Source organism: Gossypium hirsutum, chromosome D02, assembly GCF_007990345.1.
Source record: "Gossypium hirsutum isolate 1008001.06 chromosome D02, Gossypium_hirsutum_v2.1, whole genome shotgun sequence".
NCBI classification, from domain to species: Eukaryota; Viridiplantae; Streptophyta; class Magnoliopsida; order Malvales; family Malvaceae; genus Gossypium; species Gossypium hirsutum.
Genome location: NC_053438.1, coordinates 50,075,413 through 50,147,501, shown reverse-complemented (window position 1 = coordinate 50,147,501; position 72,089 = coordinate 50,075,413). Strand labels below are relative to the sequence as shown.

The 72,089-nt window shown below is 31.9% G+C and overlaps 1 protein-coding gene and 1 non-coding gene across 2 annotated transcripts; both read left to right on the top strand.

Annotated features, from left to right (window-relative positions):
- Positions 1-20,458: 20,458 nt before the first annotated feature.
- Positions 20,459-21,818, top strand: LOC107908291 (probable ascorbate-specific transmembrane electron transporter 1). Its single transcript, XM_016835509.2, has 4 exons — positions 20,459-20,631; positions 20,793-20,841; positions 21,066-21,271; positions 21,349-21,818. Exons 1-4 carry the CDS (start codon positions 20,473-20,475, stop codon positions 21,604-21,606), a joined length of 672 nt encoding a protein of 223 aa, XP_016690998.2. The 5' UTR covers positions 20,459-20,472; the 3' UTR covers positions 21,607-21,818.
- A 20,241-nt stretch (positions 21,819-42,059) lies between these two features.
- LOC121215009 (small nucleolar RNA R71) lies at positions 42,060-42,166 on the top strand. The gene has a single exon (XR_005910744.1). It is a non-coding gene; the product is annotated as a small nucleolar RNA R71 (small nucleolar RNA).
- The last annotated feature ends 29,923 nt before the right edge of the window (positions 42,167-72,089 follow it).

Genomic DNA, 72,089 nt, shown 5'->3' with positions numbered 1-72,089 from the left:
AAATTTGTGGTCTCAAAACCACTGTTCCGATTTCACTGAAAATGAGCTATTACATTAAGTTTGGGTTGCTTTGGTTGTTTGCTTACCTTAATGAAATCCCATCTTATTACCTTTTGTAAAGCGATAGGCCATTTCATTAAGCTGAGATAACTTTTCTATAAGGTTATCAATGAGGTGAAATTGGAAGAATTTGTAAGTGGTTCTTACCAAGAAAGCTTGGATGGCTAGAGCATCGTAAACACCCTTGGTTCTCATAGTTGCAACATTAAATCTTGTCATGAAATTACAGAAGGATTCAATTTTTTTTTGAATGGATATGAAATAAGCTAGGATTATTGTCGGGTTTTGTTGGCTAAGAATCTGCTCATGAATAACCCAGCCAATTGATTAAAATTATTTATAGATCTTGGAGGAATCTATAGGTACTATTTTTGGGCTATGATAGAAAGGGTCATAGAGAAAGCTCTGCATTTCATAGCGTCCGAGGCTCCAAGAATGTTCATGTGGTTGTTGTAGTGGGCTAGGTTATCTTTCGGGTCTCCAATACTAGCATGAGTTAACTTAAGAAACTTGAAAGAGGTAGACAAGTTATGTGTCAACAAGGAAGGGGCTAAAGGTTCGTTAGCATAGCCCCAAGAAACTTCATCAGATTTAGAGCCTTTAACCTCTTGTAAAAATTCTACTCGAAGCGGTGCAATTTGTTCCTCAATAAGAAGGTTTTGTTTTGGGGTTCTCGATCGGGCTGAGGATCTTGTAAAATCTCATCATCATTACGCCTTTTATTATCCTTACAAATAGTTGATTGTGTTATATCTTTTGGTTCTACTGCAGGGGTAATTCACCCTTTTGTATAACATCTTTTGCCACGTGCAACTTCGTGATCAGTTGCTCATTGTAGGAATTTTATTGATCTAGCTAAGGGGTGAGCAAAACCCAATTTGATTCGAAAAAATCGAATCAGGTTATTTGAATTATTCGAGTAAACTCAAATAAGTAATTCGAGTTTTGAGTTTGAATCGAGTTAAATTTTACAATTCGAATAACTCAAATAATTCGAATAAGATATAGGTATAAATACCCTTTTGGTCCCTATCAAGTTTGAAAATGAGCAAATTAGTGTCTCACTAAAAATTGCAAAATAATTAAAAATAATTTTCAAAAATTCTAAATATTTATAAAAATTCTAAAATTTATATTTTAAAAATAATTATAAAAAAATTCTAAAAATATATAAAGAAAGTTAAAAAATTAAAAATTTTCTAAAATAATAATTTTGGGGACCTAAATAAGTTAATTAATGATTCAAGTTTATTTTACTAAAGTTTTTTTATTATTATTTGGTTCGAAATTTTTTCAGATATATATGATTTCAAATTTATGTGCTCTAACATGGAATTAGTTATACCATAAAAATATTTTAATTTGACATGTTTAATTTTTTAATTTAACTCGATTCGATTCGACTCAACTCGACTCGAATTTCATTTCATTCGACTTGATTAAAAAAAATTCAAATTGAGTTAGGATGATAAAATATGATTCATCAACTCGATTAACTTGAATTTTTTTTCACTCGATTCGATCGAACGCTCACCCCTGGTTTCTATTGTTCCTAGAATTGACGTTATTGAGCGAAGAGTTGTTCCTCTATGAGACACATCTTTTCCTGCATCTCAACAACGTGGTGTTGGAACCCAGTAGATGTTGTTGTTGGGAAGTCTGATTTGGATGAATAGTTACGAGGCTAAACAAGAGAGGGTTTGTTTTAAGAGATCATCTCTAGGGTTTTGTGGGGTGGCAGGGGAGGATGATGGGTTTAGAATTGAAGGCAAGGCTACAGTGGCAGGATTAACTGAAGGAGTATTAAGGATATTCATGAGTTGTGTTAGAGCTTCCATGATAGTCATGGTTGGGCGAGTCGGTGTTTTGGTTTGGGTTGAAGAAAGTTAGTGTCTGTGGCATCATTACCATTCATCGGAGTGGAGGAATTTGCAGGGTTGGTGTCGATGCTTTTGTTAATAGGGTTGTGGTTAGCATCATTTTAATTATGAGACATTTACTCTAGTCCACATTCACCGTACCAATTATTTATACAAAGAAATTTATATCTAAATTTATTATAGACTAAATCCGAATAAATTTTAACTATAAATCCAAAAAGTGTTTTACAATGATTGATTACTTTTATAGCTTTTTGAATATATATTATTTTGTAATTGCAACTACAATTTTACTTAAGAATATACCTATTAACTTAAGAAAATAATAGAAATACTTATTGTAAAGCCCAATTTTCTTTGCCCGGGCCCAAGTACTAAACAAAATAAACATTACAGGCCCAACAGACCTAAATTCACTACCCTAGGGCCCGATAAGCCTAAAAACCTTAAAAATTTCAGAAAACCCTAGCCTCCAGAGTATCCTAGGGCGCCGCAGCCCTTTGCGCCCCCATGTGCTGCCGTACACCTAATCTGTCGCCAGCCTTGCACCAAAACAGCAAAAAGCCGTTAACTTCACCATGTACCTGCAGACAGAGAAAGACGAAAACAACAACAACAAGCAGAAGCAGACAATAAAGAAAAAAGAAATGAAAAAAACAAAAAAAGAATTTTGTATTTCAGCTTTATAAGCCCAAGAATCAAATGATGTAAGGGGGGAGAAAATGAATGTAAAAAAAAATTGAACAGAATCAATCAAAAAATCACAAAACTGAAGAGAAAGTTTTCATTTTTTTCTTTCTTTTTCATTTTATTTTCGGATGCATGTTTCTTTTTTTCGTTTTTATTAATCATGTATATATATAAGAATATAGACATAAAATAAAAAGAGGAGAAGGCGAGGAGAAACCTTACCTGGGTGCGCTGTCGGAACCCTTCTGTGGGTCTTCATCGGAGACGAAGGGATTCGACCTTGAGAACGGCGTGAGGAAGGCTAGGGTTTACAAATCTGTTGTAAAATGGCTTAATGCCTTTGTGTTTTTTTTTGTTTTTTTAGCTTTACACAGACCTTAAAACGGCACCGTTTGAGGCCCGTTCCAATGGCTCCAAAACGGTGCCGTATTGAGCCAGACCCGTTGACCCGACCCAGATGCGGCTAGATCCGCGTGTTTTGGTATTGGTTATTTGCGCGCCAGGTCTTCCCTTTTTGCACTGTGGTTCAATATAGCCCCTTTTGTTTATTTAGTTTTGACCGCACAATTTCCTGCTGATTTCATTTTAGTCCATATTGCAGCGCTGCGTTTTGTGGATTGGGATATTTCCCACTTTAGTCCCCATATTATTCGTGCGCTCCTCTTTTGGTCCTAATTCTGTTTTTTATTTTCATGCTTTTAATTAAATATGATTTAATCCATGCCTATTTAATTTAGTGTACTTGATTTTTATTCGGTTTAAAATTCATTTTCTATTGTTTCTAGATATTTATTTTTTATTTTTTAATCTAACTTTCTTTTTATGTTTAATTTTAATATATTTTTTGTTTGTTATCAACACTGTTTCAATATTATAATATATTATTATTTTAAATCTATCATTAATATTGTATAAATTTACCATATATTATTATTCAAAATTTATTATGAATCATTATTTAAATTTGTCGCATTTTTATAATATACATACGCACATATATTTTATGTTTTATATATTTATACATACATATGTGTTTTATATTCTATAACTTTAAAATATATATATACATGCATTCTTATAATGTATATGTGTTTTATATTTTATAACCCCTATATATACATACATATATTCTTTTTTTGTATATACTTTATAATCTTAAAATATACGTATACTTATATACATTTTATAATGCACATATGTACATGTATTTTATAATTTATATATATATTTGTTATATTTTTGACAATTTTAAAATATATATATGCACACGTATTCTTATACTTTTTATAGTTTTATTAATTTTATTTACTACATTTTTGTTTCACTCGATGTTAATTTATCTCATTTACGATGATGTTTGTATTATTTATGCTTACATTATCGTGTTCAATGTTGTTTTGTTACCCACATTAACACCGTGTTTCATTTCTACTATTTCGTAATTTTATTCAATGCATAAATTATGATTTTTTGAATAAGCAAAATCTCGTGTTTAGATTCGAGAAGGTCGTACCCTAACTTACTGGGTTTCGATTTTCACAATAAATTTAAATACACGAATCTTTTCAAACTCAAGTTTTAAACGATCTCGGGAATTAAGAAGAGATCGTGTCCTAACTTACTGGGCGTGATCCTTTTTTTCTCAAGTTTTAAACAATCTCAGGAATTAAGAAAAGATCGTGTCCTAACTTATTGGGCATGATCCCTTTTTTAAATCTGAGATAGCTAAATATATTTTAAATAAGCAAATTTTTAACATTCATTCGTGCATTGGGAATTCAAGATATTGTGTCCTAACTTACTGGATATAATTCTCTTTCTCGATTAACGTAAAATATGTCATTTTTCCCGAAAATTTTCAACATTTCAATAAAGGATCGTATTTTAAATCTCTTTAAAGTTTTCAATCTTCGACACTAAGACATTAATTAATCAACTAGGTACCAATTTTGGGCGTTACGAGGGTGCTAATCCTTCCTCATACGTAACCGACTCCCGAACCCCTTTTTTTGAATTTCGTGGACCAAAATCGTTGTTTTAATAAAATTAAATCGTTTATTAAAAACAACCACTTTTCGATGTGACCCAATTACACCTCATCAAAAAAAATTGGTGGCGACTCCCATTTTCGTTTCATTTTTAAAAATTAAGTCAACCTCGTTTTATCAAAAAAAATGGTGTCACACTTATGATTTAATGTTTAACTAGTAACGAGAAATCATATGCAACCTTCTGTTTAGTGGGGTTGGGTGGCAAATTCTATTTGTGTTTTTGGATTTATTGTTGACGGATAGAGCAAGTTGATATCTATGTATATATGAATATGATAATATACATGCGGAAATTGTGAGAAGTGGTGCTATTATAGATTTTCTATTTATTTTTTTAGTTTTTAATTATTCATGGCTTAAATTGAATTAATTTTTAGTTAATTTAATTTTTCTAAAATTTAGATTAGATGTTTAAGAAAAATCACCATACATTTAAATTTATCTAAAAATAAATATTTAATTAAAAAATAAAATTAACTAGACTAATATCCATTTTATTTAATTTAAATATTATCTATTTTAATTTTAACTTATAATTATCAAATTTGGATGTAATCTGGATAGTTTAAGCAAAATTAAAATGTAAGTAAAATATACATTTCAAATTTTTTATATATTATCCATTTGATTATAAAAAATTTTATTTCATAAGTAATAAAATTGGATAATTATTATGTTTAATAATTAGATTTATTTAAATTTTAATTAGATAGTGATAATTTAAAATTTTAGATAAATGTTTAATTAAATAAGAAAATCAATTAGATAATTATCCTTTTGATGTAACTTAAATATTTATTTATATATGATCAATAATATTATGTATTTTAAATTTTAATTTTAACTTTAACATGAAAATTAAAAAAAACTAATTACATAATTTGGTTAACTTAAGTAAAATTTACAATTCAAAACTTTTATATATTATCCATTTTATTATAAAGTGTTTATTTAATTAAATAAGAAAATTAAATATAGTAAATTAGATAAATATTATATTTTATAATTAAATTTTATCATAATTTTAATTACATAATTAAAAATTTAAATCTTTTATTTAAAATCTTTAACTACCGTGCCCTCACAATTATAAATAGGTGATTGCTAACAATAAATTTCATCATAATATGTAGGTTTCTTATAGCATTTAGCTTTATATATATATATATATATGTAATTTTTTAAATGTGAAGAAAAGCGAAGCCCAAGGCACTTACTGACAGAGGCGGGTACAGCCCCTTAAAATGAAAAATTTTTATTTTGGCCCTTGAATTTTTTTTTAAAATTTTAAATTAATAAAAGTAAAATTGTTTTTTGGCCCCCTTAAAATTATAAAAATTAAATTAAATTTTTTAAAAATTATAAAGATATAAACTATAAAAAATTAAAATTTCATTCGCTCCTAAAATTTTGTTCTGGATTCGCCTTTGCTTACTGGAAATGAGAGTTAGAAGTATACATTGGAAAGTCATCACGATCAAACCATTGCTATTTATCGAATTCATAGTCGTAGCATTTAGGTTTTTGAATAAAATGTTTTCAACATATTAATACAATATTTTCAATTCTAGTAAGTACAAATCATATATAAACTATTTTATATGTCTGATGAAAGGAATTTCCAATTACATTTATCCTCAACAATGCACAGTCAATTTGGTGGAGTCGTGACTTAGAATTGTGAGCTCATAGTGTTTTATAAGTTCGCTTAAGAGTTATGCGATCTCAAAACTATGAACTTAGTGTTATGGTTGGGTGTCTCGATTCAAACGATTAAGAAATTTAATAGGTCGAATAAGAAAGCAGTAAGATCGATAGTGAGCACGAAAAGACTAAAGAAAGGGGCAAAACTGGTAGCTCTAGACCGAGTGTTAGTAGATATTCGACAAATAATATAGAAAGTTTGTCTATAGAAAAAGAGGGGTCGGGTGAGTTAATTAAATTAATAAAACAACAACCGATATATGTTTTTTTCTAAAATATAAATGTAAAGTAGTAATAAATTCAAAATATTTTAAAAATAAATTCTTCTATTTTTGTATTCTTATTTATTGCAAAATTATATGCCCTATCTTTTAGGAAACTATAATGAATTAAGTATAACTATTGTCAGTAATTATTATTCAAAATTTTGATGGTATGTTTGTATTATCAAATTTTTAATACTTTCAACTTATTCCTCTTTGATATAAATTTTATAATTAAAACCCTTTGTTGATTAATAGAGGTGTTCATGGGCCGGGCCCATAAAAAAATTTCGGCCCGAGTCCTAGGCCCAGGCCTGGCCCGAAATATAGGCCTGAAATTTTGTCCAAGTCCAGCCCGGGGGAAAATTCCTAGGCCCGGCCCGGCCCATTTTGTAAATAAACACCAAAAAAAAATTTAGAAAATTAAAAAAAAGTATTTTAAAAATATTTTAAAAATAAAAAAGTATTTTAAAATATTTTTAAAAATAAAAAATATATATTTATTATATTCGGGCCGGGCCCGGCCAAAAAAAGTGGTGCCCGAGGCCTGGCCCGTTTTCTAAACGGGCCTCATTTTTTGCCCAAGCCCATATTTCGGGCCTATATTTTTACCCAAATCCTCCCATATTTCGGGCGGGCCGTCGGGCCGGGCCGGGCCGGGCCACCTGGCCCATGAACACCTCTATTGATTAATCCTAAAATTTTTATTTTCAAATATTTCCATATTTTAAGTCTGTAATAATATTTATTTTTAATTTAATTATTAAAATTTAACTTGGGGGATATCGTAATTTTTTAAATATATTTATATTTTGAAAAGATCATATAAATATACAATAAAACAATTGAGACAAGGAATAATGGGTTAATGAGCCAAAAATGTCATTTTAAAAAGTTAATTAGCAAATTAGGTCTTTTTTTCTTTCCAAATTTAAGTTTCGTCCTTTCAAATTTTTTTTTGTGTTGGGTGTTGAAAATTTGGGAAGAAAGAATTATTTGTGTTTGTATTTTAGGGAGAAATTATGATAGTTTTAAGGTATGTTTGGGTTTACAATGATGCGGTGAGACTTCGAGACCCATACATTTCATTTCCAGTGTGGGAGTGCACCATCACCTTAGAAGATGTCACATTGCAATTCGGGCTCCCAGTTCACGGTGGTTATACGATCACGAGTTCAAGTATAACTAGGGATCCTAGTTGGCGGTAGTTATGCAATCATGGCTTCTAGCATAATTCGAACCCTTAGTTGATGGTAGTTATGCAGTCACAGGTTCAAGTTTCATACTACCAGAAGAGGGTGCTTTATAAATCCGATATATAAGTTTAGGATCATAATCATAGGGGAAAAAGGGGATCACTAGTATAATCAACTTACTCCTTTTCTCCATCAAAGTAGTCTCCTTAATCTCATTGTCTAAAATCTTTGTCAGATGTGAGAGCAAGAAGACTTTCAGGAGGTAAGTGACAGTGGCGGTGCAGAAAAAGCTAAAACACGAGTCGAGGAGACAACGATCGATGTCTCCCCGAGTCACGTTTAAGTTTTTCTCCATTTTCACAGTCACTCCCCCTCGAAAATCTTCTTACCCCCATCTCTAACATAGGTTTTGGACAATGAGGTTAAGGATATTACTTTGATGGAGAAAAAAAATATGTTGATTATACTGGTTAGCCCATTTTTTCCCCTATGATTATGATCTCAAACTTATGTATGAGGTTTATAAAGCATCATCTTCTGGTATATAGTTAGCATATGTATCAAGCCATTGGTTGAGGCGAAGCCCACTATTCCTATAATTGTCTTGGTTGTAGAAATGCAAAACAGATATGGTTACAAAGTATCATATCAAAAAGCGTGAAATGCCAAATAGATAGCAATGAAAGACCTATACTGTGATTGGGATGACTTACACAATGAGTTATAACATTGTGCGCTAGCAATGCAAGAGTATGTGCCCAGAACAACTGTATGAATTCGAACATTCGATGCATACGACCAAGTGGATAAGCTCGTTCCAAGTATAAAGATATTCCATCGTATTTTTTGGACATTCACGGCTTGTGTTAGAGCGTTCCCTAATTGTATGCTAATTGTCTAAGTTGATGGCACTTGGCTTTATGGGTAATACAAGCAAATATTGCAAATCGCGATTACAGAGGATGGGAATTGGAATTTCCTGTCAATCACCTTCGCAATTGTTGACAAAGAAAGTATGGCGATTTGGCTGATTGATCCCTAAATCGATAGGATAGTTCACTGCTTACCCTTTTCTCCGTATCCCATTAATTTCAAAACTCCCAACTTGTGTTTTCAAGTACTAATTTGCCCTCCCCCACAGTGACGAAACTAGGGGGCTGGTAGGGGCCTTGGTCCCTTTTAAAATGGAAAAAAAGTTATTTAAATTCCTTTATAATTTCATAAAACTTTAAATTAGTAATGGTAAAATTACACATTTCTCCTCAAATGATATAATTTTGATTTAATCATTTAAAAATTATAAAAATATAAATTATTAAAATGATAAAAATATATTTTTACTATCGTAAAATATATAATTTAATTTTGACTATCCCAAAAAATGTCTAGTCCCGCCACTGCTTCCCAGCAAACCCTCTATATTATTTCAGTTAATAATTGTGGGTTTATGTTATTGTGGTAAATACTTTTTTTTCCACGGTAAAAACCCCTATTTCTAATTCATGAGCCTAAAAACATATAATTTTCTTTTTTTAAAAATTAGTTATAAATGCCAAGGTAATTCTCCCCGACTCTTATGGACTGACTGATGTCCTCTAAGTACTCCACAGTGGCAGGGTTTCTGTGAGCTGACGTGACATCTTGTCCCCTTCCACGTCACCACCAAGTAGCCGTTACCCTATTTTCTACATATTGTCAGACATAATAAATATTTACCCAATTAATAATAGAAAAAGAATTAGACCGCGATTTATGGGCATGCAATGGCTGCTCGCTATCTTTGCATTTAGACCCCCGACGTTAACGCCGTTAATCATGCGGTCATTTCAGTCACAATTATCAAAAGGCTATTAGTATTATAACTTAACTCCAAAGCCTCCATCGAGAACGGTGTTACCCTTTCCCTTGGATCCTCTCTTCCACGGGCATGATTTATTTCATAAAGTTACTAAAAATTATATGCTTATTTAAATAAAAAAACAAATTATCCTTTTGTTTTTGTTTCTTGGGTAACGTGCAGGTGCATGGGAATCAACGGTCTTTTGCCAACTAAGCTTACTGGGGCGTATTAGACGTTGCGAGTGTTGTATTCCTTGAGAGGTTTATGCTTTTGCATGGGGATTATTATTATTATTATTAATTTCACAATGTTAGATCCCAAGGTACATAGGGTATGAAGTGGTTGCAGCATACGATGTATACCGTGCACGTGAACATCCCAATGATTGATAATCACAGCCGTGGATCTCGCAGAGATTTCAATCCGACGGTTGAGATATAATGATTTGACAGGGGTGATAAATGTAGGGGAAAACTCAAATTTTGCGTGTTGACCGGACAGGGCTGTAGCTAATCTATTTCTGAATCTGTGACTGTGTTGTACTCATACCGCAGTTAATCGCATTGGCCCAAATTTAAGGCACACATTTAATATTTTTGACTCTTCCAACTTTCACATTTTTTTTCATTAATTCCTTTTTTGTTTGTTTTTCAATTAGTTTGGTAAACGGTCATTTCCTTTTAACTCACATTGCTTAAACACGCATCACGTTGGAGCCACCATACACGAGTTTGGTAGCTCCTTAACAACCCTTGCTAATAATATATATCACAAGGGAAATGCATTTTATATGAGTGGTATGTAATATAACGTGGTATCTGTATTTGTCAAAATTTATATATTTTAATACGTAATTTTTTAATGTTTAATTTAATTTTAAAAGTTGATTTAATGTAAGTTATTTGTTAATATTATTATACTTGAATTTTTCATGATTTTATTAGATTTATTAAATACAATCAATTGTATGATTTAATTCAAATTTTAAGATCAATTTAATGAAATTTAATTACTAATATTATTAACCAATTATAACATTTTATCAAATTAAATTTAAAACTCGAATTAATCAGTATATTGGAAGTTTTTTACTAGGAAAAAGATATAAGGTGAGAAGGCTGTGGAAAATTAAGTAAAAAAAGTCAACAAACATGGGCATTTTAGTCATGAAAGGATTATTAAGTGGGGACTGGGAGACAAGAGATTCAGTTGCTTGCCTCCTCAAAAAACCAACTCATTAATATTAATAATAATTTTCTGCTTTTAGGGATGTTTGCCTGCCCTCTTAAGAAAATCGAGCTTTTTCTTTCCCTAAAAAACGACCCCGTAGGAGTGGGACACGTGTCATATGATCAAATTCCCTTCTTACAATATTCTGCCACGTCATCCGATCGTATTTGACACGTGTCGTAAGATTTGAATTTTATAACTAAGGTGGCAAAACAGCCTAGGCATATTTTAATGGATAGCTTTCGGTGTCACTAATTAAAAGACTACTTAATTTAAAATACACACTTCCCCACCTCATACTTTCACCTAACATTATTACTTTAATTCACAATCATTAACGTCTTTATGATTATAATAACTCCATCTTCCATATCAAACAAAACCTGTGAGGAGAAACATTATTATTTTTTAAATTATATTAATGACATACCCCGCTTTATAAAAATATTTTTATAATTTCTCAAGGTGATCCTAATTTAATTAAAGCTTTAAATAATAGTATAGTTCTAGTGTTAAAATAAGATGACATTCGTAAGAAAATATTGTATTCTTTTACTAGAATATTATTATTTAATTACTCATTATTCGAGTAAAATAATTGCACCTTTTTCTTATAAACAAGAATTGTGGAATGACTTAAAAGTAAACTAAACATATCAATTGTCAAAAAAAATAGTGACAATTTATTTATAGGATATTTTATTTTTTACTGAGCTCAAAAGTTTTGCAATTCTCATAAAGAGGAATTAACTTTCTCACTGAAAGTTAATAAAAGCTTTCCTTCTATACATTTAATTTGTATTTTTTGAACCCACACTCAAAACAAACCAATGTTCGAGGATAACAAAGAAGTTCATTTGATAGAAAGTCAAGAAACAACATAGACCACCTTCCTTAAACCACATGTAAACATTTAGTTAAATATAAGACTCAATTTTAAGAGAAAAAGGCTAAACTTTCGCTCACAAACCCAAAACTCCTACTTAGCATCAACAGTGGACGTGATTGAGAATCCAAATTATTAACAATGTGTGATATTTTGATACTATTACGTGTAATTGACTATCTTCATCATTTTTAAATATTTTAAATATTATTTTTTAAAATAATTTTTATGATTTTTTAACCTTTTGAAAAAATAAGAATTTTTAAAGAAATATAATAATCATTTAATATTGTTTTTATAATTTTTTCCATTTTAAATATTTTAATAAATTTAATAATTTTTTGCAATTTTTTAAACCACATTTAAACTAAATCTGGATAAATGGCTGTTCACGTTTAGATGAACTTAAATGTTCATTTGTTGACATTCATTTTAGTTGGTGTATTTTTAGTATTTTTATGATTCTTAAATTTTTTTAAAAATATATGTTAACGTAGCATACCATGTTAATATACTTATCCATGTGTCATATCATATCAATATATTTATCCATGTGGCATGCCATGTGTCAACTTTTCATTGCTTTTGTAAGCCATGCCAACATTTATTAATAGTTAAACTGATCAACGACAATTTTTGTTTACAAAAGGATTTAATTGATTTTTTTGTCACTTATGGCTATTGGTTACAATTTTTTTTTCTAAAGATTCAAGTTAATTTTTGAATTTTTTACTAACAGCATTTTATACCTTTAACCAAAAATATTAGGGTTTCATACAAAAATCTTAATTACTATTCCCTTATGTTATTTATGATAAAAAGAATCATTAACTAATGATAACTTTTTTTTGCATTTTAAATTTTATAACCTATGATGTAGTTATATGTTATTTTTAAAGTGTTATAAATATAGTACAATACAAATGCATATCCAAGTAATCACAAGTATCAAATTATTATAAACATAAACAAAGTGTTTGAATAGTCATAAAATAGAATCAAATTATTATAACACAAATATACTAAGAACTAGTAAAATCAAGGTAGTTAGTTCTGTATCGATGGGTGTACCGTTTTTGTCTTAGTATTGATAAGTACGGTGTGTTTTAGTGTACCATTTTAAATTTATCGTTGTTTTTAAATGTTTTTTTTTCACATATACATATTTCTAGTCTAATTTTTAATTTCTTAATAAATTACATATATATTTATAGTCTAGTTTTTAATTTATTCATAAATTGTATGCTATTTTGGTTAAAAAGTAATTTGTGTATTATATTTACATGCAAATATATCTATATAAATACATTTAAATCTAAATATAAGTTTTAAAATTATTAATTAGGTGGGATAATTCAATTTGATAACTTTCACTTTAAATGTAATTTTGGAAAATTAAAATGGTTAAGATAAAATATTTAAAAATTGGTTTAAAATGTCAAAACTTTGTACCGATCGATATGGGAAGGTATACACCGATACAAGCCGGTATTGATCGAGATGGTTGGAACGTATTAAAATTTTAGCCAGAACAAAACATAGACTACTTGATATTAATTTAACACAAAATGATATGTACCAACCGATATGATACCAACTACCGTGACTATAATCCAAACTAAAACACCAAGTGAATCAATTGGACAGGAATCCATATATCACTAGATTTGGTGATATGTATTCTCAAAAACAGAATTAATACAAATTTTAGGAATAAGTTATGTGATGCAGATCTAAAAAATTTAGTGGAGAGAAAAAAAAAAGATTGGCTAATTGACCAGTGAGTTGAGACTTAAGAGCACGCATCATCGATATAACAACCAAAGTACAGGGATTGCATAAGCAAATGGATTTTGAATGTTACCTAAAAGATAAAACAACAGTCAGAAGGTTAATATTAAAATAAAAACAGGTAAAATATGATGCTTGGACTATCAATGTCTTCTTAACTCCTTTATTTATTGCAAGTTGCAACCATGGGAAAACTTGTTATATACTGCTGCTTATATAATTTTAATATAATAATAAATTTAAATTTTTATAAATTATAAAAGGTTTAAATGGGTCTTTGCTCTTTTTAACTTATATAGCTATGGTTGATTACATAATGCTTAATCTTAAATTGGGAGAAGCTATATCCGTATCAAAGATAACAATAAGAAAAACAGAAGATAGAACAGAAATAAAAGAAGAAAGAGGGCAGGAGGAGAACATTGCAAAGTTGTAGGTTCCACATGTCTTTGTAATAACTAGTATTATAAGCTCTAAATATTTTAAAAATTTGAAGGTAGGTCCTTCACATCTTTTTTATTCCCGACATGTCAAACCACATAAGACAATGGCAAGTCATATGATCTCCCCTTCTACCTCTCACACCCATAGCACACATGCGTGGATGATTCATTTAATCTCCATTGCTTATATATCAAGGTACATATGATCTTTTTCATCGGACACTAATGTGGGTTTAAATTGATTCTCCTCTTAATATATCAATACCAAAATAAATTATAAGCATCTTCCTTCGCCTTGTATTTTTCAAATGGTGATAACAAATAATTGAGATATTTGATGTATTTTGCCTTTTGCTGCTCAAAGGTTAAGGATTTAAGACAGAACAAACTTACCAATTACGCAAAGTTTCTTTATACAGATCTCATTAGTTTATGTTCATACACCCAAATTACTTTGTTCATAAGTTATATATAGATAATTTTATATGCTATTTCGCTTCTTTAGCACTCTGTTTTTTTTTTACAGGGGCTCGAGGAAGCTTTAGTTTACTTTGTACTCACGTTGTGAGATAAAATCGTGAAAATTACCTATCAATGATGTGTAGGGAGATAATAATTTGGTCTTGACGATAGTGTCTGAATTGTACCATAAAAATAAGATGATTTAAAAATATATTTTTATTATGGGATATCATTTGAATGAATGATAAAAAGAAATAACATTGAAAAATTTACCATGAGAGAGTAAAAAGAAAAGGGAAAGAGGGCATTTAATACTGGGGCAGGAATTGACAAATGAAGGGGTTCCGGAACATTTCAAACAGAGAAGGTTCCTTTGACAATTTTATTTTTTATTTATATATGCCCACCTCATTATTATGTTGCTTGTGGCCATCCAAAACCCCTCACCATTTCCCATTCTATCAACTTACATTCTATCATATTTACCAAATCTTGTACCCTTTTTTTACTTTAAAAAATTTAAATCAAAATAATTTTGATTTTTGTTACAGTTTTATATTTAAAATATTTAAAAACATAGATCTTTTTATAATAGAATTTAGGATTAATATTTATTATATTGAAAATATATTATTTTAATTCTATAGGTAGAGTTAAAAAATTGTCATTCTTGTAAAGTCTAAAAACTCTACGAATAGTGTATCAAATATTTTTTCTAAAATTTATTTTTTTTAATTAAATGTGGGTTTGGATAGACGATTGGGTGCGGTACAATGTGTTTAGTTTTTTTTACCTTATTTAATTTTACCACTACTGCTATTTTTACACTAACCGCAGTTAAATATGCCGTTCATCTAAACCCACCTTAAATTAATGTTTGATTATCTTATAATACAAACTCAACCAAACGATATATAAATTACCATTAAAAAATAATTTACAAAAAAAGAAAAGAAATTATTGTGATTTAAGTACATCCAAATTCCAAAACATATGATTATATATTCACAGCTGAATGGGGCATTTGACACATTGCCACCACCGAAAACTTGGCTATCATTTGCTTTTGCACATGTTGCTTCAGCCATATAAACTATATCCACATATCTACATCCTCATTATTTCATAAAAATTAAAAAAAGAAGAAGAGAAATTTGGAAATCCGAACATGAAAGTTTCTTAGAAAATTAACACTATCAGTAAAAATTAAAATTGAATTCAAACAATTTACCTTTTCTACATATTTTTCTAAACAATATGTTTGAAAAGAGAATTATCAATTTCAATATATTTATTCAAGAGTGAGTGCTACAACTAAATTATAAAATTTTTAAAAGATTAAAAATGTACTTTTACTATGTATTATTAATTCATGATTCCATTATTTTTGAAGGGAGTAAATATAATTTTTCATATTTAGGAAGGTCAAAGTACAATTATATCATTTTCAAGGGGCTCACCTTTGTATTTATCACATTATTGACTTTAATTCGATATAAGAGTTTGTAATTGATCTAAACATAAATTATTTATTTGAAGTTTGTACTCAATTGATGCACCCTTATCCGTGTCTCAATTCAATTGTGAAATTACCAAAAGATCAATATTTTATAAAACAACAAATATAAATCTAAGGGTATTTTTATCTTTTTACATACAATTTTTAATATATATATATAATGTGATTTGAATCTAAGACTTTAAAAGCTCCATTCTCTATTTTATCATTTCAACTTAAATCAAATTTAATTTTTATAGATTTGTTATCTAATTTTTTTCAACTCATACAGTGAATATGCCATAACCTAATAGTCCTAAAATTAGGTACAAAATCCAAGTTTTGGGATTCAAATATTAAACTTGAATATGAAATTAAACTTTTTTTTGTTTTATTTAATATTTGTATGTATATGCAATGAATATGAAATTGAATGGCATTGATAGGTTACAAAAAAAGTGGAACCTAAATATTGGGTACAAAGTCGCAGTCGTAACAGTTAAGAGAAAGGTGTAAGTTAATGAATCCTTGTGACTATGGGTATGCTAAATTTGTCCCTTTTAACTTGTTTTCTTGAAATCTACAGAGAGTGTTTGCAATTTGCAGGCAATTTTCACTTTATTTGCCTTTAACATTCTATTGACTTGATTTGGTAAAGACTTGAAATAGAAGTTATTCACATGTTTTCATTTTTTGAAGGTCAATCTTCACCATGCTCTTACCATTACAAGTCTTTTTCTTGTACAACTGTAACCATTTTTTTTATCCATTTTGGAAGGCATCCCCATTGTACAACTGTAGATATCAAACCCAGATAGTCATAAATTTTGTCATCATCTCAACTTTTACCATACATGTTTCAAAGAGAGAAAGAAAATCACAAGCTCATGTTTGTATACATATAGGTGAAAGGCTTATTAATCTTTTACCATATATCTAATTGTTCAATCACAAGCTCATGTAACAGGCACCAAAAATCAATGCAAAGGGGCACGTCTAATGTGGGACAAACCTGCATTTAAATACCCTTATATCTCAAGATTAGATTGATGGGTATTCTTATTTGAATTGAGTTTTGAGATTTGTACATTATATGAATTCTGGGTATGGTCCAAATCATCGTTTTTGGCATGAATTAAGCCAAGGGTTTTAATGAATTCATTGTTAGACATGATGGGTGGTAGGGAATGGGATTGGTTAAATGGATAACACCAATCTTTTTCCCATAATTATCATTATTTTCCTTCCTTCAATAAAAAAATAAATTATATATATGTAATTAAAACTTGAAGTTTAACTCAATTTATATAATCACAATGAAAAAAATATTCAATAAATTTGAAATTTTAATCTCGTAATTCAAGCGATATCAAATTTATTTATAAGGTTCGTATAAAACTAAGGTTGGTGGTTCGAGCTACGACACGTCTAAGTACATCTATAATTATTCGCATGCCCAATACTAACACATATTTTGAGTCTTTTAGATATCACTTTCCATCATCTGTGAACTATACACAACTCTTTGCGGAGGGTGAGGGCCAAAACTACAATACCTTCTATTATTGACAGTCCAAATTATTTACCTAAAAGATGACACTTCAAAAACTTTTTCAAAAAATTCGATTGGGGTCACAATATTCTTTTTGGTTGTTTTTCCCCATTAGGTGAAATAAAAGGATGCGTGGAGATGAAGGAATAAATGGAAGAGCCAGGTTAGCAATGGACAAAATAGAGTTGGACATGATAATTGAGATTTGAAGATATAATAGGAACTGTGATGGTTGACAAAAAAAAAAAAACTTAATTATTTCCCACTTACAACTTACAAATCCATAATTATTTGGTATGATGGGAAAAATTCCTGCTTTTTAAAAGATTTCTTAGCCTCACAGCCATTGTTCAAAATATGTATAGTAATGGGTAGAAAAGAATGAAACCATTATTATTGAGCACAACCTCTCAGGTAATGGTTGGTCTACTACATGACAAATTGAGATTCTTAATAAAATTAAATCATATTCATTGATTAAAATTTCTTTTCTCTCTTAAACTTTATGTTTATGTTCCAATTCACAATCAAACTCAAGAATATGATTCCTCCTTGGTGGTGATGATGATGGTTCAGGCACCATTCTTTATTTTATGTTTATTATTATTTATTTTGACAATAAAATGGTGGTATATCTTAATTAAAAAATTCACAAAAACTTGTGCATCCAACCACTTTCGGCAATAGATTACAAATTACCAAAGTAATATAAACTGGAAGGTGCAGTAATATATTTTCTATTGCCGTCCAAGTTGGGACAAAAGCATCGGAAATTGGCAAATTTAGACGAGTTTCTATGCATCAAAACATGAAAACAAATGAAAGAAAATTGAGCATAAAATCAAGAGCAACACAACACACTCTCCCAATCTAAATCAACTCTAATTTTATTTTATGTGGGAATAATTTAATAATAATAATAAGAGGGGCCAAAATTAGAAGATGGAGACACTGTCTTCTTCAAGTAGTTATGCCTCTGAAAGCTTAAAAAAGGGAAATTATTTTACTTACCTGACAACCACTATATACTGTGATGATTTCCTTTGGTAATCCCATAATTAAAAAAAAAGAGGAAATGAAGTAATGATGGCACTATACAATCAATGGCCTTCATAAGTTGAATCTTTGAAATAGTGGGAGACCTGCATCAATCATACCCAACCCTTCTTTACTTTTTTATTTCCCCTAATAAAATTCTTTTTGTAAATTGTATAATACATTTAAAGAATGGTGACCTCAAAGATATAGAAAAATTGAAGACATATTACCGTATCTTTGAAGGGAAAGGAAATAAACAAGGAAGGAAGAGAGTGTAAAATTGTAATACATATAATGAAGCAATGGGGTTGGTCCTGAATTTAGAGGCAAGTGCATACAAAATGACATGGTTATAGAATCATGACTTGCCTTTTTCTTTTTTTTTTTTGTGAATAGTGGGATTTTCGTCGCTGAGTTATTTAGTACAGCTGCTAGCTTAGGTAGGGTGGAGTGGTGAGTATAGGGTTTGGTTTGCTGCAATGCAATGAATGAGGTTAGCAAACATTATTGCACAAGTGTTTTGTAGACCTAGGAAACTTTGTCAAAAGTTTCAATCCAACCATTTCCAAATCTGGTTCAAATTCAAGTGAAAAAAAAAAACCATGCTTTTGTGCTTTAGTTTTCAGTGCTTAATTATCCGTTGAACATATTGGCTGGAACTTCTTCGAGGCATTGTAACTTTGCAGACCCCGTTTTAGATATGATAATTTAAGATACAACCCAGATTTGATTTGCTACGGACAAATGAGCAATGAGAAGGAATATTAAGTGAAACTTTAGAATGACCCATTTTATGTGGGTTGGGGTTCACTTTGAGGCCTATGTCAAAATGGTTATTGGCTGGCAACAAGTATTACTAACGGCATTTTTTAGTCCTAATATAGATCCAAAATGGCTAAGAGCTTAGCATCAATCTTCTAGAGCCAGGCCTAGTTTGGCAATCACAACTTCCTGGGCTGCTGGGAGTTCGAGACTCAGGTTTTAAGCTTAGGTCGTGATATGGATCAATACAAGTTGATCAAGTTCTTGGTTATAAAAAAGAAGATGAAACATGTTTGACCCGTAATAACTTTTATACATATATTATTATAAAATAACATATATTACTCTATATAAATATAACTAGTCATTTTAAATGACTATAACTATAAAAAAAAAAACTCAATTAGCATTGCAACAACGTGCAGAATGTGAGTTTGATCTCACTTAAGATTTAAGGGTTTGGGAGGATTTATAGGTAAAAGAAAGCTTGTATAAAAAGAAAGATAGGTAATGAAAACTGGTATTATTATAATTATATATAAAAATTACAATATATGAGAAATAATCATATTACACCCTCATTAAAATTACATAAAAGAGTTATTTAAATATATTAGCAAAAAGTAAATACTAAGTAGTACAGTTATTATTACTTTTACATAAAAACTAGATATTATGGAATTATTTACAAACTTAAATTAATGTATTTTATTTTAATTTAAAATGCAAGAAATATTTGAAGAGTTTAGCTAATCGCACAAGTTGAGTTTTAGAAATGGACGAACTAAATCATTAGTAAAATTTATGATATGAACACCTTTGGCTTTTCTTATGGCTCCAAACGCTGCCTATTCTCCGCAATAACCCCAAACCACAAACAAACAATCGAATGCAAGCCTTACTAAGTTCTCTGCATGATTGGTAATTGAAACCATTAAGTCTCATACATACTTTAATTAGCCCCAATATTGTTCATGTTATTGGAGTTGTCACCATTGAATCAGCCGGCTGGACGGTTTGGTAGTATCTTCCCCAATCAAACCAAAAGCTCTCTTTGTTAATGGCTCAAATGATTTTATATAACACTACTGACTACTGAGTTCTCCATCTAGGTTCTGCAGATGCAATGGCGCCTAAGAGCAGAAGCTACCAAATTTCTGCAACCCCTGTTATAGTATTTGGACATTTGTTGTTTATAGCAGTGACAACCCTTGTGCTAGTTTGGCTTCTCAAGTTCCGGGAAGGCCTTGCTTTTGAATCTGCTAATAAGTTCAAGATTTTCAATGTGAGTTCATTTGCGTTGAGAATCCCTTCTCTTTCTTCAGAAACTGTTTCATATCTTTGTTTCTATATGATCTGTGGAGGACCTATTGTTCTTGCATGGATCAGTTTGCTTCTATGCCTACATTTTAATCTCTTTCAGCTCCCCCCCCCTCTCATTTGCAGCTTCATCCACTTCTAATGGTGATTGGATTCATATTAATGGCTGGAGAAGGTAAGTAGTAATTGTCAGTGGCTTTTCATGTATATTAACATAATTAATTCAAACATTATGTCTATGTTGCTCTACTCTTTCATTTTCTTGAATGTCTAATGCTCCGTACGATATATTTCCAGATTATATATTAGAGTATCATTGAATGAATTTTATTGAAATAAGGAAATCTGATTGAAAAGTGATGTGCATTATTGTTATGACTGAACATATATATAAAACAGCAATCATGGCATACAAGTCAACCCCAAGTAGAAGAGACATACAAGTGCAAAAGGCAGTCCACCTAACATTGCAAACCATTGCTCTTGGTTGTGGGATCTTTGGGATTGTTGTAATCTTCAAATTCCATAATGAGACCAACATGCCTGACATGGTTACCTTACATTCTTGGCTAGGCATGATTACCATATGCTTATTTGGTTTACAGGTACCTAAAATTTTAATCAATTTCTTTCTAATTCAGTTAGGAATTTAAAACAAAAACATCCCTATCTGGTATTGCAGTATTTGCTAGGATTCTTCTCGTATGTGTTCCCAGGTGCAGAATCATATTCAAGAGCAGCCTATCTGCCATGGCACACTTTTGGTGGCTTACTTATCTTCTTCTTAGCAATATGCACAGCTGAGATGGGGTTGCTTCAAAAGTTCCTTTCGTTATTCCTAATTCGCTCCCAAGAAGCTCTCATTGTCAACTTTATAGGATTGTTGCTTTTCCTATTTGCAGTTGCTGTTGCCCTCACTGTGGTTCTCCCCAGATATTAGTCATGGTTCTTTACTTTCAAATTATTGGACAATTTTATGAAGAAAATTCATGAAAATTCATTATTGCCGGGACTCAAAACTTTTTCCATTTTCTTTCTTCCTTTGTCATACCTAATAATCATTTTTGGATTTTAAAAAAATAATAACAATAATTCTTTTAACTTTTTTATTTTTCAAAGATAAAAAGTCTCAACTAAAATTAAATGTTGATTTCATTAATGACACCGTGTCACATTAGTCCCTGCAAAATCAGCCATGCAAATGGACATCTTCAAGTCTATAATTTTGGGGGTTTATTTATAAAATGAGCTTCAACAAATAACCCAAAGTTCATGCATGAAGTATCGGTAAAAGTATTATAAAGATATTTATATTAAAAATTAAATTGTATTTTAATTCTTTCACTCAAAAATAGAAAAAAATCAGTCTTTATACATTAAATCAAAAAGTAAATTGGTTATTTTTGTTAAAAATTTCATTCATTTACATTGTTAAAAAATCGGTGTGGTTAATGAAATAATTAAAAGTGATACATGATGTGCCACGTATACCTCATGCTAATTACATGGGCCTGTTTTTAATAGTAGAAATATATATAATTTTTAATAGAATGATCAATTTACTCTAGACCTATTCATGGGCCGGGCCAGGCCCACAAAAATTTCAGCCCGTTTACTAGGCCCGGGCCTGGCCCGAAATATGGGCCTGAGATTTTGCCCAGGCCCAGCCAGGAGAAAAAATATGGGGCCCGAGCTTGGCCCGGCCCGGCCCGTTTTTAATTAAAATTAAAAATATTTTTTTAATAAAATTAAAACTAATTGTTATTAAAATTAATTGTTAGTAAAATTATCAAATTATTAATTGTTAATTGTATTAATTGTTATAATAAAATCTAACATTTGATTAGTAAATTTATCAAATTATTAATTGTATTAATTGTTGTAATAAATCTAACATTTGATTAGTAAATTTATCAAATTATTAATTGTATTAATTGTTGTAACAAAATCTAACATTTGATTAGTAAAACAAACTTGATATTTTATTATTATTATTTTGTAACACTAGTCAAGGAAATGAAAGTAAATAAACTTAAAATAAAAAACTATTATATTTTAAAAATAAAAAATATATATATTTAATATTTTTTGGGCCGGGCCGGGCCGGGCCCGGGCTAAAAAATCTTGCCCGAGGCCCAGCCCATTTTTTAAACAGGCCTAAATTTTTGCCCAATCCCATATTTTGGGCGGGCCATCGGGTCGGGCCGGGCCGTCTGGCCCATGGACAGGTCTAATTTACTCTTTAGTCTAGAGATATAGAGATTAATTTATTTATTTTTAAATGAAGGAAACAAAATGCAATTCAATCCAACTTTTAACACATGACGTTGGATTGCTTGGATTCCTTGGCTTACAATTGGCACATGTAGAGAGCTATCCATGGGCCGGGCCGGGCGGGGTTCGGGCCGGGCCAAAAAAATCAGCCCGTTTTCTAGACCCGGGCGGCCCGACCCAAAATATGGGCTTGGGATTTTGTCCAGGCCCGGCCCGGGAAAAAAATGGAGCCCGGGCCTGGCCCATTTTTAAAATTACACATCGGTACACAACCCACAGCTCATCAAACCCCATATTTATACCCTCTTCCTTTGCTTATAATTTTAACTCTCCCCTATTTTAAAGCTGACCAAAAAAGAACCCACTCTTTCATCACGCTCCCCCTTCATCCTATAAAGCATATTTTTTTTCTTAGCTGTGTTCAGCTTTTGTCTCTGTTTTTATCATTTGTTTTCCACAAATTTGTGCGAAGGGTAAGGGTTCTTTTTCCCAGCAATCAAAAGGTACCCTTTAGCCAAACCAGGCGAAAATTAAGCTCTTTTAGCTACAGATCCGACCATTTGAAATGGAGATGGAAGGTGGTCGGTCTCGACTCTTGACCAAAACTCCATAACTACAATCAATTGCAGAGTTCAAGGATTTCGTTAAATCCAGACACCCTTTTCGTTATTAAGCTACCTGATCCAAGGTTCTTACTTGTTTTGTCGCGTTCGCTGTTTATTTTTGAAGATTTGGGTTTTGATTCCATTGAAGAAATTGAGAAGAATCTAGTTGAAATAGTGATTATATATAATTTTAGGATGCAGGAAGCAGGAAGAAAATGAGAAAAACATCTTTTGAGTGCAGGAAGCAGTGATTATATTCAGAACTACTACGATTAACAGAATCTATACACCCGATCAGTTCTCTGATATTATCATAAGATCCTACACTACTTTCATTCAGGTATCATTTAAAGAATAAACAAACAGTTTCAGGTTTACCTTAATTACGATTCTGTTGGAGAACTGAAGGTGGATCGATGGAGACAGACAGACGGGGTTAGGGATTTTAGAAGGCACATAGGGATTTTGGAATTTTGAAGACAAACTGCCGGCATGGGAAAGTGAAAAATAAAACTAAAAATTAAAAACTTAAAATTAAAACTAAAATTAACTATTATATTTTAAAAATAAAAAATATATATTTAATATATTTTCGGGCCGGACTCTGGCTAAATTTTTTTACTCGAGGCCCGGCCCGTTTTCTAAACGGGCCTCATTTTTTGCCCAAGCCCATATTTTGGGCTTATATTTTTACCCGAACCCTCCCATATTTTGAGCAGACTGTCGGGCCGGGCCGCCCAGCCCATGGACAGCTCTAGGCACAAGTAGACTAATATTGGCTTTATCCCATTAATACATCTAGTTAGCACAAGCAGGCTAATATTGCATTGTTTTATCCTTAAGATTATTGACATATTCTATTGGGTATTAACGTTTTAAATTAATTATAATTTGTCTATTCAATTAGGTTTGTTTTGACCTTAAATTAGATGACCTTTTTGCTTTCCAAGAATTTCCCATATATACCTAGTCATCTATATCATATTATTCGTAATCTTAAAATCCATGCTGTTTCCTTAAATTTTATTTTATTTTCTTTAACCTTAATTATGATCATAAATAGTGAAGATTTATTTAAAGCAATGATTGAAAACTCTTGTTTAAAGTTTAAATCTTATATATATATTTTTATTTATTTTAATATTGTAATGATAAAAAATTTATCATCTTAGTCCACTTTCAACAGTGTTTTTTTTGGGAGGTATTAAGTGTCTAATTAATCTTGTCATGATGTGTTCTATAAAATCAAAGAATCTATTCTTGGTAGATTAAAAACATCTTGTCGTAAGAACATATATCTTCTTCTGTCGTGTCCTTATTTCTTTCAGTTCAGCACTGTCTTTTTTTCTCCCCCTTCAACTACTAATGTCTATAAATGGGATATTTTTATCCATCTAACCCAAAAAAATTTAATATTTATAAAAATAATCCTAGTTCAAAAATGTTCACTAAAATGACCTGAAATGAACAATAAATTTGGGTTTCGGGAACCCAATGGCCTGCACCACCTTGTGTTTTGGCCATATCATTACCTGATGATTGTGTTAGGCTTTAAAAAAATAAATTTTTTGAGTTTGGAAACCCAATGGCCGGCACCAGGATGTTTTTTTTAAATCGTATCATACTGATATATAAATATATCAACTTATAAGTGGGGTATTGATGCAACGTAGACCTGATTCAAGTAGAAGACGACTAATTGTGATGAAACTACTATTCAAAATAATTGTATTATTTCTTTAAAATGTTTATATTTTTTTTATATATGTAAATTTAATGTAGTTGTTTAGGATTTAAGGTTTCATTTTTATATTTTCGTGTATTAATTTCTTAGAATGTTTGTATTTTTTTGTATCTCCAAATTTAATTTAGCCCGTATTATATGTAGTTTGAATTTAAAATTTTCGTGTATTAATTTTACCCATCTGTTTGTAGTTTGTTGGGTGTTTAAATTTAATTTAGTCTGTGTTATATATAGTTTGAATTTAAAAATTTCGTGCACTAATTTTATCCATCTGTTTTTAGTTTGTTGGGTGTTTAAATTTAATTTAGCCCATATTATATATAGTTAGAATTTAAAATTTTCATGTATTAATTTTACCCATCTGTTTGTAGTTTGTTGGGTGTCTAAATTTAATTTAGTGTGTATTATTTTTGTTTGAATTTTATATTTTTGTGTATTAATATTCTAGAATGTTTGTATTTTATTGTATCTGTAAATTTCATTTGTTGTGTACTATTACTTATTCGAATTATATATTTTTTATTAAATATTTTGAAGTAATTTATTCAAACAAATAATTATTTTAGAGAAATTAAATTAATATTAAAAACAAAATAATTACAAAATAAAGTAAATATTTATAGATAAAAATCAAAATTTTCGTGATCTTGGCGACGTCCCCAGCGCTAATGTGTAACGGTTCGGTTACCTCTGTCGGCGATGCCGTGCACCTTGCTGAAGTGTTTGATAGTGTCTGGTGTACTTAGAAAAGTAGTATAATCATATACACCATAATAGGGAGTTAAGGGGTATTGCGTGACCGGAGGTGTCAATGGGAAAATATCCTCAGTAGTAAGTGTACGTGCTTCTCGATCGAGCTCGGGTGGTATGAGGACGATCCATACCGTGTCGAATGTTAAGGCTCGGGGTTGTCACAAAAATATCCTTGAACGATGGAGGAAATTGGGGCTCGGGCTCCTGGTGGTATGATGATGAGCTGAATGCTTCATATTGGGGCTCAGGTTTGGGGTTCTAGGCAGAATCAATTTTGGTGTTCTTGAATGGCAGAACTAGGTTATGGTGCGGTCGTGCGTTCCTCTGTTACCATCGGGAAGATTCTGGTTGCGCGTCTTCCGAGATCAGCATATAACGACTTTGGAATATAAAGGGCTTTCCGTGTGCTATATACCATTCTGTGTACTCGCGCATAGGAGAGAACCCTCCTTCTAAGACATACAAGGGAGGGTGCCTCGAATGTCAATCATTCTACAGAAAGATATATGGTTCATGTTTTTCCGTCCAATTTAAAGCGTCCCGACCCGAACCCTTTTTGTCCATTCCATGGACTTCTTTGATGTCGATGGAAGGGTTTGGGATAGGTTGTACACAACCGAACTACCTCAATACCCGACCTCCATCGTGCCACTCCACCATATGAAAATAAATCAACGGAACATTTTACGTGAACAGTTGTTGCTGCTCGATAACTTATGATGGTATGAGCGCTGCGATCCCTTCCTCGACATATGACATCCATAAAAACTGCATAATATAGACAACACGTTATTAGTTAATTTTTTTGTGTGCAATTATTGTATTTAAAAAAGAAAGATTCAAAAGCATATTTTACGCCATCCCCGGAATGGGTCTCTATCATCATACAGTACATAGGTACGGTGAACGATTACCCAATTCCCGGTACAATTGCCCATTTAAAAAATGAATAAATTATTAGATTATTTTTTCCATGCAAAAATGAGTATACTATATTATACAATTAAAAAACAAATGGAAAAATTGAACTATATATTTACCTATTCACGAATGGCCACACATATGGTTGGTGGCTCACTGATGCCAACAATGGCATTCGGTATAACGTCCAAAACTGCAGTAGAAGGCATCAACTGCCTATTGTTTTCGTTAATGGCTTTGTCACTCGACAAAGCTTGCGGTATAAACATGCCAATACTGTAGAGCCCCAACTAAATCTTCCAGCAAGCTCGAGATCCTTTAATAAGGGGAAATACATGATGTGGACTTTATTTTGATTAACGTCCGACAACAGTATCACACCTATAAGTTGCGGAATGAATGCTCTTGCAGCGTAGATAATGTCCATTTGCGTTGGACTGCTCGGAAGATGTTGGAAGTTTTCTCTTAACCAAGTAAATTTAATATAGGTTAATCGTCCTTTCTCATTGTTGGGGGGCACTCTTCTAAGTAACCGCTCGCAAGTACCCTACGAATTGAGCACTTTTCCAAGCCCGGTCACTACTTGCCTTGAGACCTGAAAAATGATGGCCAGCACAAAAAATTTTTTTAATTGACACTGGTGCCGACCATCAATGTCCCAAAGTAAAAAAAAGAGTCTTAGGAGCCAAAATATGTACCTGGTGCTAGCCATCTACTGGCCAGCACCAAATTTTTTTTAAATAGCTCTGGTGCCGGCCATTACATGGCCAGAACCAATTTTTTTTTCAAATATTGGTATATTTGTATATCAGTATGATACAATTTTAAAAAAAATTACCCTAGTGTCGGCCATTGGGTTCCCAAACTCAAAAAAAATTATTTTTTTAAAGAATGACACAATCATCAGGTAATGATGGGGTCAAAACATAAGGTGATATAGGCCATTGGGTTCCAAAAACCCAAATTTACTGTTCATTTCAGGTTATTTTGGTGAATGTTTTTGAACTAGGGTTATTTTTATAAATATTCAATTTTTTTTGGGTTAGATGGGTAAAATAGCCCTATAAGTGATTTGATGTTGTGGATTCAATTTTGTTAATCATTTGTTTTTAACCATTTTTGGCTTGTCTCAATTCTCCTTACATTTTCAACTAATAATTTGTTTATCTTTTGATAATTATATATAATTATTTTAACAAATAAATTATAAATGAATCAAGTTATTGAAGTTTAGTCAACGAATTACTAGAATAATACTCATGTTGAAGCTTTTAGTATTTAAGTCATAGCGAAAAGTATAAGAGCCTTTCAGTATACTCAACTTACTCATTTTCTCCACCAAAGGCGATGAGCTCTTTACTATAACCTGTGACAGAGTTGGTGGTAACAAGGTTTCCAACGGGGAAGAGTTGTTATGCGGTGTAGAAAAGATGAAACGTGAATCAGGTTGATAGCAGCTGCTTGGTGAAACGCAAATTGGGTCGGCACCGACAACCACTCGATTCGCGTTTCACTAAGCAGCCATTGTTAGCCTGATTCGTGTTTCATCTTTTCTACACCGCACAACAACTCCTCTCCGTTGGAAACCTTATTACCACCAACTCTATCACAGGTTATAGTAAAGAGCTCACCGCCTTTGGTGGAGAAAACGAGTAAGTTGAGTATACTGAAAGGCTCTTATACTTTTCGTTATGACTAGAATCTTAGACTTCTATATGGGTTTTGTAAAGCATCCTACTTTGATGGGGTGAAACTCATTGTCGTGCTCGCATAACCACTGTCAATTAGAACTTCAACTATATTCCATCCCTTGTTAGCATAACTTTTGTAAACTTGAAGCTTTAGATACACTTCAACTCATGACCGTTTAATCAACGTCAATTAGGACCTTGAGTTGCAATACGATTCTGGCTTCTCAAGTGATGGCTCCATCCTCACACAGTAGGTGAAACTATTAGGTCATTGAGTTTCACGCATCACCGTGAAACTAAACACAACTTAAAACTATGACTATGTCTCCCTCAAAGAAAAAGAGAAATAAATCTTTAAACCCAGAAATTTTAACACGCAAGAAAAAGAAAAAAATAATTTACAAGAGACGACGAGCAAGAGAGATGATAGAGTAGGGGGATCAAAACTCCCATTTATATAAGCAAGGGGGCGGGGAGAAAAAAAATCAAGTTTTCAATTTTATCTGGGATTCCTAAGATAAAATTGTAGAACATGCTTAACATGATTTTTTTTCCTTGCTGAAAACACCCTCTGCAGGGAGTGTTTTCTACCCTACCATTTTCAACTTCAAACACTACAACCCGAGAACCTTGAAATAAAATTGCAAAACATGACTTTTTTGCCTTGTCAGTGATGGAATATGAATGAGAGTTTGTTAGACTTAGTCGCTATGTAAATGATATGTTTCAGACTGAAAAGCCTTATGTGTGAAGTTCAAATGGAGTTGAAGGGATGAAATTTACTCCCTAGTGGTGGCATTGGAATGTCAAAGTTTAGCAGTCATGACGACTAAGGCCCATAAAATGAAGATGATAGTTCAAGAAAAGAATGAAGCGCATGACAAGAAAAGATTGAAACATTGACTTTCTAGTTCATTACCTTATTCTAATTTTAAGAACCCGAAAGGTAGAAACTTCTCGGCATCAAGGAGGGATTTGTAGCCCGTGAGTTTTAGATGTGATAGAGGTGGTCGACAAGCTACCTCGATGGTGAGTACAGGCTGGTCCAAGATGATGAGGAATTATGTCTGGGAGCACTATGGGAGAAATCACAGAGGAGAATGTTGGAAATATACCATAGCTTGTTTTGAATGTGGGTCTCTAGACCATCAGCTTAGAAATTATCCTTCCAAGGTTGAAGTAAGTTTAGAACAATCTATATGTGCGCCCTAAAATATTCAACAAGAAGAAAGATCGAGATTGACAACAAAATCAGGATCAGCTTAGGGGGTTTTGAAATATAACTATACAAGGCCTAGCTTTGGAGTGTCCGCCAAAGCATATATGATGAAGGCCAAAGAAGATGTTGACTTGCCAGAGGTTATAATAGGTAAATTTTATTTTTTTGGAAACAACATTCATACATTAATAGATCCAGGGTCAACCCATTCATACATCTGCACTAAATTCATAGAAGGTATGAGTATTGAAGTTGTTTATTCTAAGACAAATGTATTAGTGGCCAGCCCTCTTGGTCAAAGTATGATGGTTAATAGAGTGATTAAAAAATGTTCGTTGGTTTTTGGCGAGCACACCTTTTTGGTGGACTTGTTGTTATTAACCTTTCATGAGTTTGATGCTATTCTCGGAATAGATTGGTTGACCAGACATAGTGCAGTAGTTGACTACCGAGCTAGAGGTGTACGTCTGTTTAACTAAAAAAGGCAAAGAAGTGTTGTTTCATAGCGTTCAAACCATTTTGGCAAGTAGAATAATTTCCACAGTATTCACTAGAAAGTTAATGGTTAAGGGTGTAGACGCCTACTTGGCGTATATTATGGATTTATCTAAGTCAAGAATCGATATTAGCCAAGTTCTGATTGTTAGAGTTTTTTTGATATGTTTTCGGGAGAATTTCCAGGTATGCCGCCAAATAAAGAAGTAGAATTTTTTATTTAGAGCCTGATGCTGCACCCATATCCTATGTCTTTTATAGAATGACGTTATTGGAATTAAAGGAATTAAAGACACAACTAAAAGATTTGTTGGACAAGAGATTTATTCGACCAAATGTTTCACCTTAGGGTGCGCCAATCTTATTTGTAAAGAAGAAAGACGAGGCTCTCCGCCTGTGCATTGATTATCGTCAACTAAATAAAGTGATTGTGAAGAATAAGTATCCACTACCTCGAATAGAAGATTTCTTGACCAGTTAAGTGGAGTTATAATCTTTTCTATAATTTATTTGTGTTCTGGTTATTATCAGGTGAAGACCAGAGGTGATGGTGTTCCAAAAATTGCATTTTCCTCACATTATGGACATTATGAGTTTTGATGATGCCATTTGGATTAAGAAATGCGCTAACGATATTTATGGATTTGATGAACAAGGTTTTTCAGCCTTACTTGGATTAGTTTATAGTAGCCTTTATCGATTCCATTTTAGTATACTCTAAAAGTGTGGTTGATCATGAGAAACATCTAAGGATTGTGTTAAGAACTTTGCGCGAGAACAAGTTGTACACCAAATGTAACAAATGCGAATGTTGGCAGAGAGTTCATTTTCTTTGTCATGTTATTTTTGCTGAAGGTATTAAGGTAGAACCTAATAAAGTTAAATTCGTGCTTGATTGGAATCTACCAAAAAATGCTCGTGAGGTACGTACCTTCTTAGGTTTGGTGATTTACTATAGGAGGTTCGTAAAGGGGTTCGCCATGTTGGCAACACCACTCATGCATTTGTTAAAGAAGAAGGAAATGTTCGAATGGACAGATGTGTGTCAAAAGAGTTTTGATAAGTTGAAAGTTGTTCTAATTGAGGCTCCAATATTAACCCAACTAGAATCTGGCGTGGAGTATATTGTGTACACTAACGCATCCTTTAATGAGCTAGAATGTGTGCTTATGCAAAGAGGAAATGTTGTGACATATGCATCTCGCCAACTCAAGCTGAATGAAAAGAATTATTCAAATCATGACTTAGATCTTGCAGCAGTAGTACTGACACTAAAGATATGGAGACACTACCTTTATGGGGAGAAGTGTCGTATGTTTTTAGACCATAAGAGCTTAAGGTATTTGATGATGCAGAAGGATTTAAATCTGCACCAATGACGTTGGATAGAGCTTCTAAAAGATTATGATCAGGCAATTGAATACCATCCTGGAAAGGCTAACGTGGTAGTAGATGCTCTAAGCAAGAAAATTGTGGTAATTTTGGCATTTCTTTGAGTTAATGTTTGTTTGGAAAATGATGGGTTACTCTTTGCAGAATTGACTGTTCGACCTACCTTTCTTTCTTAGATTTTAGAAGAATGGTTAAAGGATGCGCAATCTGATGCGTACAAGCAGCGTATGACGTTTAGTGAAGCGACAAACTTCAGTCTGGGGAAAGATGGCTAGTTCGCGATGGAATGTGCAAGTATACATAGTCGTTATCAAGTAATAAATGAGTAAAAAGAATATCGTCTCCATGGGACTGTATCTATCAATCAACAATTGTAAAATTAATATTTTACATGTTTCTTAAGGAAATAAAATATTTGAAGGTGATGGATGTTCTAATTTAATTAACAACTAATATGAAAATGAGATAAAAGAAAATACAATGAATGTTTAGCAGCAATTTACAAGATATAACAACAATGACATGGATAAACTAAAATAATTACAACTCTTGATTAATTCATTCTTTATCATGATTAAGAATGTTCCGAAAAAAATTCTATGGCAACTCGATCAGTTATGAACTTTGAATCTAAATTCATAAGCTCTTTCAAGATCTTAGATTTATCACTTAGAAAAACATGCATATTTCTATGTCAACATTTAACTAAGGATTCTTTAGAATTTATGCAAAGTAATAGGGATGAGTCAAGTTTGAAATAATTTAATCACATAAATCTAAAGTTATGTAAAGTAATAGTGTTCTTTTGGAATTATTACGAACCTTTAATTTATTCTTGTTCGGATATAAATTAAGTATGCATCTTCCAGTTATTACGCCCATTAATCACCATCTGGCTCGGATTAAGCGATTAATTCTGATGCAGTCAAACATATCTTAATGCATGAACAACATGAATGATTTTAATTGGAAGCATAAACAATTGAGGCATAGAACAATTTAAACATGAATTGAACGAACCGAATCAAGACATTGCATCCATTCTAGCTGAAACAATTTAAGTCATTATTATTAATGAAAAGAAATCAAATAATTTGCAAACATGTTTATAAACTAAGAACAATTTAAAGAGAAAGAAAGAAGAAACTCTTAGATGAATTCGATGATTTCCCGAGAACTATCTAAGGTGGCTTCCTTTGATTTTTTTCGTTCTCTGATGCAAAATGCTCTTCCATGTGGTTGGATAAGAGAGCTTTTCTTCCAAGAACTGCTTACTAGGGGAACTTTAAAGAGAGGATGGGAAAAATGAAGGGAAATAGACGACTTTAGGCGTAGAAGAGAAAGGAGAATGAAGAGAATGTGTTGAATGAATGAATGAATGATAAGTGATAGGTGATTGAGAGGTTGTATTTATACATGAGGGATGGCTTGAGAGTTTTCTAAAAATATCATGAGCATCCCTTGCAAATCTCTCATGCATGGACGACCATATTTCATTGAAAGGGGTTGATTTTTTAATGATTCAAGCTTGATTTAAGGCATGGGTTGGACAGCAACTATGAGGTTTTATTGGGGCTGATTTGTGATTTTTTCACATATATAAGGGCCCTTAATCTAATTTTTCCAAATTTTGTTAGGCTACTCTACCAAGTCATTGCCAAATTTGGGTTTTTTTCCCCCTTAATGGATTGTTTGGGCTCAAATGTGAAAGGCATACTTGTTCTTTTCAACAACCCACTTCCAAGCTAGGCTAAATAAAATTCTTTTAGCCCATTGCCTTAGCTTTATCGTCCCATGCTGATTGCTATTTAACTCATGTGCATGTGTCACCCATACTGGTATCGAACATGGAACAAGTCAATGTACCAAGTTGCAACAATTGTAGCACAAATTATGAAAATTTCAAAATGCAGCAACATAAAGTATAATTATGTGAAATCAGTACCTAATTACTCAAAAATTATAATATTACTTTAATTGTGACAAAATTCACAATATATACTAAAAACACATAATTAGCTATCAAAATACTTGAGATTTGCATGAATTCTAAGTACAAAGGTGCTCTAAAATCTATACAATTTAGAGTAATCACACCCCAAACTTAATCCATTGCTTGTCCTGAGTAATGTTTCAAGCAAGTCAAAAATTTCAACAGGGTAATTAATTCTTCACATAATCATGCATTAACAAATTTATGCCTACAAACCCTTCTTGCTAATAAGTTTCTCACATGTAAATATAATTCCAAAATTTTATATGAAGTAAAATAAGATGTTAACAATAATCATAATTCGCATGCTTTTCCGAGCCGTATGTAAATCTTATGATTCAATTATTCTTACTTATTTTAATCAATCAAAAAAATCCTAAGGTTTAATAATGGTCTTCATATGTTGAACCGAGTAATTTCTCTCCACTAATGTAGTCAGCATAATTATTAAAATCAATAGGTCTTTCGCAGGGTTGTAATGGGGTTAGGCTGAAGGTAGGGATAAAAAGAAGTGGTTGTTTGGCTAAATAACCTTAAACTTGCCTTGGATATTTTATAGCACAATCTGCCTTACTCATTGGGTTAACACCCCTAAACTTAATTTTGAACTCATGCTCAATGATACTTCTCGGTATTGGATCATAGCTCTTTTTTTTATTATTTTCATGATATCTTATTCTGACTTCTCTCTCAAGATTTCTTTTCACCAAAGCAAGTAAAGTTAAAATTGGTGCAAAGTTAAGGTAAAATTTATAAAAAGAAGGAAATATGACTTATGATGTAGGTGAATCAAATAAAGTAGGCCATACAACTCAAAATAAGGTTTCAAGGGTTAATTTTAAATATGGTAAGCTTGAAAGGCTCAAACGATCCAAACAAAGTGTGTCTATATCATTTTTAGATTCTTCTGTCTCCTAGGATTTCGCCTCAAGAAAGTTATAAGATAATTCTGAAGACTTAAACCTTCATGCATGCCTAATTCTAAGAAAAGTAAATTTTATGGCTAAAATTTCATAACTTAGAAAACAAAATCATAGCATGATTAAACTAACATACTTTTAAAAAACTTAAATAGAATAAAAAATTATACTTTCATTTGAGCCAACTTTTTAATAAAATTTTTCTCTAAGTATTAAATTATTTCAACATACTTATGTGTAAAAATTAAAAATTTTAAAAATCATGCAAGATGACCCATACCCCCTTTAAAAAGAAGCAATGTTCTCATTGTAAAATAATAAAGTAGTGAATGTGAACTGTGCACCAAGTAGGATACTAGGAAAGAGAGGTGAGTCATAAAGAAGAGAGGTGAGTCATGAAGACTTCTTAAGTACTAAGTATTTCCTGAACAAATCCAATCCTAGACATGTACATTCGCATTACCACACTACTTTGCTTTTTACTAGAGAACAAAAATAATGGAAAGGCATCAGCTTAATTTTTTCATAACTTGCAATTTATTCTATTTTATTGTGTGAAATTAAAATACTACCAAAGTAAATATAGAAATGTCTTAAATGAAATCCCCTTTTATTAATTTGTATCATCCCCTTTTGTCTTGTTCCTCCGCCTTCTCATTCTCGTTTGAATTCCCGAACTCTTCTTGCCTTGTATCTTGCACCCATGACTCGAAGATATGATCTGGAAACTCAGGAATGAAATTTGATAAATTATTATAGAAATTCTTAACAACATTCCTTATGGAGTCATCTCTAATTTTTACATATTTCCAATAAGCCTGTTGTTGGTCAACTCAGGATTAGCAGTTGTCTCATGAGGTTCAGCAACATTCAGTTCCATTTCTGGTTTAAGGCTGTTCGGTTCTCCTTCAAACTCTACTTTTTCTAGTTCATTTGTTGGGTCAGCATCATGTTTAGGATTGGTTGTCGACTTTTCAGGTTCTGGTTTGTCTAGTTCGGTCTGATTTAGCTGTTCAACATTCTATACTAACCCTTCAAGTTCGTGTTTTGTTTTGTCTCCTTAAACATATCGACCTTTCAAGTTTTCTTTCGATTGAACTTGCGTTCGCAAACAAAGTGAAGTAATCAATGATAGAAAGTAAATATTTCCTGCCTTTTTCCTTGCATAATCTTGGATTTCCTTGAGAATAATTTCCGCACATTGATGGACTTTTCTGTCATAATTGCATACAAAAAAAACATTCATTCAATCGAGATGGTGGAACTATGTGAGATAGGCATGAAGCTATATCGTACAAAGTAGAACCACACCTTAGCCACTAGTTTTAAGTACTCCCTTTGACAAGAGTGACTGCCGTATTTTCTTATTATCCATTGGGATCCTGGATTTACAGCAACTTCAAGAACTTATTGAAGAAGATCCCAATTGGTATTTGCCATCATGGTAGAGTATTAATATTCTTCTTCAACATCAGGCATATTAAACAAATCGTTAATTGATTTTTATGTAAGAGGTACCTTTTTTTTATGAATAAGAACTTTAGTGGCATATAACGTGGTTAAATTGGCATAGAATTTTCGTACTAATTCCTCTTTAGGCAGTGATCGTGCATCACAAAATTGATTCCACTTTAAAGCATATACTATTTTCTGAATTGATACTAGCACAATCATTTTATCAATGCTTTCTAAATTGAAGCCTTTTTGTGGAAACATAGGTTGATTCTTGAATATTGAATCAAATCTCTCCCTTGCTTCCTCATCTTAATTCACAATTGGGTTTTTAATAGAAGTTTTTGAAGATCGAGTTCTTTTACGAGTCATGGAAAATTGGCAAGGAATTAGAGGGTGATAACAAAAGATGGTGTGACAGTGATGCAGTTGTGGCAAGAGATTTACGGCGATAAAGGAAAATGCTGGGTGTAGATGCTGTGGCAAAGTGCAACTATGGGGCTGGTTGCTACGACGAAGAAGAGATTACGACAATGTGGGAAAGATATGCTGTGGCAAAGGAGAAGTACGACAACAAAGAGAGAATTTGTGGAGAAAGTTTAGGCTTTTGAGGTCGGCGACTAAAAGAAGAAAAATATAAGGTTAAAGGTTAAGGCTAATTACTTCGGTGATGTGGGAAATATGATGGTGGTAAAGGGTTTTTATAGTAGTGGATTAGGGTAATTTGGTAGCAAAAATATTATTATGGAAAGAACTTGGGTGACAAGGAAGGAAAAAAAGTGGCAACAGAACTAGGGTTTAGGGAAAACTTAGGGGAAACAAAAAATGGGCAATTTTCTCTTCGTCATTGTTTTGGGCCTTGAGCCCAGACTGTAAAATTTTATCACTTGTACTGAAATAAAACTAAACAAAAGTAAATTGATTACATATTGGGCCAACTTGACCCTTTTATTCAACATAAAATTAAAAATAAACTTAAAATAAGAGTTCCTTTTAGGTTACTTAGAAAATTTCTTGAAAAATAGATTAAATTAAATTCCAAGGAAAGGTTGGAGGGGTCACAAATGGTCCCTCTTAAGTTCCAATCTCCTTAGACAGAATTAATTTAATGTAATAATTCAAGAAAAGTTTTTCTAATCTTGCCTTTTATTTAAATTAAATAAAAGTCAAGGGTCTATTAAATTGAAGGAGGTATTTATTCGCTCAACTTTACAATCCAATAGTATTTGAGACGTTAACCATTAACTTTAAATGTACCTTTCTTTTTATTCTGTAGTTCCACCACTCCATAAGGATAGAATTTATGAATGATGAATGGTCCACTCTATTGAGGTTTGAGTTTTCCAGGGAATAACCTTAATCTTGAATTGAAAAACAAGACCCTTTGAGCTTTTTTGAATTCCCAAGGTTGTATACTTTTTTCATGCCATCTCTTGGTTTTTTCTTTGTACATTTTAACATTCTCGTATGAAAATAGCCTCAATTTTTCCAACTCATCGAGTTGTAACATCCTTGTTTCATTAGCTTGCTTTAAGTTTAGATTTAGTTGTTTTAGGGTCCAGTAAGCTTTATTCTCCAATTTAAATGGCAAATGGCATTCTTTCCCAAAGACTAACCGATAAAGTGTTATTTCTAACGGTGTTCCGAAAGCTGTCTGATAGGCCTATAGAGCATCATTGAGTCTCCAGGACCAGTCTTTTCTGTTAGATCAAACCACCTTCTCAAGAATTCCTTTGATCTTACCGTTTGCAAGCTCAACTTGCCCATTCATCTATGGATGATAGGCAATAGCTATTTTGTGTTTCACATCATACTTGTCGAGCAACCACTTAAACCATTTATTTACGAAGTGAGATCATTTGTCGCTTATTATACCTATAGGAGTTCCAGACCCTGTAAATACATGCTTATGTAGGACTCACATGACTACCTTAGCGGCATTTGTTAGGTATGCCTCGGCTTCTATCCACTTGGATACATAGTCAACAACCACTAAGATGTACTTGTTACCATAAGAAAAAGGAAACATACCTAAAAAATCAATACCCCAAACGTCAAATAATTCTACCTCTAGGATGTTTGTCAAAGGAATTTCGTTCCTCCTTGTTATGTTTTCAATCCTCTAGCATCGATCATAATTCTTCACACATGCATATGCATCTTTAAACACTGTAAGCCAAAAAAATCTAGCTTGAAAAATCTTTGATGCAGGGCAAGAACCACCAAAATGTCCCTCACTTGGAGATGAATGGCAGTGGTATAAGATCTCGCATATCTCGCTTCTAGCTACACATTTCTTGATTATATGATCTGCACATTGCTTAAACAAAAATGACTCCTCCTAAAAGTAATACCTGTTATCGTGAAGGAATTTTTTCTTTTGATGGTATGTCATTCCAAGAGGCATCATTCATCATGCTAAATAATTTGCAAAATTGGAAAACCAATGAGTTTTATGGATTTGACTTACCTAAAAAATATGTCCATTTAAGCAATTTTCATTAATAGGAATAAATGAATGAGTTACCTCATGTTGCTCTAATCTCGACAGATGGTTCGCTACTTGAATCTGAACTCCTTTTCTATCTTGGATGTTAAAGTCAAATTGTTGGAGTAAGAGTATCCATCGAACCAACCTTGTTTAGTATCTTTCTTTATGAGCAAGTATTTAATAGCCGAATAATCCATGAATGTTGTGACTTTTTTACCTATAAGATATGAACGAAACTTGTCAAAAGCAAAAACTATAGCAAAAAGTTCTTTTTTCAGTTACTATATAGTTAAGCTGGGCTCATTTAAAAGTTCTACTTGCATAGTAGATCAGATGAAATACTTTGTGTTTACTTTGCCCTATCACAGCTCCCACAGCAAAATCGCTAGTATCACAAATCAACTCAAAAGGATAGTTCCAATATAGTGTAGTGATTATTGGTGTTGAAATTAACCGATTTTTCAATTCTTCAAAGGCTTCCAAATATGCTTTGTTAAACTCAAAAGTTGTGTGTTTCTCTAATAAAGTACACAAAGGCTTGGAAATATTAGAGAAATCCTTGATAAACCTTCGGTAAAAATTGACATGCCCTAAGAAACTTCTAACTCTTTTAATAGTGATTGGGGGTGGCAACTTTTCAATTACATCTACCTTTGCTTTGTCGACTTCAATCCCTCTTCTGGATATGTTATGTCCTAAGACAATTCCTTCTTTAACCATAAAATGATATTTCTCCCAATTAAGGGCAAGGTTTGTCTCCTCACATCTCTTCAGTACCTTAGCCAAATTACTTAAACAAATATCATACGAATCACCAAAAATCGAAAAATCATCTATGAATACCTCAAAAAAATTTTCAACCATATTAGTTAATATTGGCATTGTGCATCGTTAAAATGTTGCAGGTGCATTACATAAACCGAAAGACATTCGTCTAAAAGTGAACGTACCATATAGGCAAGTAAAAGTTGTTTTGTGTTGATCTTCCGGGGTTACAACTATTTGGTTGTACCCCAAATATCCATATAAAACACATTAATATTCTTTACCTTCCAGTCGGTCCAATATTTGGTCCGTGAAAGGCAGTGGGAAATGATCTTTTCGGGTTGCCTTGTTAAATTTTTGTAGTCTATATAGACTCTCCAACCCGTGATCGTCCTTGTCAGGATTAATTCGTTACGCTAATTGTCTTCAATCTTGATTTCACCCTTCTTTGGCACACACTGTACCAAACTTACCCATGAACTATCTGAGATTGGGTAAATAAATTTCCACACCTAACCGTTTGATAACTTTCTTCCGAACTACCTCTTTGATAATAGGATTGAGTCTTTTTTGCCCATCAATTCTTGCTTTCTCACCCTCCTTTTATATAATCTTATGCATACAAAAGAATAGGTTTATTCTTCGTATATCAACTAAAGTCCAACCGATCGCCTTTTTGAATTTCTTCAAAACTTTAGTCAGTTGCTCCTCTTGGCATACTGTTAGTTCTGCTGAACTAATCATAGACAAATTAGAATGTTTACCTAGATAAATGTATTTCAAATGAGAAGGAAGTACCTTTAATTCCATTTTGGGCGGTTCCTCAATTGACAACTTTGGTTGCGTGTATTCCCAAGTTTCCAACTCCAATGATTCAAAACGTGTTGGTCGAACATAGCCCTTTTGATTGGCTTCCCTCAAAAGCCATATTTTTCTTACCTTGTTCATCTTTTAATGGCTCAGACCCCAAGGTGTTTTCCAAGGGGTGTTCTACAGAATTACGCTCCCATTTTGTTGAAACTAAGGATTCTAACTCCTCCATTACTTTAAGAACATTAAAAGTCACCTGGTCATCTTGAACTCGCATAGTGAGTTCACCTTTTTTCAGATCTATTAATGTTCTTGTTGCTAGAAAAGGTCTCCCCAGGATGATCAGCACTTCCTTATCTACTTCAAAATCTAAAATGATAAAATCAACAGGAAAAATAAACTTATCTAAACATACCAGAACATCCTCAATTTTTCCTTTCAAGTGCACTAGAGATCGATCCGCCAGTTGGAGTGTCACAGTTGTTGATCGAACATCAGCTATACCGAACATTTTAAAAATAGACATTGGCATCAAGTTGATGCTTGCTCCTAGATCACGTAGAGCTTTACCATAGTAAGATTCTCTAATATTACAGGGTATAGTAAAGCTCCCCTGGTCCTTCATTTTTAGAGGTAGCTTGTTCTTTAGAAATGCACTATATTCCTTTGTTAATGCTACAGTCTCGAACTCACCAAGCCTTTCTTCTTGGACAGAATGTTTTTCATGACCTTGACATAGTTAGGCATTTGTTCTAAGGCTTCTACCAATGGGATATTGATGTAAAGCTACTTAAGAACATCCAAGGATTTCTTGACTTGCACTTCCTATTTTTATTGCTCGAGTCTTTGTAAATATGAAGGTGATGAAACCTTGGCTTGGATCGATCAACTTTTCTAAGGTATTGTATTTGCATCTGACAAATGTGTTAGCTTTACCAGAATTTACTAATTTAGATTTTACCTCTTCAAAATTTTCAAAATCTGACATCTATGGTGCAGGAAGTTCAACTGTCGATTGATTTTCCTTTCCCTTGGCAAGTTCATCTTTAACTTCAACTTCCTTGGGTTCCAAAGCCCTTCTGTTTCGTAAAGCAACTACTTTTCAATGTTCCTTATCCGTATTCCTTGGATTTTCCATGCAATTGATAAGGCTCTTTGAGGTTTATTACAGAGCTCCGTAGCTAATTGACCCGTTGGTTCTCTAAATTTTCAGTGTTGTTGCTTGGCTCTAGATTAAGGCATCATTTTTAGCCATGTACACCTTAAAAAAATTCTCAAATTTGTTGGATGGTTCAACTTATGGTGGTTTTTGAACTTGTTGATTGAAACCTAGATGTTGATTTGATCTATGCTACATGTAGGTGTTGTTCGGTCCAGCATTGGTTACTCCAAGAAAAGTTTGGATGGTTTCGCCTTGAAGGGTTATAGAAGTTGGACTGTGGTCCTTGTCCACTTCTATTCTGGTTTTTGTTTCCAACGTAATAAAATGAGTTAGGATTTGATGGAAATTCTCAAACGAATGTTTATCCCCACAATATACGTAGGAAATATTTTCAAATTGACTTGGTGGCTGAGCTGCAATATGATTTAGGTCGTTAGTAGAAAAAAATTTAAGCATAGAAGAAATTGAAGATACTTGAGCTGTAAATGAAACTAGAGCATCCATTTCATGTACTCCTACTACTCATCTTCCTGAAGCTACTCGGTTGGTCGACCATTGATAGTTTTTATTGGCTATTCTCTCGATAATTTCTTAAGATTCATTATAAGACTTAGAAAGGAGAGCACCATTTGCGGAAGCATCTACCACCATCCTAGTGCGTGCGTTAAGAACATTATAAAATGTCTCCAACTGAATGCATTTTGGAATCCCATGGTAAGGGTAATTGCAAAGTAACTTTTTAAATCTTTCCCATGCCTCGTATAAGGGTTCATCATCCAATTACTAAAAATTAGTGATCTCATTTCGTAACTTAACATTTTTGCTAAGTGGGAAATACTTAACCAATAAGCATTATGCTAATTCATGCTATGTAAAAATTGAGCTTGGTGGCAAAGAATTAAGCCATGCTCATGTTCTATCTCACAATGATTATGGAAACAACTTCAAACTCAATGCGTCTTCGGTTACACTAGCTATCTTTAAGGAATCACTCACCTCCATAAACAGTCGAAGGTGAAGGTGCGGATCTTCTACGAGCATTCCACTAAATTGGCTCACTGTCTGAAGCATCTGGAAATCATAGGCTTCAATTTAAATTGTAGTGCCTCGATCCTTGGTCTCCTATTTCTCGGATTAAGCTCATTAAAAAGGGGCACATCATACTACCTTATGGCTCGATCTGTATCATCAGAATTAATGATTGGATTACGAGCATTAGCAGCTCCATTCCCTTGAACTTTGTTTTAACTTTTAGGGTCCATTTCTTTGACTTGTCTTTAGGCTAGTCTTTTTTGTGTCCTTTGTCAAAATGTTCGCCCGATTTTAGGGTCTAAAAGGAGTAAGTCAATGATTCGATCAATACTCAGAAACACCTGAAAAGAAAATCACAAAAAAATATTAGTTAAATAAAATAAAAATAAAAAAATCTAATTGCAATAAATAATTTTACAAATAATGATTAAATTAACAATCCCCAACAGCGGTGCCAAAAACTTGGTTCGCGACGAAATGTGCAAGTATACACAATTTTTACCAAGTAAGAAGTAAGTAAAAAGAGTACCGTCTCCACAGAGAATGTATTTATTAATCAACAATTCTAAAATTAATATTTTACAAGTTGGTTAAGGAAATAAAATATTTAAAGGTGATGGATGTCCTAATTTAATTAACTACTAATATGCAAATGAGATAAAATGAAATGCAATGCATATTTAGTAGTAATTCCCAAGATTTGACAATAATGACATGAATAAGGTAGAACAATTACAACTCTTGATTAATTCATTCTTTATCATTTATGAACTTGGAATCTAAAGTCATAAGCTTTTTCAAGATTTTAGATTTATGACTTAGAAAAAACGTGCATATTTCTATATCAACATTTAATTAAGTATTCCTTAGAATTTATGCAAAGTAACAGGGACATGTTAGGTTTGAAACAATTTAATCACATAAATCTAAAGTTATGCAAGGTAATTGTGTTCTTTTGGAATTAGTACGAACCTTTAATTTATTATTGTTCGGATATAAATCAAGCGTGCATCTTTCAATTATTACATCCATTAATCACCATCTGGTTCAGATTAACGGATTAATTTTTATACAGTAAAAATATCTTAATGCATGAACAACATTAATGATTTTAATTGAAAGTATAAATAATTGAGGCATAAACAATTTAAACATGAATTGAACGAACCGAATCAAGGCATTGCAACCATTCTAGTTGAAACAATTTAAGTCATTATTATTAATGAAAAAGCAATGAAATGATTTGCAAACATGTTTATAAACTAAGAACAATTTAAAAAGAAAGGAAGAAGAAAATCTTAGATGAATTTGATGATTTCCTGAGAACTATCCGTGGTGGCTTCCTCCAATTTTTGTCGTTGCTCTGATGCAAATTACTCCTCAAGGTAGCTGGCTAAGAGAGCTTTTCTTTCAAGAACTACTTACTAGGGAAACTCTCAAAGAGAGGATAGGAAAACATGAAAGGAAATGGAAGGCGTTAGGTGTGGAAGAGAAAAGAGAATGAAGAGAATGTGTTGAATGAATGAATGATTGATGAGTGATAGGTGAATTAGAGGTGGTACATGTACATAAGGGAAGGCTTGAGAGTTTGCTAAAAATATCATGAGCATCCGTTACAAATCTCTCATGCATGGCCAACCATATTTCATGGAAAGAGGGTTTGATTTTTTCATGATTCAAGCTTGAATTTTGCTTGATTTAAGGCATGGGTTGGACGACAACTATAAGGTTTGAATGAGGCTGATTTGTGATTTTTTACATATGTAAGGGCCCGTTAATTTAATTATTCCAAAGTTGGTTGGGCTGCTCTACTAAGTCATTATCTAATTTAAGCTTTTTTCCTTCTTAATGGACAGTTTGAATTCCAATGTGAAAGGAAAACTTGTTCTTTTCAGCAACCCACTTCCAAGCTGGGTTAAAACAAATTCTTTGAGTAAAATGCCTTAGCTTTCCGTACCATGCTGATTGATATTCAGCTAATGTGCATGTGTCACCCATATTGGCTTCGAACATTGAACAAGTCAGTGTACCAAGTTACAAAAATTGTAGTACAAATTATGAAATTTTCAAAATACAGCAACATAAAAGTAAATTATGTGAAGCCAATACCTAATTACTCAAAAATTATAACAACACTTTAATTGTGTCAAGATTCACAATATGTACTAAAAATACATAATTAGCTATTAAAATACTCAGGATTTGCATGAATTCTAAGTTAAAAGGTGCTATAAAAATCTATATAATATAAATTTCTCAATGGTGAACTCTGATTTATGGGAATAATGTATGTGCCTACTGGAAATGGGGTTGAGGAAAGATTTATTAAAATAAGCTCATCAAGGACGCTTCTCGTTTCATCCAGAAAGTGTTAAAATGTACCGTGATTTGAAAAGCTTGTATTGGTGGCTTAGAATGAAGAAAGAAATATCAGAATACATCTCAAGTTGTCTGACTTGCCAACGAACTAAACTAAAGCATCAAGTTCCCTTCGGTAAGCTGTATCCGTTAGAGATACCTGAGTGGAACTGAGATAGGAACACCATGGATTTTGTTTCAAGTCTCTCTCTCTCAATCCTTCATAGAGGAACTCAGTCTGGGAAATCGTAGATCAGCTTACTAAGTCATCCCATTTCTTTCTTGTGCACACGAATTATTCATTTGAAAAGTTAACCGGGCTCTACATTTATAAAATTGTACGGCTTCATAAGATTTCAACATCCATAGTTTCAAATTGAGACTCGAGGTTTACGTCTAGGTTTTAGAGGTAGCTGTAAAAATCATTGGGAACCAAGTTGCGATTCAGTACTAGCTTTCACCCTCAGTTAGATAGGCAGTCTGAAAGAGTGATTCATGTTCTGGAGGACAAGCTCAAAAGCTGTGTGATAGATTTTGGGCTGAATTGGGAAAAATATCTTATTTTGGTAGAGTTTACGTACAATAATAGTCATCATGCTAGTCTGGTAATGTCACCATTTAAAGCCTTGTATGGAAGAAGGTGTAGATCATTCACCTGTTGGATAGAACTCAGTGAAAGGAAAATAGTTGGTCTTGATTTGGCACGAGAAACAGAAGAGAAAATTTCAATCATTCGAAGTGGAACCAATCATTCAATGATACATAATGTGTTCCACATCTCTATGTTAATAAGATATCGATCCAATCTAGATAATATAGTGCAAGTCAAAGCATTGGAATTGGAGCCAAATTTCTCTTATGAAGAAGAACCTTTCCTTATTTAACAAGAGAAGTAAAAGGGTTAAGAAACAAAAGAATTCTGTTGGTAAAGGTATTATGGAGAAATCACAATACGAAAGAAGCCACCTAGGAAAGAGAAAGTTTGATAAGAGAGCAATACCCTTAACTTTTCGCAAGTAAGAATTTTGAGGACAAAATTTTTTAAGTGGAGGAGAATTGTAATAACCCGTCCGATGGAGACTATGTCAAGTTACTATTTTGTGTGTAAGTTAGTTAAGTCAAGGTTAGAAAATGAGTAAGTTAGTGAAGTATTTATTTTTGACTAGGTAACGTATTCTGTGGTATTTGTTATTTGGCAAACTCTAGGGTTTGGTGGACTCTTCTATTAAGCTATTCGCTAACACAAATGTTTTAGGTGAACTTGTTAGTTCGCAGCTTGACATATTTGTTTCTGTGTTTCGTACATATTACAATGGCTTGGTTAGTAATGTTGGGGTTTAATTGAACCTAGTTAGAATTGAACTAGTGTAACATCCCGAGATAAGGCCTAGAAGTTTTGGCCTCACAAGTGAGGGTTTGTCAATATATCGGTGAATTGAGGTACGCAAAAAGAATATCCGTAAGAAGTATGCCAGAGAGAAGACGAAATAGTATACGCCAAAATATGCGATAAGGGGGTTCACTAGATTCGTTACAAGCTGTGGTCGCCAGGTGAGTGGCAAACTGAGCTTCACCAGTTGGTTTAGCGAACCCCAGTTAAAGTTGAGTCAGACTTAAATTAGGAAATTAAGATATTATGTATCTAGGATATTTTTCATACACGTAACCTTCTTCTTAACCGGCTAGGGTTTTCTATGCCAAGTAGGGTATCCTAAGAATACTAAGACACTTAGTTCCTATAAATAAGCCCTCTTTTCCATGAAAATTCTAATCTATTATTCTATTGTCAGGTCTCTATTAAGAATCAAGTTCGTAGCAACCTGGGTAAGCCTCTGCCTTGCTAGGTTTGATTGTCAAAAAAGCTAGGTTCGGTTATGTGTTAGTGCATGTTCTATTTGTTTAGTAATTTTTGTGTGTGTTTATGTATGTTGCAAACCAGCCGAACCATCTACCAGTAAGGATAAAAGCAAAGAAAAACTAGTTTAAAATTTTTAACTTTTCGATGTGTGTCCATTAATTGCTAGACTTCATTTAACTATTACGTTTTTCAGTATGTGTGTACTGTTATGATTACAAAAACTTAAGGTTTTAAACTAAGTTCCAAGAGTAAGCTTTTCTATAAACTCTGTTTTGAAGTTATGTTTTATACGTGGTCCCATGTGATCCTATATTTTAAAGATATGTTTTTAAAGTACTATTTTATAAACATGTTTTTACAAGCTTTTGTGCGAGCTCTATATGAACAAGTGTTTTCAAGCAAGCTCCCTATGTGAGCTCTATGTCATAAGTATTATGTGCAAGCTCATTTGTGATCTTTATGTTGGATATATTGGTATGCCAAAGGATTGTGAATACTCATCTAAAAGTTCTATGATTTGGGCGTTGATGCCTTAGGACATGTGGAGGGATAAGGGAATGTCAAGCTATGCTCCATTTACAAAGACATGTTGGCATACAGGAGAGTGTTTAGCTTTATGCTACACTTATGAGACATGTTAAGGACTCTTTGAGTCATTCTAAGGCGTTATAAAGAGATCCGCATATCCAACAAATAAGATAAGACAAGTTATGACAAATGTTGAGAACATGTTCTATGTTCTTCAACGATTCTGATAAGGCAAGTATAAGAGCATATTTCATGCTAGAAAAGATTTGTTTATGAACAAGAATAAGTCAAGTTTTTAAGTTTTATTTTCAACAAGTACATTTGAAACTGTTTTACAAACTTATATGTTTTCTGACAAGTAGGATCTACGAACTGGGTCTCGCATCTTCACGAAAAACCCAGTACGCAAAACAATTTTTAGACTAAGTTTCCCTCTATTTTATTCTCTATATTTTAAGCATACTTTAATGTTTTTCGAATATTCATTGAGTTCTTAATGAACTCACTCGCTCTTCTCTTACTTCACAAGTAAATAGGTCATAGATGGCAATAGTGAGGTAGATACTTGGGCAAGGCTAGATCCTAAAGAAATGCCAATTAACCTGAGGATAAAGGCGATGTGATTAATTGTGTGGGATTAGTTTTATTATAGTTGCTACTGATATTGAAACGATTTTCTTAAGTTTACTTTGTTTTGATTATCAATTTTGTGAAATATGCACTAAGATATTTGTTAATTAATCTACCTCTTTTTAATATAAATAAAGACTAAATTTTCCTTGCTTCTCCATGCATGCGTACCATGTTGTATTATTTTAAAATTTCCAAGGTATGACTTCAAAGCATACACTAGCTAGTTTTATTGCGACCTTTGTATGTTTGCAAACCCTTAGTTGTGATAACCTTATTATTTAGCGAACCCTATATAAATATGAGAACCCTACATGAATAAACTCTTTTGTTGCAAAACCCATTTCCGTGTGAACCTGTGCTTTTGTGTGAACTCATGCTTTTATGTTGTTATGCTAAGTCATGTGTTACTTTGTTATGTGAATCTAGGTTGTATGATATATGGAACCTTAATTACAACTCCTATGTATGATTTTATTCTACTACTGTGTTATAACTTAGCATATTATATGTTGTACATTCATGGTAGGTTGGAGGTTAGGTTGGGAGTAAATGGAAAGTCACTTTGGTGGCTAATGTAGTTTACCAAATTTGGGTCGAACCAACTCAGCCGAGTTTGGGGTCTTACAACTAGGGTACTGTAGATGTTTACAACTAAGTTTTGTTCTTGAATGCCTTTGCTATATAAGGATATCTAGCTAGCATGTTTTTACGTTTTTGCTTCTACTTCTTTTACGTCTTTCGTTAAACCTTTGGAAATTTCTAAGTTGGAATTATTAACGAGGAGTTTCCAGTATGTAGTTGACGTTATTGTTAGTTTTAGTAACGTGAGCTCGGTTACGATTTGTTTCACGATTTTAAATGGTCCATAATCTAAATAGGTACTAGTTCGAAAGTTGATAAATTGATGGAATTTAAACGAAAAAGTGGAATTGGATATAACTCTCGAATAAAAACAGACCAGAAAAGAATTGACGTTATATAACAACACGACCCAAAATTCTATAAGGTTATTTTAAACTTGAAAATTTTAAGGATGGATAATAAAGATTGCCAAACTTTGGGATGGGAAACAGTGTGATAAGATCGGTTTGAAAGGGACAAGAACAAGTTCTTGATAAGTTCTAGAACAAAAAGATTGGTATGGAGAAAGCTATAACACTGTATTGTGATAATAGTACTGCAATACCTAATACCAGGGAAATGAGAAGTCACAAGAGGAAGAAACACATTGATCAGAAGTATCACTTGATACGAGAGGCAATAGCCGAAGGAATTATAGATATGGTGAAAGTAGCTTTTGAAGATAAACTTGTGGATTCGTTTACTAAGACTCTTGTAACTAGTAGTTTTAACAAAAACATCGAGGATATGAGAATGTGAAACATGACACTTTTACTTCACTAGGAATAGTGGGAGATTGTTGAGAAATGTGCCCATATTGTAGTAAACATGTAATTGTTTTCTATATATTTGAACGATGAGTAAATAAATAAAGTTAAATTTACATTTCACTATTAGTGTAACAATTCGTTTTTCAGTGGTGTCAGAAACAGTGGTTATGGGGCCACAGATCTGACGATTAAGTTCGTAAATGTTATTATTTAACATTTACGAGTCAATTATGGTGTTAAAATAAATTTTGAATTGATAATTTATACTATTTGAAAGAATAATTAGGTTAAAGTGGTATGACCCTAAAGTCAAGTGGTTTTAGAAAATGAGGTATCGAGACGTCGTTTCTATAAACTGAGCCATAAATATTTTAATAAATATTTACGAAGTGTTATTAAGGTTGTATTAAAGTTTCGTTAAGAAATTTTAACGAAACTTTAATGTTTAGATAGTTAATTAATTAAAATGAACTAAATCGTAAAGGATGTAAAACTTGATCACTATTAGATTTGAATGATTAAATGACTTAATGAATATAAGAGGAAGGATTAATATGGTAAATATACCATTTTTAATTAGTGGGACAGCAAGAGAGCTTTTAAATTTTTGTTTTATTCATGTGTAAAGGTTAAAATAATTAAAAATAAGTAATGAAATTTTAGTAAAATAAAAATAAATCACTATCATCTTCTTTAACAAGGTTCTCCATCGAATGTAGAAAGAAAAACCTCCATGGAAATACTTTCAAGTTTTGTCCATTGAAAGGTTCCTGCATGTAAGTTCCGTTTTGAAATCGTTTCTCGTATTTTTTATGTTTTTGAGATCGTTACAACTAGGTTCAGCTAGCCCGTACCTTCATTTTTGAAACTATTAAATATTTTGAATGTTTTCACTGATGAATATTTGTGATTTTAGATGTTAAATGATGAATTTGAAGTATTAGTTGTTATTTATAAGTATTTTGTTAAGTGATTTTTGATGAAGTTAATGATTAAGGATTAAATTGCGAAAATAGAAAAAATACAATCATTTACTCTGTAATAACAACAAATATGAGCTATAGTAAGGTTCCAATAAATTTGGCTAACCTTGAAATTGAGTAAAAATGGTTAATTTGCATATTTTAGGCTCAGGGACTAAATTGAATAAAAGTAAAATATTGGTAGCAAATTTGTAAAATTTCAAAAATAGACTTAATTGCATTAAAGGAATTGGCTTTGGTTGTCTGAATTGATGAATTGAATGAAATTATTAATTTAGATCAAGAACGAGTGGAAAATCGAAGAGAAGAGAAAATTACCAAATAGCCCCTATACTTAGTCATTGTCGCAATTTAGCCAGGTAAGTTCGTACAGTTTAAAATTTAGCATCTCTATGATATATTGGATGATATGAAATAGTATAGTAGACATATTTGTTGAAATTCAATACTTGGATCGGATTGAACGCGGGGTAAAGTACAATCGAGATATGGTGTGTTATAGGGGATTGGAGTGGAGATTGTTATGGAGATTGTTTTCTCGAGTGGACGAAGGTTCAGCATTTATTGCAAACTCTCGTGTTATACTCTCTGTTTTGTGTGTTTCGGATGGATTAGCTCTTATGAGCATTTGGTGTGTTTCGGTTGGATTATCAATGTACTCGTATCTGTAAGTCGTTCATCAGATTATAAATCTCGATAAAGTAAATTTTTTAGTGATTTTGATGGACTTTTCATATATTTGAGTTTTGAATTGAATGTTACGATTTACCGATTGAGATTGTGGATGACAAAGAACACATATGGTTGATTTTTATGCTTATGCTTTGTACTGTGCAAATGAAACTGGAAAGAAAAGGGAATGAAATGGTAAGTTCATAACTGGGATGTAATATGATGATAGAAAAGGATTGATGAGTTAAATGTTGTACTTATATATGAGAAATCTACTTATACTATGAATGAATTTACCTATATCATGGATAAATACACTAACTCGTGAATTGATAATGTTGTTTAGCCTTGTGTTAAGCATTTAGAATGGAATGGAAAGTAAGTAAATGGAATGATTCATAATCTTATGAAAAGGTTGATGATTGCGTAATATATCTTATAAAATCCTATTATGTTATGAATGAAAAATATATGTGTAATAGATGGACTTACTCATTTGTGAGTTGATGGTTATATAATTTTATAAATCTTATGGGATTAGTACAGGTTTATATTTATCCTATAAAGTTCATTATTGAAATGAAATATTATGTTTAAATTTTATACGAGTTTACTAAGCATTCATTGCTTACGTAATTATTTTCCTTTACTTTATAGATTATATGAAGCTCAATCGGTTGGAAGTTTGTCAAAGATCTATCACACTATCCCGTGAATAATTTGGTAGTTGTTGAATATTTTGGCTAAGGTTTATAATGGCATGCACATGAGATTTGTAATGGTTTTATGATGCATGTATTAATAGTTTTTTGGTATGTTTAAGCTTTGGAAAGCTATGTTGGTTTGGTATACACTGATGCCATACCAAATTATGTGATTTTGGTTACTTTAAAGTACTTGTTGATATGAATATCTTGGCATGTTGATGATGGTTTGAAAATGGATATTTGTGACATGTTTTAGTTCATATTTGAGCTAAGATAGCATGTACGAAAAATGGCAATATTAACATGTATATATAGACTTATAATGATGTTTGGTTGAATGCTTAGGTGATGATTTGGTATGTATAAGTTGTTTGGATTGACACTTTCTGATGCTTGCTAAATTATGTCAATTCGGGTACTTGTGATGCTTAAATGGTATGTTTATGATGAAGTGTTAATGGTCATCTTTGTGGCATGATTTGTTAGAAGTTGAATTATGCTTGATAATGAAAATGTGATAAAAAATGCATGTATAGGTAAGCTTTGATGTTTGCTAGTGAGGTGCCTTGAATGACATATTGGTTGATTTATCTAAGGTTATTGAATTGTTCATTATATGCATGTTTTGGTAAGGTTTTGAAGTCTTGATTGTGTGCACAAAAGGCTTATAGCTGCATGCATGAGTTGGTGTTGGAAATGGCTTGATTGGGTAAATTCATGTCCACACGGCCTAAGACAAGGGTGTGTGACTTAGCCGTGTGTGACACACGACCTGGAGACATGGCCATGTGGTAGGTTCTATTCTATGCAAGTTAGGTAGCTACACGGCCTAGCACAAGGCCTGGCACACGGACGTGTGACACAGTCGTGTGTCCCTATTTCGAATGTTACACGACTTGAGACACGGACATGTGTCTTAGCCGTGTGACCTTTGTAGACGTGTTAGTCTCAAATTGTTTTTAAGGTATTTTTAGGGCCACGAGGGCTCGATTTAAGGATGGTTTGTATGTGAATGATTGTTTTATATTACGATAATGCTCTATAACCCTATTTTAGTGACAGATACGGGTTAAGAGTGTTACAATTATGTCTCTTATGTTATTTTATTTCATGTTTTTCATGCATAGTGAAATTGTGACTAGTAACATTAACTCATTGATTGTCTAAGTTCAAACTAATGATAAGTGGCACTATAGGAACATTTACATTGCGAGAAAAACAACTTACTTCAGTAGATAATCTAAACAAGTCCATAGTCTCATAAAAGAATCAAAGTGAGCATTTGACTCAAATACTTAGAAGAATGATTATATCATATACAATTCCAATTGGTGAGATGGCTAGTCTTAGTTATCGGAGAAGTTGACACTAGGGGTAGAGACATATATATATTCATTGGAAGAGTGATAAATTGGATTGGACCGAAGATGAATTAATTTTGAATCCGTTTATGAATGAATTCACTTGTGACATTCATGGGGTGATTTACCTAAATACCGAGTTAGTCACTGATCATGCGTATGTAACTCATGTGTTTTGATATAAGTGGTGGTTTATGTTCTAAAGATGATTGAGCCCATAATTTTTATGTTGGGTAAATGACTTGTGTATGACATGGTTTTACTAGCAACAATGGAATTCATAGCTCGATTAAAGTGTTAATGATATCCTCTCATTGGCATTGTGTTAATTGATAAATATAAAACGTGGCCAGGAGTTGCTTATTCTCAAGCAAGCAATTTATCACAATCCTTTGTTAACAATGATCATGTAACACCCCAAAATAAGGCCTAGAAGTTACGGGGGTATTTTAAGAATTTTAGCTCTAGAGTGTTCAAGAATTTCGTTAGCATGGCATTCGGAAATGTTATTATATATGGCATTTTGGAAGTTAAATCAATTTTTGAAAAAGATACTGAAAAGGCTTTCAAATTTGTGAGTTTTTAAGAGGCAATTAGACCAGATTTTAACATTCAACCTAAAACACCCTTCCCCAAGATGTTTTATAAAGCTCTTCCCCATTATTTGTTCTTACTATCCCTTTTGTTCTCCCAACTCCCCTATTTGATTTTGATTTTCAAATCTTAATTCCTTTTGATTTCTATCATCTTTTAAGCCATAAACCTCCATAGAAACCAAGAAAAACACCTAAAAACACCATTGATTTCTCAATTGTTAAGCTTTTGGGTTTTTGGTATTTTCTTTAAACACTCGATATTTTGTCAACTAAGGTAACAATTTGATTCCTAACTAGTTTTAAATGTTATTTGATCCTTTAGATTGAATTTTTAGCCATTAAATCGCGTGTTTTGAATATAAGTCGAAAATTGGGTCGTTAATGGTGGATTTCAGGATTTTGGTTAAAAACATAGTTTCAAAGTGTTTTTCAATTAGTTGTGATGTAAGTAGAAGGTTTCTAAACTTACTTTGAAGTTTAGTTAAATATTTATAACGTTTTAATGAATTTTTGTTAAAATAACCATAAACATGTCAAAAAAGTTGATACCTTGAATTGAGTAGTTTTGTGTAGTTTAAAGGTTGAGAATTAGTCATAGATGAATAATTAGATGAATGGAATTCATTTTAGACAAAAATATTAAGTTTAGATCGAAATATTTGAATGTCAATTTGGATATGTTAAAGGTTTCGGTTACATGAGAACTTAGTTTAGGCTTATGTTTTTTTATTGCTTGTGGTGAGTCCTTAGCTGATTTTTGAATGTATTGTTGTTTGAATTATGGTGTTGAAGCTTTGGATTTGCTAGGACCATCTACGAGTTAGGAAAGGCTACTTTGAACTTTCGACTTTTCGATGAAAGTGTATTGGTAAGTGTTTGGAATAATTGATTGTAGACATGATTCAATTTGTTATTTAGGAATTTAGTTGTAGCCTAAACCCCTACTCTAAATTCCGAGTATAAGCTTTCTCGTACTCATGTTTAACTTGCATAATATGTGCTTATGTTATTGTAAAATTGTGAATTGATATGAGATGCTATTACATGTGACGTGTGCTCATGATTACTGTTGTGAAAGTGTATATGTAGGCATGCCAAACATGCTAAGTGGTAGAGATAATAATGTGCTTATGATGCAAGTATGAAGTGATAGTGAGCGAATCGGTAAGTAATATATGTGTGTTTAATAACATATATTTTGGCTTTGTGATTCTTGAGATCGTTGGATATAGTTGGCATGCCATATGATTGTCAGTACTCACCTATATGTGTTATATGATTTGGGCATTGAGGCCCTGGAACATGTTGGATAAGGGAATATGAGTTAAGCTCCATTCAACAGGATGTCTTTAGTGTGATGGAGAGTGTTAGCTGCCAAATTATCTATAAATATGATTGCATGTATTATGATGTATGCATGAAATGTACGTGTTGACTTTATAAATAAACTATTAAATATGCTTGAGAAGTAAAAGATGTCAATAAGTTGAGACTGTTGTAATTATGCTTCATATATGTTCCATTAATACTTAATGAATTGTTTGCTTAGTAGTTGTTCTAGGCATTCACTGAGCTTGTTAAACTCACCCACTCCTTTTAAACCATTGCAGATTAGTTTAGTGCTGGTGTGAGAGGTGTGGTTTCGAGGGGTGATCCAAGCAAGTCTATTTCCATTATTTTGTAGGTGTTATTGTTATTTGTTTACATTTTGGGACTAAGGCAATGTGGTAGACTTTATGCTAGTATTTGCCATGATGTTTTGGACGTTCCATAGCTTAATTACTCTTAGGATTTTGAGATTTGAATCGTATTATCTGGATTATTACTTGGACTGATTTTCATTTTCTGAAACTATTATTATGATCATTTTGATGTTTAATTGATATGATAAAAGATGCATCTTGGATAGACTCGTGTTGGAATGGTTTGCATGCTTAAATATGCTGAATTTTTCTGGTATTGAGTAGAGGTATCGATATTTGTGTTTAAAAATGATACCTTTATGGTTTTAGAATTTGTAAGAAGCCAGAATCGTAAATTGGTATCGATACCATATCACGAGTATCGTTACTTGTGGTAAAATTACCGATACTTTTTAAAATGTATTGATAATTTCTAGAATTTTATTTTGGGTGAGAAACAAAATCCTATTTTGGTATCGATTTCCCATTCGGTATCAATATCGGATAAAGGAATTATTGATACATATGTGCCAATATCGATACCTACATACTTGATTGGAGAATTTTGCTAAGTGTCCCTTATGTATGTACAAATGATATTATATGATGCTTAGGGTATGTTTAGCAAGCCTTAATGATAAGTAAGAGCATGTTTCACTTAAAAATTGAGAAAATACCAAAACCAATGACATTTCTTTCAGAATGTGCTTTTATTTGTTGTGTATGACATGAGGTGGTGTGACATCCTGATATTCGGGCTCGACGACTGGGCCGGGCATAAGGTGTTACAGATCATATTAATTATTAAGAAGACACAATGGTGACAATGAGATTGAATATGACTGTATTGAATGAATGAATTTAACTCAAATGAATCAAGGATGAGGGTAACACACACATGACAAGGTCATTGGACAAAGCAGTTGGATGAATTGCTTTCATAAAGAGTATACAATAAGGAGTTTTCAATCATGATACTTATTGTGGACTGACTCCATGCTTAAGTAATTGCAAATTTTCGGGACGATGCTTTTGGACATAATCGCAATTACTAGAGCCTAATTGTATATGTTCGATTTGTCCTTTTGCTAGCTCAAAAAAGCTTGATCGAACTGCATTTGAATCAGAAAGAAATTTTACGACTTTAGAAATAATTTAATTGAGTCGACTTATTCATTGTGAAATTAAATTAGGCAGTAGTAAGAACTGTTCAACTAGAGAATTTAATTAAAGAATTTTCTTAAAAAATTAATTTAGAAAATCTAAGTGTTTTTTGGGAAAATTAATTTTGATAAAGTAAAATTAAATTAATCAAATGAATTAAAATAAATATGATATTTTTGTAAATTAATTTTCAAATCAATGGGTAATTGAACTTGAAAATTTTACCTGAGATTGAAAATTGAGCCTAAAAACATAAAATCGAGTCCAAGACCCAAAAACTAATCGAACCAAGCCCGGTATATGAAACTGGGCTAGTGGTCCGACAAGTGGCAGGACTGGACCAGTCGAGTTGTGACTATCACAGACCGAACCAACAACAGTCGAACCGGCTCGGGATGTCATAAGGGTGTCGCACCTGCGATGGCAACATCAAACACGATGGTGCCAATGGTGGCGATGGCGGCATTACGGTGGCTAGCGGGAGGTCCTTTGGCGATTGAGCAGTGGAGGAATCACACTCCTACTAGGACTCTACTGGATAATTTGATTTCAAATTAACTATTCCAAAAATAATAATATTTCAATATATTTAATAATAAATTAAATTTAATACTTATCTTAATAATATTTTATTAATTTAATATTAAAGTGATTATCTTAATATTAAATTAAATTTAATATTTATCTTGTAGATAAATATTTAATATTAAGTTTAATCTAATATTTATCTTGATAAGTATTATATTAAATTAATATTAAAGTGATTAAGTTTAATCATAGTTAAAATCTCTGAAAAAATTATTTTAGAAAATTTCTAAAGATATTTTTCTTATTTATAACTTGGCTCAGAAGTTTAGAGAAATTGTGAAATTACCCCACTAGTATTGCAATACCCTATACTCAGTCATGTCACCCGACCCGAGCTATAAGGTATTACAACTGTAAAACATTTGTAACACCCCTAACCCGTATCTGTCGTCGAATTAGGGTTACGAGGCATTACCAGACAAAACACAGTTTCACATAGTTTTATCATTTTTATACACATGGTTATACCAACTTCTATATCCAATATCAATCATCCACCAAAATCATGTTAATTAAATTTTTGCACATAAAGAACACGTAACCAGATAAATTTTGTCATGCTTTAGTACTTATAACACATATACAAACTAGCTTCAAATTTTGACCATATTAATATAATCTATATAGCCACATATTCGAATTTAACTAATATGCAACAAAGCCAAATTCCATGTACTTAATTCAGGTTAATGTTCGAACCACGTAACCTTAATATTATTGGCATTCGCATATTTCATTAGTTAAATATCAAACATAACATTTCATAATTTCTGCACAAGCACATAATAAAGCCATCCGAACCATATTACAATAATTATTATGCAATCACATATTCAACTTTAGTAACATTACAACTTGGCCAAACATACTATTGATGTATATGAATATGTATAATGTGCATCTTACCTTAAAAAAACAAAAAAAAAACACATTAATCTAATGAGCACATTTAACATTCCCTTGCACACCTAATTCGCATATATATATGTATATATATTTGCCATTGCAAACCGAATCAAAATAGCCACATCACAAATGATCATATCATAAGTATCCAAAATTCACATGTTCAATGACTAACCAAATAACATATATTCAACCGTTTCAACTTTCATATATTCGGTCCACAATTTCAAACTCATATGATCAAACCAAGCTACCTTAAAATATATCCATAATTTACCATCACCATTCGCACCTAAATAATCAATCCAAAATAATGAAATAACATTATTTAACCTATGTTTCATATACCAAAAACACACTTTTAAAGTGAGCTATTTTCATAACCGATTATAGACCAAGCTTTCCTATACCCATTACCGAATTATAATTTGAAACATTACAAGCATATATACAATGGAACCTTTCTCCATAATAACCTCAAGTAATAAGCAAATACCTAAGTGAACTAATCATAAGCCACATATATATATCTTTACTTCATACCGAAATCATATACTAAACACACTACATAACATATACCATGACCGAAAATGCATAAACCTAAACATCATTAACAATCCACAATCAAAACACATCCATATATCAATATTACCACACACATATATCACGACCAAAATTACTTAAACATTAGAACATTAGCATTAAAATTGAGCCATTTTCGCATGGCTAAATATATACAAATTTGAAAACCAACCAAGACAAATGCTAGCCTATACATGCCATATGTTCAAAGTTTCAAGCTTTTAAAATACAAAAATAGCATTCGATAGTGTGACAGATTTCCTTAACGATCCCCGAGCTCGTAACTATCTTCCAAAATCTAGAAAACACCGAAAGAACACATAAAGTAAGCTTAGAAAGCTTAGTAAGTTATAAGCAAGTAAAATTATTTCAATAACATACATAATTCAATTTAACAGGGCCAATCAAGCAAATCTTTACCACATATATATTTATCATGCTTGCAAATTCATATAATCATGTAAGTACTTTACTTACCTTTACTTTCATGAACATTTAAACCGTATATGTACCTAAGTCATTTAACTCAAATTCACATTCGATCTCATCTTAACATTGCCCGTTGTACCGTTCAGAATCAATAAGGATACTTGGACAGTTCATAAAGCTCGTACAATGCCAACGTCCCAGACATGGTCTTACATGTAATCAAATATCGATGCCACTGTCCCAGACAGGGTCTTACACGAAAGTCTCAAATCGATGCCATCGTCCCAGATGTGGTCTTACACGAAATCTCATATCGAAATTCTATGTCATGACATATGTATCCTAACTATTCCTATGGTTCGTACGGGGCTTTTGGACGTCGTAATTCGATCGATTCGAGCTCGATACAAGTCACACCATGCTTATAACAATTCGACAATATGTAAAATATATATACATTCCAATTCGGCATATTTAAAACATATACATTCAAAATTTACAACATTTATTTACTTATGAACTTACCTCGGACGAAGACGAACGGACCGGGACGACTATTTACCCACTTTTGATTTCCCCCGATCCAAATTTGATTTCCTCTTTTCTTGATCTAAATTAATACAAATTTGACGGGTTAATCATATATTTATTCAAATTCATCCAAAAACACATAAATGGGCAAGTTGCATTTTAGCCCCTAACATTTCATATTTTTCACAATTTAGTCCCTATTTCACAAAACACAAAATATTCAAAATTTCACCACACCCAAGCTTGGCCGAATTTCACTAAGGTCCCTAGTAGCCCATTTCTTTCATTTATTTCACATTTTGACCTTTAAATTTTCAAAATTCACAATTTAATCCTAGATAGGCATTTTTTACTAAAAAAATCACTTAATTAAACTTGACAATCTAACAACATATATTTATTTTTTCATCATCAAACAACAAAAAACACAAGCTATCATCAATGGAAAATCATAAATACATCAACAAATTCAAAAATTTCAACATGGGCTAGCTAGTATTTGAAGTAACAATTTCAAAAACGTAAAAATTATCAAAAACCGAGTAAAAACAAACCTTGAATCAAGCTTGAACCAAGGCTGAATGTTCAAAAGCTTTAAAACCCCTTTTTTCTTTTCTTGTTTCGGTGAAAGAAAGATGAACTAATGCATTTTTTTATTATAATAACATATTTTACTAATTTTACGAAACCAACCTTTATAATTTAATATGAAAACCATATATTATAAACCCAGAACTGTCCACTAAAATAACCAAGGGCCAAATAACCACTTAAGGACTTCATAATTAATTAATCATAGCAAATAAACACTTAAACAATTAGTATGCCACTGTTGCATTTTACACAATTAAGTCATTTTATCAAATTAACTATCCGATCGGTAAAATTAAATCACGAAATTTTCACACATCTCAATTAACATGCTATAAACACCAAAAATAATATTAAAATAATTTTACGACTTCAGATTTGTGGTCCCGAAACCACTGTTCCGACTAAGGTCTAAACCGGGTTGTTACAACATTAACATTATTCACTATCCTATCATAAATAACGAAATAATTCATTTCATAATTAAATTACAATAATTTCCATGTTATTCGATTGTATCCAAGCCTAAATTTAGCATGGAAACATTTAAAACAAACCGGGAACAATTCTGGACTAAATTGAAACTTTTACAAAACCTTAGGTAAAACATGAAAATAGGGGTCACACGGCCGTGTGACCCCTATTTTCATGTTTTACCTAAGTGTGGCCAAGTTGTGTGATGGAGCTCAGACCGTGTAGCTCAAAGACATGGCCGTGTGGCTAGACCATGTAACTCTCTGTGACCGTGTGCACAATCTTACACCAAAATCAAATAGGTCACACGGTCGTGTCATGGAACCGTATGTGACACACGATTGTGTGCACTTAGAAGTGTCTTAAAAATTGAGCCATATTCCTTAGGTTGCAAGCCATACAATAAACATCACTTAAACTTATTAAAAATGAACCAAATCATGCCAAAATATACCAAACAACATTCAACCTAAGTGCCTAACCACTATGCCCTCATTAGCACCACAAATCAACATAGACATAAATCATTCAAGTACATCTACTTAACTTTTCATGCTTAATAAACCATCACTTATACCATATTTTAACATGACTAAATCATCAACCCAAGTTCTTCAACCAACCACATCATAAGGTACAATTCATAGCAACCAAACACATGTTCAATATCAAATAAGTTTATACTTCCAAAAAGCATTAAAACAACCATTTTAGCTAAAAAAACTTATACATTGATTCACATATCAAATGGCACAAAACATAACCAAATGATCATCAACATACATGTTCCAAAATTCCTATTTACATGCCACTTATAATCGGGCAAAAAGTAAATAAATAGCTACCAAAAAAGTTGATGGATAGCGTGATCTCTAACGATGATCCAATTGATAGCAAGAGTCCAACAATCGACAAGGAAGAAAACCAAATAGGGTAAGCTTACATAAAACATAGTAAGTTCGTAAAATAAAACATCGCTTACCTGTCAATTTAAGTTTACAATTCATACATAATAGAGAATTAACATTCCTTTGCCTTGCTTCATAACTCTTACCATATCAAATAGTTAGGCATGAATAAATCATGTCATTAAAACATAACATACCAAAATTCACATACCAAGTTATAACCATCATAACATAGATCCTCATACCATCTTGTTTCATTTCCATTTAATTTATCAATTGTTTTGCCCAGAGAACTATATTAAACTGAATTCAGATACGCAGGAAGGTAATGCTCACACAAGTTAAAAAACAGGACATTAACCAATACACGATGTTGCTCACACTAGCTTCAAAGAATCCGTAACACATGTAGGATATAAAGCCATCAGTATGGTATCTACCACCGATACATAATACTTAAAATTGTAATCACCGGCACTGAGTGCTTGAAACTGTAACACCGGTACAAAGTATTTGATACTATAATCACCGATAACTAGTGCTTGAAACGCCCTAATGACATGCCATTTGTATCCTAGCTATTCACTAAGTTCACACGGGTTTTAACCTGTATTCCTTAGTCATTACATGTTCATAACTTTAAACCATAATCAACTTGATCACATGCATTCCTTAAAGTAACATTTATCAATACAACCATGTATAATGCCGTACTTTACATTTTGATCCATTTCCTTTATACTTTCGAAACTACCTTAATTAATCACATTAGTTATGCCTATATATATGATCACATGCATAATTAAATTAAAGAATCATTAAACATATTAAACTTATTATGAACTCACCAAAACAATAGTTATGGACACCTCGACGACGATGACTATTCGACAACTTTTCCTTTCCTGTGATTATCAACCGTTTGATCCGTTTTTGGATCTAAATATAATAATTTACTTCAATTAACCAATTTAAATATATTAAAATTATTAAATTCACATATTTGACCATTAATAAATATTTTACACTTTTACCCTAAACTTTTACCTTTTATTCAATTTAGTCTCTAAATTTGAAACTTTCAAATGTATCACAATTTAACCAAATTAATGATAGCCAAATTTTATTTAGTCCCTATAACTCATATTTATCAATTTTTTACAAGAATTTCATGTAACTTTACTATTTTAACAAGTTAGTCCGTAAACTTTAAAATCAGCCAAAATCACTTTACAAAATAGTCCTATTTAACTATCAAGCTTATAAATCTATCATCAAACTTCAAAAACAACACAAATTCATCAGTGGAATAATTCAAAGCATTTAATAATTTTATGAATTAGCATCTGAGTTAGCTAGATTAAGCTACAACTATCTCAAAAATATAAAAATTACTAAAAACGGATTAAAAAGTACATACCATGCAAAAGTCGTGTAACACCCCAAACCCGGTCTGGATGTTTTGGCCAGATCTGGAGATGTTACGTAAAACAATTGTAAATTTGACTTCCATATTTTTGAAAAACATCGTGAACCTTCGTTACTTAAAAGGCCATTTTATTTGAAAACGTGTTTGCCATAATTATTCTGTTAAAAATGTTGTTTATTTACATTTTCTTAATAAACTGAATACTTTGCTGCGAAAATTCTTTAAAACATTATAGTTAGGAAAAACCCAGTGTGTTTTCTCGAAAATAGTTGATTGTAGGAAAATAGCAGTTTTCAATAAATCATTTTATCAAATGTCATGCTAAAAATTCAAAATAAAATCCAAACCAGAAATAATCCCAAAAGTCCAGAGAGTCCAAAATTTACAAAACTCTCTCAAACCAGAATTTTAGATAAGTCAAGTTTAAGTAGATTGAGTTTACAAAAATATGGACATAACCGAGCTCCCGTCGTACTGACTCGCCTAAGTTTGAGGGTTACTTAAAAGTGACAAACAAATAGAAAGCGAATTTTTATAACTCAGTGTGCAACTTAAAAGAAAACAAAATTACAGATTTATTTCTAGATTTACTACATAGTAGAGCAGATACAAATGTATATCTCATACAGAATCAGAATCATATGCAAATTTGCAATCCTACCCTAATCCGCTACACACTATCTCCAACCATTCCAACACACCATAAAATGTATTAAAGACTCATCCAGTCCTACACACCACTGAGCGTCGGTATGACACTTTTTAGAATATTTACAGCTGTGCTGCCAGTATAATGGGCGAGATATCGCCTCTCACAGAACATTTTCTCTACATAATATATCCCACCCCAGAATCAGATATAAACAGAGCATAAATCATGCATAACATTCCAGTCACAAATCATGTATTTAACATTACTCTCGGTTTAAACTATCATATGACATTTCAAACACACTTGCAGATATCAGAATTTATATTAATCAGATGACCAAATATCATGTGTCATAGTATATTTAATCATATATCAACCCCACGGAAGGCCCACAGTTGATCCGGACGAAGTGTACGACCCTAAGGAAAAATTATAAATTTTAGGCCCACAAGCCCATATGGCCTACACAACTCAAAATGCCTAGCCCGTGTGACCCACATGCCCGTGTGGCCTAGACCACCCAAATTAGCCTAGACTGTGTGTCACACACGATCATGTGGCTTCAACAATGCCCAATTTCAACTTTTTCCATTCGTTGTTTTTCGGGTTTCTTGTTACACACCTGGTCTGATTTTTTCGTAATTCCAAAAGCCGAGTAGCCCAAAACCTAATTTGACACAGCATAAGTCAATTAATACATTCCCTTGCCGAATCTAAAAGTAAAAATTTGCAACAAAGTAGGCCTAATCCAACGCTTAACGACTTACCCCCGAACGAACAGCCGAACACCACAGAACTTATCTTGTTGAAGGATCAACCGCTTCGTGAACTTCTCCTAGAAGTACTTAAACGATTAACATGACACACCACACTTGATTTAAACAAAACAAACAACAACAACAAAAAGTAAATCAAGGAGAACCATATCACTTACTCAAGAACGGTTTGGCTAAAAATTGACCACACACCCCCACTAAAATTGTTTGAAAAGATTTGCAAATGATTAAGAAAGAAAGAAAATGCAGCAAATCAAATATTGATTCCACGTGAAGCAATTTGAGTAGAAAACCAAATGAAAGAAAAAGAAAAAAATGAAAGAAAGAAGAAAATGGGAAGAAATAGGAACGTGGAAGCTGGGAAGGAAGTTAGGGATTTGTTGGAATTAAAAAAATAGTAACATAAAATAAAATGAATTAAAAACCAACCCAACTACTTGATTCCTATCAAATTACCCAGAGACCAATTTAATTTAAACCCAACCACTAACTGACCACTTGAACAAACAAACAAAAATATAGCAAAATCTTCCCACCTTGCTCACTCCGAGACTCAAAGACCAGACCCCAAATAGACAATCAAACCCCTAAACATTGAGACAAACACTTAATTAATAACTAAATTCAACAAATCAAATACTTGAATTTTGGGATGTCACAAGTTGAATGCTAAGGGTGTTTGGGGCTTTCAAATTCTTCTTCAATGGTGGCTTATTCAGTGGGAGAGAAGAAATGAAAAAGATGGTAAGGTTTTTCTTTTCTTATTTTATACTTAGTTTATTTTTAATATTATTTTAATTATATTTTTTACTTAAACAGTTAATACTACTCATCCATCGCCCAATATAATTACAAAAGGGTGAATTTACTATTTAAAACCTTAAACAATCATTAATAATGTGTTTTAAATAATAAAAATTAATACCAATTAACTTTTACGAACTTTACGATTTAGTCTCTTTTACTAAATTAACAATCAAAATGTTAAAATTTTTGGACCACATTTCAATACACATGTATAATATGTTTTTATTAAATATTTACGGATTTGATTTACAGAAATGAGGTTCCGATACCTCATTTTTCAAAACCACTTGACTTTAGGAACTTGTACTTAATTATTTGTTTAATTAGAAAAAATTATCAAATCAAAATTCAATATAATATTATATTTGACTCATAAATATTAAATATTAATATATCATTTTTAACACCACTGAAAAATGGGCTTTTACAGGTAATTTTGTGAAAAACTTTCTAATTCGAAGCGAGCCTACACTCGATAGACGTGAGCTTGAGGATAGCAGAGAAGACTACTTGGTCGAAGCGTTCATCCTAGACGAATAAAAAAGGTACAATTTTGATTAAGTGTTTATTACTTTATATATCACAACCAAGTTCTAGCTTTGGAAAAACTTTTAAAACTCTTTTTTTTTCCTTTAAACTCATTTTCCACTGCGTTTTCAAAATCTGATTTTCCAACACTATGGTGGACTTACCCATCTCTGGTTGCCTTTTTACCCACTTGATCATCTCATTATCACCCCCAATATTGGTTTACTCACCAAACATCGATAGACTCATACCAGTGAATACTTCATACCTCTAATAAGGTATCCATTCTATTTTCTCTACCTTGTTAAGATCGCATTTACCAATTCCTTTCTCCGTAACAATTTTGGTTGATTCCCTCATTAATAGGCTTACCCGCTTTGTCAAACGCTTCTACCAATTTTTCTTCTCTTTATAGTTTGGCGGATTCTCTGACTATCTAGTTTACACGTATTTTCATACGCACCAAGATCAATCTATCTTATTACTCATCACACTAATCATACAATAACTTCTCCTTTTTATGCCCTGGCGGGCCTCCTGGTTCTCTGTCCTAGCAGACTTCGTATGTTGCCATAGCCTAGCTATAGTCTTACACCTTCTGATCCCATGTTTACTATTCTGACGGGCTTCATATATTTTCATAGCCCAACTATGATCTTACACAATATGATCCTATGTTTACTGTCTTGGCGGACTTTCGATTCTAAGGAATTCATAAACTTCTTTTAAGGTGTTGCCCCTAAGGACTTATAAACCGTCTACACTTTGTCTCCCCAAACGACCTATAAACCATTTACATGGTGTCGCCTCGAAAGACCAGTCAATAATCGTAATTGCGGTGTCGCTCCATAGAGTCGATAGACCTTCGTCATAGTGTCGCTCTAGCGAGCCAATCGATACCATTCCACAATGTCGCCAAAATTCCCTTTAACCTTAATTTTAGTCCGACCATTTCTCCATTATGCCAATTATTCCTATGTTCATCTACCCGTCAAGGTAATTTCCCTCCATACTCTGCATACTTTAATCATGAATATCACTCAAGTTATTACTCTTATGACTTATCAGTGTATCATACAGTTCACTAATGACTACTTATTCAATTCATATACGTTCAACATCCAACGCACACATTTACATAGTATTGTTCATACTTAGCATACGTATTTACCATTTCCATACACAACAACAATTTCAGACAAACTCAAACACAGACCATTCAAACAATGAATTATCAACGTTAATCTCAGGAGTAGAGCACAAAAACTCACCTTATTTCTTTTATCCTCGTCAGCTTAGCTTACCCAAATGCTAGAGCCTCCTTTATCCTAGAAACTAAGCATGACAATCATTTATCGGTTAAATCGAAGGTATTCAAACCTCAAAACCCAGAACCCAAATTATAGAAACTTATTAGTAGTCCTTACCCTCATTCTTTCTCTAATTCACGAGCCCAGAAAAATAAGAAAGCTTACTAGTTTATCAATTTCTCTATTTTTTAGACTTTAATTCTCACGACTTCTACTCCATGTAGAGCTCTCCTAAATCCTCCTCTTCTTCGAAACAATTGAAAAAGATGATGTAGATGAGAGGAAATTGTAAACAGAATTAAGAATAATTCTTTTTTGTAGGAATGTCCTTTCTCACCCAAAATATAACTCCCTACATGATCTCCCAATCTTTATTAGCTTATCACCAGTAATCATTGTGTCTCCAACTTATGGAACCAACCGGTTCCATCTTGACCAAACCAGAATTGAAACCTAACTATTTGCCTGACAGTCACAAAATTTTCCAAAATTCCCAGTAGAATCCACCAACCCACTACTTTGTTCAATTAACTCCCAAAGTTCCTTTAAATTTGATTCCTTAAAGAAATTCGGGTGTGACATGAAGGCTCGTCTGGAAAGTAGGAAAGTTTGAGCAAAAATTTAGGCTTGAAAAATGAGTTTGGACAAAAAATAAGGCCCATTTTATAAACAAGCAGAGCCTCGAGTAAGATTTTTTTGTCCAACCCGACCTGAATCAGCCTAAACTTTCTTTTCTGATGCCATTTTGTTGTTGTTTAGCTGTTGTCATTTTGCTATTATATTTTTACTATTTTGTTGTTATTGTTTAGGTATTGTATAACTCTTGTTTTATTGTTAATTTTGTTACTATTGGAGGCATTTGCTTGCTAAGTTGCAACTATTTGAGTGTTATTTGAGTATAAAGACTTTTTTAAATGTATTTTTAATTTGTTGGGAAACATTTATTTTAATGGTTTTAGTTTATTTGATATATTATGTTTTTTAAATTTATTTTTATATAAAAAATAAATAAAAAAATTAATATGAATGAGCCAGGTTGGGTTCAGGTTTAGCATTTTTAATCTAGGCAGAATTTTAGATCCATTTTTCAAATCGGACTAGACCTGAACCTTAAAAACGAACTTAAAATTTTGCATCAACTCGACTCAAATCCAATCCAACCTGATCCATGATGAGGTTTAAGTTGGAGCCATTCCCTTTTGCCCCAAAAAAAAACTATAATTTTATTCTATCTCAAATACTTCGTATAAATATATATCATTTAATCTTTCATTAAAAAACAAAGAAAGAACACCTTTGACCCACATAATTACTATTATCAACACAAGAATGATATCTTTGATAAATATGATAATGAGAGAAACAAAAGACTCACCTTTAATTTATTTGTTCACTTGTGCTATAAAAAATAATACCGTTGTATGCATGCCTGGCTTAAAACATGTTATATTTGAAGTTGCAGTGGTTAAATTCATCATATCCGATCTTCAAATATATAAAAACTGAAACTGTGATTTAGGGGTTGAAGACTAATGGGCAAAAAGGTGATTAAAAAGAAAGGAAGTAGTGATGGATTCAAAGAGAGGTGTTATTCAGAAAATGGGAATCGTATCTTTGTTGTATTGGATTTGAGAGAGTAGACGAATTTCTTAATAATAATGATAATCTTTTTTAAACAACTTTCTTCAATTTCATAGCTTGCTTTTACCAGAAAATTTATTAAATTTAAATAAAATATGTAGACAAAAGTAGTGGAAATCTAAAAAGAAGGTGATAAATGGGCTAAACATTTTTTACTGAAATTTGTTAAAAAACGGAAATGGAACAACCCAAGACATGATGATTCGTGTATTAATTCCAACTTAAATCATGCTTATAGGATTATATGTTACATCCAGCACATATGGTAATACCAAAGATTTTATTAACATTGTTTTTTTCTTTAGATTTTTAAGACTACAACCAACTCAAAATTGTGCTTCATAAATGTCTTCTTTTTTTAAATAAAAATATTTGTACGTTTTAATAAATTGTAAACCATAAAATGAAGTTTTTGGTTAAAAGAAGAGTTGAGAAAGAGAAGAGAAAAATCTTGGGTGGCGACCCTACACAACCATCTATAAATGGGAGATCAAAAAGAAATCAACAAAAATCGTTAGTAATAAAATAAGATGGTTCCCAAATTTCAGATATAACCCTATAAAAAGAGTATACGTTATAAGCATTGCGCTTTATATGTTGTGGGTGCTTAGAGTTTTTTACACTCGGCTTTTTCCTTTTTTTGGGTGTGGGATAATGGGTGAGAAAAGAAATGGAGGTAAGAGGAGGCTAAATGCTAAACAAATATTAATTGATTAAATATTTCGTCTTTTTCAAAAATTTAGGGAAATAAGTTAATTTTAGAGAGCATGTGAAAGCGCGTCCAATTAGATGTCTTTTCTGTACAAGTGACATTTGTTTGACTTTTTTTTAACATAATTAGTATTTTTTGTCAAATAGTTAAATGTTAATAGTTTTGTCCTTAAATTCTGAATTCGGTTCTTCTCCTTCTCACATTTGCATTTTTTTATTTCATGTTGTTTTAAGCTTTTCTATTATGTTTTATTAATATTTTTAACATATCAGCTCTCTTGGTTAAATGATTAAATAATAATGTTTTTATCCTTAAGTCTCAAGTTCAATTCCTACTCTTCTAAATATATTTGTAATTTTTATTTCAAGCCTTTTCATTTGTAATTAATAAATATATTGTATTAATAATTTATATATATTACGGATAATTATTTGATATATAATTTATGGAGTATTTTTTATTTTTTATTTTTTTACTGCACTGTGTAAGATATTTGTCACATCCTTAACTTCATTTTTCTTTTCACGTCCATTTTTTAAAAGAAAAACATTTGGTACACTGCCAGCGAAGTTTTTAGACTTCACAAGTAGGGTTAAAGGGTTGACAAATGTCCTATAAGGATATAGTAAAATATTAAAAAAATGAATATTTTAAAAAAAGAGACACGTATATATTTTTTAAGGCTGCTTCTGAAATAAAAAAAAAGAAAGTACATTATCAGTGTACCAAATACTCAACTTTTATTTTATTTTGTGTGTTGCTTTGTAATTATTCAACTAATATTGCGTTTAAGTCATGCATTACTTATTGAAATAGACCTACATTTTTAGTTCCTAAACTTGGCAATTTTTTTCAACCTAGTCCCTAATTTTTTTGACCACATTAATTCCAAAATATGGTAATTTTTTTCCTAATTTGGTCCTTAAACTTGGATTTCATTAAATTATGTCAAGTCATACCTATTTTTTATTTTATAATTTTTAATAGTTTTTAATTTTTAAATTTTTTAGATCATATATATTTAAAAATTTTCAAGTATTGACATTCTACAATCCATAGTGCCATGCCATTAAACATTAATGAAATCCAAATTCAGATATTAAATTGAGAAAATCTGTCAAATTTTAAGATTAATGTGAAAAAAATTAAAGATCAAATTGAAAAATGTCACCAAATTTAGGAATTAAATTTGTCCTTATCACTTAATTATTTAATGTTGCCCTTAATTTAGTGTGATTCAATTTAGGGAAAAAAAACTTATGGTTTGGTGTCTATGACCTATAATAAATTAATTTTAAATTATTTAAATAAATTATCTTAGTAATTAAAATTTAAAGAAAAATATTTTACCATTTAATTGTTTTAATTTTAACATTAAATAATGCTTTAATTCCATCATATTGTATTATTTTGATCTCAATTTAACTTATATTTTACATAATTTATTATATTCAAATTTAATTTTTGTTTTAGAAAAAAAATAAATTTAAATAAATTACATAAAATATAAAAATATTTAAATATCCTTTATTTAATATAATTAAAATTATCTATACTATTATTTAAGCTTCTACTAAGTTGGTGTCACTCTCAACCGAGTCATCAATTCGGTTAGGGAAATTATAGAAATGTCCTTCCTTAATTAAAATTTGTTGTATTATTTTAAGGTACTTTAGTCTTTTATTTTAAAAAATCAAAATAAAATATGCTTATGGTGGGATTTGGACTCAAATCAATCGCATTAGTAATTAATAAAATTTTTAATTTATCACTCAACTAAAAATTTATTTTAATAATTCTATATTTTTTTTTATTTTCATTATACACACTTTATTACTTTCATCATTTATATATCTATATTATTATTTGTATATCTATACTTTCATTTGTATGTTACTTTTAAACATATATTTGTATCCTAAATTTGTGATAAGATTTCTAATTTTTTTAATTAATTATTCGAATCTCGTAGTGAGAGTATAAATATGGTATATATAAAATCAACAGTCATAGTTTTAGCGGAGAGAACATGGAGGAAGTAAGTAAGAGAGTAAAAAGGGTAAAAGTATTATGGAGACTTCCGTATTAGGAGTTAGATTGCATTTTACCCTTTTTATTAAAAATAAATAAATTAATTGTCGAAACCAACTTTATTTTGGACAAAAAACAAAAATTACTTGTCGACTTTAAAAAAACAAAAATTGGGAGTCGCCACCAATCTTTTATTGAGGTGTGATTGGATCATCTAAAAATAGCTTTGGTCTACGAGTTTTAGAAAAATGGATCGAGAGCCGGTTACGTACGAGGAAGGATTAGCACCCTCGTAACGCCCAAAATTGGTACCTAGTTAATTAATTAGTGTCTTAATGTCGAAAATTTAAAAATATGATCCTTAATAAAAACTAAAAACGTTATTTATTAAAACTCTTATCATTTCAGAGAAAGAAAATGTCACACCCAATGCGTTAGGGCACGACATTCTAATTCCTCAAAATGAATTAGTCCAAAATACTCGTGTAATAAAATTTAAAAGAATATTCATTTGTTTAAGATTTATAAAGAAATCGCGGCCCAATACGCTAGGGCACAATTTCTCAAAATCCTAAACTTGGAATATTTCCTTTGTTATTATTTTTTTTTAAAAAATCTTTGTCTCGAGAAATGAATACGTCACATCCAATACGTTAGGATACAACATATTAAATTCTCGAAAACAAGCTTTTCATTTTATTTTTTGATTAATGAGCAATTCTCGATTGTTAGATTTAACGAAGAAAATTGGAACCCAATACGTTAGGGCTCAATTTCCTTGAAAATCCTAAATACGAGTATTTTCTCAATTTTGAAAATTTTAGAATCGAGTAATAAAAATGATGTAATGCTACATTAAGTGTAAAATACAATAAT

What these genes read in the sequence shown, in the direction of transcription:
- LOC107908291 (XM_016835509.2), top strand. Translation starts at nt 20,473, where the DNA reads ATGGCGCCTAAGAGCAGAAGCTACCAAATTTCTGCAACCCCTGTTATA. An exon ending in CATATTAATGGCTGGAGAAG is followed by an intron (nt 20,842 to 21,065) that starts GTAAGTAGTAAT and finishes TATATAAAACAG; the next exon opens with CAATCATGGCATACAAGTCA. An exon ending in TATGCTTATTTGGTTTACAG is followed by an intron (nt 21,272 to 21,348) that starts GTACCTAAAATT and finishes CTGGTATTGCAG; the next exon opens with TATTTGCTAGGATTCTTCTC.